Source organism: Lonchura striata, chromosome Z (genome assembly GCF_046129695.1).
Source record: "Lonchura striata isolate bLonStr1 chromosome Z, bLonStr1.mat, whole genome shotgun sequence".
Classification (NCBI taxonomy): Eukaryota; Metazoa; Chordata; class Aves; order Passeriformes; family Estrildidae; genus Lonchura; species Lonchura striata.
In genome coordinates, this window is record NC_134642.1 from 75,992,149 (window position 1) to 76,064,237 (window position 72,089).

Consider the following 72,089-nt stretch of genomic DNA (forward strand, 5'->3'; position numbering starts at 1 on the left):
GCCTACTAAAAGATTACAATGATCTATTTGTGTAAATGACCTTTTAAATCTTGAAATCTCTGAGATGCAAAATCGAAACTTGCAGCTCTCCCTTGCAGTAAAGACAGCAACACCCACAACTGACACTTACTGGCTCAGAAGATTCAGGTTCCAGTGTAACCACTGATGGACCCTCGTGGTCATACTGCTCAATTTGCTGCTCCTCTTTGGCTTCTTCACCAGAAGCAGATGGAGCTGGGGCAGAGACCGCTGCTCCTTCGTCCATCTGTGGTAAGAGAGAAGCATGAGGGACAGGTCGTTACCTCTCATTTATAATCGAGTTTCTCCTTGGATCCACAAAAACCTCTTCAAAGATGGAATCATCAACTTTGTTATAATTGGGATTCTTAATCACTCCAACCAGATTAAAATGGGCTAACTCAACAGAACTCTATTTGATGAACTCTATGAATTTGATAGTCCTCCCTGGCTGATATCAGCAAGCAACTGTGCCTTCGCGCAAAGGAGCATTTGGCACTTGAGAGCTTCAAACTGGAGAAATAGGAGATACCATGGCCTTTGCAATTGCTGCAGCAGACATAGAAAACTCAAACTGGATCAGAATCCCATCCAGTGCATGAAAAGGGCAGGAAAACTTTGTGCAGAAGCAGCTTTACTTGCTGGAAAGAGAGAAAACAAGCAGGGCCTCTCCTGCTAGCAGAGCAACAAACCAGAAATCAAAAGTGTCCCCTCCTCTGGCAGCTAAAACACTTGGAGGCAGTGAGGGCATGTTTGGCAGGGAAACAGCCCTGGTGGTGAGCACTGTCCCGTATGGATCTACGGAAGTGTGCCAGAAGGTCCCTCACGAGGCTCTCGTTGTCCAGGCTGAAACTCCCTCAGCACCTCCTCCTTGGCCTTGTGCTCCACAGCCTTCCCCAGCTCCCGTGTCCTTCCCTGCACACGCTCCAGCCCCTCAAGGACTTTCTGCTTCACAGGGGCCCACAAGTGGACACAGCACTCCCAGCTCTGGCCGCAGCGCTGCCCAGCCCAGGGGGACGGTCACTGCCCTGCTCCTGCTGCCCCACTGCTGCTGACACAGGCCACGATGCCCTCGGCCTTCTTGGCTACCTGGCCAGGCGCTGGCCCACCTTCAGCTGCTCTTGACCGGCACCCCTGGGTCCTTTGGCCCACACAGGTACCCAGCCACAAAGTTGCCCGTTTGATTTCAAATACAGCATCTCCGGTTCAGAGACATCCTGCCTCTTCTCAGCAACACAAGACAGCAGTCAAGGACTTCCAGCTTCACCCCCACCCTAGGCCCTAATGCCAGTTCCAAAATCTGCAGGCATCATTGCAAAAGGCATCCACAGGAAATTGCTGCTTCTGCTTTTTGCCACACAAGAAGCCTTCCCAATGAGGCACTTGGTTTCTTTGGCCATACCCGACAAGAATGGCACCCCACATGTTCCTGGACAACACAATCATCTTCATGCAGCTTAGCAAAAGTCAAAAGACAATGTACAAGAGAAGAACTATTGCAGAGAACTGCAGATCACTTCCACAAGCCAAACACACGTTCCACAAAGGGAAAACAAACAAACCAAGCCCTGCCACTTGCAGCACTACGTCCTGTGCCTTTGGCCACAGCAATGCAGAAGCCCAGAGACAGAACTTCTCTGAGCTGAGCAGCCAGAAGCTCAGCCAGAACCCCCAGCTCTTCAGTGCCTCAAGGTGACAGGTCAAAATCCAATTTGTTGCTGGAGGTCACTGCCTGCAGGAAATCGCTGGCTCCTGGCAGGACTGCAGCACTCAGCATCCTCAGGCAGCAACAGCAAGAGCTGGCTGGTCAGAAACTTGCAGCTCTGCCTTGCACTAAAGACAACACCACCCACAACTGGCACTTACTGGCTCCGAGCTGTCGGGCTCCGGTATGACCATTGATGGAGCCTCGTGGTCATACTCCTCAATTTGCTCCTCTTTGGCTTCTTCCTCAGAAGCAGAGGAAGCCAGGGCAGACACTGCTGTTGCCTCTGTCATCTGTGGCAAGAGATAAGCATGAGAACAGGGCATTATCTATGATTTATAACCTCCTATCTTCTCACATCTACCACCATATCATCCAGGAAAAATTGAGAAACTTTGATTGCAATGGGATTCTTAGGCACTCTCATGGTGTTGAATTTGGCTAGTCCAACTGTAATGCAAATTGCTCTGAATTAGTATTCCACCCTGTCTGCTATCATGTTACAATGATCTGATTCTGTAACTGACAATTTAAATCTGAAAGCTTTGCAATACAAAAGCAAAACTTGCAGCACTGCCTTGCACTAAAGACAGCACCACCCACAACTGGCACTTACTGGCTCTGAACTGTCAGGCTCTGGTGTGACCACTGATGGAGCCTCGTGGTCATACTCCTCAATTTGCTGCTCTTTGGCTTCTTCACCAGGAGCAGAGGGAGCCGGGGCAGAGACCGCTGTTCCTTCGTCCATCTGTGGCAAGAGAGAAGCATGATGGACAGCCATTACTTATCATTTATAGCCTCCTTTCTCCTTGTATCCACAACAACCTCTTTGAAGGAGAAATTATCTACTTTGTTAGCATTGGGAATCTAAGGCACTCTGACCAGAATAAACTGGACTAACCCAACAGAACTCTATTTAATGCACTCTATGTATTTGATAGTCCTTTCTGGCTCCTATCTGCATGCAACTGTGCCTCTGCACAAAGGAGCTTTTGTCTCTTTAAAGCCCTGAAATGGAAAAGTAGGAAACAGCCAGCAAGGCCTTTGCTATTGCTGCAGCAGACACAGAAAACTCAGACTGGATCAGAATCGCATCCAGTGCGTAAAAAGCGCAGGAAACTTTGTGCAGAAGCATCTGCGCTTGTTGCAAAGAGAGAAAACAAGCAGAGCTTCACCTCCTAGCAAAGCAACAAACCACAAGTCAAAAGTGTCCCCTCCTCTGGCGGCTAAAACACTTGGAGGCAGTGAGGGCATGTTTGGCAGGGAAACAGCCCTGGTGGTGAGCACTGTCACGTATGGAACCATGGAAGTGTGCGTGAAAGTTTCTCTTGAGGCTCCTGTTGTTAAGGCTGAAACTCCCTCAGCACCTCCTCCTTGGCCTTGTGCTCCACAGCCTTCCCCAGCTCCCATGTCCTTCCCTGCACACGCTCCAGCCCCTCAAGGACTTTCTGCTTCACAGGGGCCCACAAGTGGACACAGCACTCCCAGCTCTGGCCGCAGCACTGCCCAGCCCAGGGGGACGGTCACTGCCCTGCTCCTGCTGCCCCACTGCTGCTGACACAGGCCACGATGCCCTTGGCCTTCTTGGCTACCTGGCCAGGCGCTGGCCCACCTTCAGCTGCTCTTGACCGGCACCCCTGGGTCCTTTGGCCCACACAGGTACCCAGCCACAAAGTTGCCCGTTTGATTTCAAATACAGCATCTCCGGTTCAGAGACATCCTGCCTCTTCTCAGCAACACAAGACAGCAGTCAAGGACTTCCAGCTTCACCCCCACCCTAGGCCCTAATGCCAGTTCCAAAATCTGCAGGCATCATTGCAAAAGGCATCCACAGGAAATTGCTGTTTCTGCTTTTTGCCACACAAGAAGCCTTCCCAATGAGGCACTTGGTTTCTTTGGCCATACCCGACAAGAATGGCACCCCACATGTTCCTGGACAACACAATCATCTTCATGCAGCTTAGCAAAAGTCAAAAGACAATGTACAAGAGAAGAACTATTGCAGAGAACTGCAGATCACTTCCACAAGCCAAACACATGTTCCACAAAGGGAAAACAAACAAACCAAGCCCTGCCACTTGCAGCACTACGTCTTGTGCCTTTGGCCACAGCAATGCAGAAGCCCAGAGACAGAACTTCCCTGAGCTGAGCAGCCAGAAGCTCAGCCAGAACCCCCAGCTCTTCAGTGCCTCAAGGTGACAGGTCAAAATCCAATTTGTTGCTGGAGGTCACTGCCTGCAGGAAATCGCTGGCTCCTGGCAGGACTGCAGCACTCAGCATCCTCAGGCAGCAACAGCAAGAGCTGGCTGGTCAGAAACTTGCAGCTCTGCCTTGCACTAAAGACAACACCACCCACAACTGGCACTTACTGGCTCCGAGCTGTCGGGCTCCGGTATGACCATTGATGGAGCCTCGTGGTCATACTCCTCAATTTGCTCCTCTTTGGCTTCTTCCTCAGAAGCAGAGGAAGCCAGGGCAGACACTGCTGTTGCCTCTGTCATCTGTGGCAAGAGATAAGCATGAGAACAGGGCATTATCTATGATTTATAACCTCCTATCTTCTCACATCTACCACCATATCATCCAGGAAAAATTGAGAAACTTTGATTGCAATGGGATTCTTAGGCACTCTCATGGTGTTGAATTTGGCTAGTCCAACTGTAATGCAAATTGCTCTGAATTAGTATTCCACCCTGTCTGCTATCATGTTACAATGATCTGATTCTGTAACTGACAATTTAAATCTGAAAGCTTTGCAATACAAAAGCAAAACTTGCAGCACTGCCTTGCACTAAAGACAGCACCACCCACAACTGGCACTTACTGGCTCTGAACTGTCAGGCTCTGGTGTGACCACTGATGGAGCCTCGTGGTCATACTCCTCAATTTGCTGCTCTTTGGCTTCTTCACCAGGAGCAGAGGGAGCCGGGGCAGAGACCGCTGTTCCTTCGTCCATCTGTGGCAAGAGAGAAGCATGATGGACAGCCATTACCTATCATTTATAGCCTCCTTTCTCCTTGTATCCACAACAACCTCTTTGAAGGAGAAATTATCAACTTTGTTAGCATTGGGATTCTAAGGCACTCTGACGAGAATAAAATGGACTAACCCAACAGAACTCTATTTAATGCACTCTATGTATTTGATAGTCCTTTCTGGCTCCTATCTGCATGCAACTGTGCCTCTGCACAAAGGAGCTTTTGTCTCTTTAAAGCCCTGAAATGGAAAAGTAGGAAACAGCCAGCAAGGCCTTTGCTATTGCTGCAGCAGACACAGAAAACTCAGACTGGATCAGAATCGCATCCAGTGCGTAAAAAGTGCAGGAAACTTTGTGCAGAAGCATCTGCGCTTGTTGCAAAGAGAGAAAACAAGCAGAGCTTCACCTCCTAGCAAAGCAACAAACCACAAGTCAAAAGTGTCCCCTCCTCTGGCGGCTAAAACACTTGGAGGCAGTGAGGGCATGTTTGGCAGGGAAACAGCCCTGGTGGTGAGCACTGTCACGTATGGAACCATGGAAGTGTGCGTGAAAGTTTCTCTTGAGGCTCCTGTTGTTAAGGCTGAAACTCCCTCAGCACCTCCTCCTTGGCCTTGTGCTCCACAGCCTTCCCCAGCTCCCGTGTCCTTCCCTGCACACGCTCCATCCCCTCAAGGACTTTCTGCTTCACAGGGGCCCACAAGTGGACACAGCACTCCTAGCTCTGGCCGCAGCGCTGCCCAGCCCAGGGGGACGGTCACTGCCCTGCTCCTGCTGCACCACTGCTGCTGACACAGGCCAGGATGCCCTTGGCCTTCTTGGCTACCTGGCCAGGCGCTGGCCCACCTTCAGCTGCTCTTGACTGGCACCCCTGGGTCCTTTTGGCCCACACAGGTACCCAGCGACGAAGTTGCCTGTTTGATTTCAAATACAGCATCTCCGGTTCCAAGATGTCCTGCCTCTTCTCAGCAACACAAGACAGCCGTCAAGGACTTGCAGCTTCACCCCCACCCTAGGCCCTAATGCCAGTTCCAAAGCTGCGGCTTCATTGCAAAAGGCATCCACAGGAAATTGCTGCTTCTGCTTTTTGCCACAAAGAAACCTTCCCAATGAGGCACTTGGTTTCTTTGGCCATACCTGACAAGAATGGCACCCCACATGTTCCTGGACAACACAATCATCTTCATGCAGCTTAGCAAAAGTCAAGAGAGAATGTACAAGAGAAGAACTACTCCAGAACAGTGCAGATCACTTCCACAAGCCAAACACACCTTTCCACAAAGGGAAAACAAACAAACCAAGCCCTGCCACTTGCAGCACTACGTCCTGTGCCTTTGGTGACAGGTCAAAATCCAATTTGTAGCTGGAGGTCACTGCCTGCAGGAAATCGCTGGCTCCTGGCAGGACTCCAGCACTCAGCATCCTCAGGCAGCAACAGCAAGAGCTGGCTGGTCAGAAACTTGCAGCTCTGCCTTGCACTAAAGACAGCAGCACCCACAACTGGCACTTACTGGCTCCGAGCTGTCGGGCTCCGGGATGACCATTGATGGAGACTCGCGGTCATACTCCTCAATTTGCTGCTCTTTGGCTTCTTCACCAGGAGGAGAGGGAGTCAGGGGAGACACTGCTGCTGTCTCTGTCATCTGTGGCAAGAGTGAAGCGTGAAGGACAGGCCATTACCGCTCATTTATAACTTCGTTGCTCCTCACATATACCACCATTTCTCCCAAGGAAAACTGGGTAACTCTAATTGCAATGGGATTCTAACGCACTCTCATGGTATTTACATTGGCTAATAATTCAGTAATGCAAATTGCTCTGAAATAAATATTCCACCCTCCTTACTATCATGTAGCAATGATCTCTTTGTAATTGATTTTTTAATTCTTGAAAGCTCTGAAATGCAAAAGGAAAACTTGCTGCTCTGCCTTGCACTAAAGACAGCACCACCCACAACTGGCACTTACTGGCTCAGAAGATTCAGGTTCTGCTCTGACCCCTGAGGAAGACTCATGGTCATACTGTTCAATTTGCCCCTCTTTATCTTCTCCAGGAGCAGAGGGAACTGGGGCAGACACTGATGCTGGTTTTGTGGTCTGGGGCAAGAGAGAAGCATGTGGGACAAGCCATTACCTATCACGTATAACCTCCTTCCTTCTCACATCTACGACCATATCTTCCAAGGAAAAATCATAAACTTCCAGAGTAAAAGATTCTAAGCCACACAGATCAAATTAAAACAGGCCAATTCAACAGAACTGCATATGGATAGGTAGCCGATATTCCTCCCTGGCTGCCATCAGCAAGCAGCATTGTCTCTGCAATGCAGAGCTTTTATCTTTTGAAAGGTCTGAAATGGTAAAGTAGGAAACAGACAGCTACGCCTTTGCTATTGCTGCTGCAGACATGGAAAACTACAACTGGATCTGAATCTCATCCAGTGCTGGAAAAAGGAGGAAACATTGTGCAGAAGCATCTTTGCTTGTTGGAAAATGAGAAAATCAACAGGACGTTTCTTCTACTAAACCAGCAAAATAAAAACTCAACCAACAACCAGCAGGGAGTGTCACTGATGACACTGTCTAAAGCACTGGGATGCAGTGAGGGAATGTTTGGTAGGGGAAAAGCCCTTGTAGTGAGCTGAGGGCCAATTTCTAGCTGTCACTGCCTAAAGGAAATGGCTACGTCCTGCAGGACTGCAGCTCTCGGCATCCTCCGCTAGCAACAGCAAGAGCTGGCTGCTCAGAAAATTGCAGCTCTGCCTTGCACTAAAGACAGTACCACCCATAACTGGCACTTACTGGCTCTGAACTGTCAGGCTCTGGTGTTACCACTGATGGAGCCTCGTGGTCATACTCCTCAATTTGCTGCTCTTTGGCTTCTTCACCAGGAGCAGAGGGAGCCAAGACAGAGACCGCTGTTCCTTCGTCCATCTGTGGCAAGAGAGAAGCATGATGGACAGGCCATTACCTATCATTTATAGCCTCCTTTCTCCTTGTATCCACAACTACCTCGTCGAAGGAGAAATTATCTACTTTGCTAGCATTGGGTTTCTAAATCACTCCAACCAGATTAAAATAAGCTAACTCAACAGAACTATATTTGATGCACTCTATGTATTTGATAGTCCTTTCTGGCTGCTATCAGCAAGCAACTGTGCCTCTGCACAAAGGAGCATTTGGCTCTTTAAAGCCCTGAAATGGAAAAGTAGGAAACAGCCAGCATGGCCTTTGATATTGCTGCAGCAGACATGGAAAACTCCAACTGGATCAGAATTCCAGCGAGTGCCTAAAAACGGCAGAAAAAATTTGTGCGGAAGCATCCGTGCTTGTTGGAAAATGGGCAGGGCTTCACCTCCTACCAAACCAACAAACCAACGGTAGAAAATGTCCCCTCCTCAGGTGGCTAAAACACTTGGAGGCACTGAGGGCATGTTTGGCAGGGGAACATCCCTGGTGGTGAGCACTGTCACGTATGGAACCATGGAAGTGTGCCTGAAGGTCCCTCACGAGGCTCTCGTTGTCCAGGCTGAAACTCCCTCAGCACCTCCTCTTTGGCCTTGCGCTCCACAGCCTTCCCCAGCTCCCGTGTCCTTCTCTGCACACGCTCCATCCCCTCAAGGACTTTCTGCTTCACAGGGGCCCACAAGTGGACACACACTCCCAGCTCTGGCCGCAGCGCTGCCCAGCCCAGGGGGACGGTCACTGCCCTGCTCCTGCTGCCCCACTGCTGCTGACACAGGCCAGGATGCCCTCGGACTTCTTGGCTACCTTGCCAGGCGCTGGCCACCTTCAGCTGCTCTTGACTGCCCGAGCCACAAATTTTCCCATTGGACTAAAAATACAGCATCCACCATTTCAAGATGTCCTTCCTCTTCTGAGCCACACTAGACTGCAGTCAAGGACTTGCAGCTTCAGCCTGCCTCCAGGCTCCAATGCACTTTCCAAAGCTGCAGTCTACACCAAAAAATGCTTCCACAGAACTTTTCTCCTTGTGCTTTTTGCCTCACAAGAGGTTTTCACAACTACATACTTCATTTCTTTGGCCAGAGAGGAAAGAATATTGTCCCCCACAGATTCATGGACAACCAAATCATCTCCTTGCAGCATATGAAAAAGCGAAAAGAAAGGAGGGCTAAAGAAACTGTGAAGAATTACTCAAGTGATGAATTACTGAAGAAAGCTGCAGAGCAATTTCACCAGCCAAACACACGTTTCCACAAAGAGAAAGCAAACAAACCATGCCCTGAGACCTCCAGCACTACCTCGTGTGCCCTTGGCCATGGCCCTGCAGAAGCCAAGAGACAGAGCTTCACTGAGCCGAGCAGACAGGCGCTCACCCTGAGGCAACAGGCTTTGGTGCCTCAGCATGACAGCTCCAAGGCCAATTTGTAGCTGGAGGTCACTGCCTGCAGGAAATCGCTGGGTCCCGTCAGGACTCCAGCATTCAGCATCCTCAGGCAGCAACAGCAAAAGCTGACTGGTCAGAAACTTGCAGCTCTGCCTTGCACTAAAGACAGCACCACCCACAACTGGCACTTACTGACTCCGAACTGTCAGGCTCTGGTGTGACTCCTGATGGAGCCTCGTGGTCATACTGCTCAATTTCCTCCTCTTTGGCTTCTTCACCAGGAGGAGAGGGAGCCAGGGCAGACACTGCTGTTGCCTCTGTCATCTGTGGAAGGACAGAAGCATGAGGGACAGGCCGTTACCTCTCATTTATAACTTCATTTCTCCTCACATCTACCACCATATCTTCCAAGGAAATTTGGGAAACTTTGATTCCAATGGGATTCCAAGGCGTTCTCATGTATTAAAATTGACTAATCCAACTGTACTGCAAATTGCTCTCAATTTAATATTCCACCCTGCCTACTATCAGGTAGCAATGCTCTATTTGTGTAATTGACTTTTTAATTGTTGAAAGCTCTGAAATGGAAACGTTTATGAATTAGCCAGTGATGCTTTTGTTATTGCTGCTGCAAGCATTAGCATGCATTTTCTTTTTGGCCTAGCTAGCTGGCTGTCTACATTTTACTGCTACTGACCATGCTCTCAGCTTACTCTATAATTTTTAAACACCAGAATCTTGAAATGTTCCTTTTTCACTCACCTCATGATCTGTACTTCTGAATAAATGGATCACTTGGCCTGTAGTGGGCAAGGAAAAATAACCAGATGCTGTCAGACAACTACCTGGGCTGGTGAATCCCCCAGAACATGTCAAGCCAAACAGAGATTATTTTCCTTTCACAGCATCCCTCCAGGTAACACATTTAATTCACACAACCAGCAAGAGATCAGGACAATACTGTTGATTGTGCCTACACTTTGGCCTGTTTTGCCAGTAAATGAATAGAAATATGATGAAGAAAATGCAAATTGTTCTTTAACATTAGGTGCTCCTGTTCTGCCAAACATATAAAGCAGCTTCTTTTATCCTCTCTTTCAGATCCTTTTTCCTTTTTTAACTCAGCTGCTGGCACTAAGTCTCATTAACTTTCTGGAAGATGCCCAGAAAAACTTCCCCAAACACCCCTTGACCTGTGGCAGGTCTATTGTGACACAGCACAGCAGCAGCTCCAGGGTCCAGGAGCAGACACTCCCTGCTTTGGAGTTTGCACTTCCTTGCAAAGGGAATCACTATTTTAGCACTCATTCAAGGGTCAGGTTAGACAGTCAAATCCTTTCATGACAAAATGTAGAATAAAAGAAGCTTTCCCTGAATTCTGGGAACAACTGCAGAGTTGTTAGAAGGCCTTCCAAGAAGGTCTCCAGTTTACATTTTCAAAGCTGTCTTGCTTGTCCCAGCAAACTGAGGAAATGACAGACTCCGCTGCCTCAGACTTTCCCGTGGAGGAAACAGAACCCCTGCAGGTTCCCTTGAAAATGCTGCCCCTGTGGCTGCAGAAATCCCCTTGTAGCTGAACTCCTTGACAGGAGCTTTACCAAACCAGTGGCACACTGGTTCTCTTTCTGTTTCAAAATAACTCAGGCACTAAGAAAGAGTAGGAAGACATACAAAAGCCAGGTTTGGGTACACGCAGGGAAAACCTCTACTTACATGCGAGGTTGGTCAGGTAGTAGCTGGAATAACAAACTCCGTAAGCTGTGAAAGCTGAAACAGTGAGTCCTTCAATCACTGTAGCACTGGTGAAAGCCTGAAAGGCTATGCTGCAACACTAGGAAAAACAAGGCTTTTGTCATTGGGCAGCTCCCACTGACAAATGCCTCAAGCAGGAGGATGCTCTTTTCCTGAGCAAGCCCTCGGGTTGTTCTGACACTGAGGCCTTCCATGCACCAAGACAACCTTCTGCTGTCACCATGACCACATGGCAGCCATGCTCTGACAGCACCATGCAAGCACTCTATATTGGTCTTTGAATTTATGCAGAGCTATAACCAACCTCCAGTACTGCAAGTGTCAAATAGCCAGGGAAGGTCTCCTCTGTCAGAAAGCAGCATGGATTCCCCTCGATTTCCTCCTCGTTGACTTCTCCTCCAGGAGTAGAGGGAGCCAGGGCAGACACTGCTGCCGTCTCTATCATCTGAGGCAAGAGAGAAGCATGAGGGACAGGCCATTACCAATCTGTTTTAATCTGATTTCTTCTCACATCTACCACCATATCTTCCAAGGAAAACTGAGAAACCTTGATTGCAATGGGATTCTAAGGCACTCTTCTGGTATTGAAATTGGATAATCCGACTGTAAATCAAATTACTTAGACTTAAATATTCCACTCTGCCTAGTGTCTGGTACCAATGATCTATTTGTGTAACTGACCATTTAAATCTGAAAGCTCGGAAATGCAAAGTGAAACTTGCAGCACTGCCTTGCACTAAAGACAGCACCACCCACAACTGGCACTTACTGGCTCCAAGCTCTCAGGCTCCGGTATGACCATTGATGGAGCCTCGCGGTCATACTCCTCAATTTCCTCCTCTCTGGCTTCTTCTCCTGGAGCAGTGGGAGCCAGGGCAGACACTGCTGTTGCCTCTGTCATCTGTGGTAAGAGAGAAGCATGAGGGACAGGGCATTATCTATGATTTATAACCTCCTATCTTCTCACATCTACCACCATATCTTCCAAGGAAAATTGAGAAACTTTGATTCTAAAGGGAGTCTAAGGCACTCTCATGGTATTGAATTTTTCTAGTCCACCTATAATGCAAATTGCTCTGTATTAGTATTCCACCCTGCCTACTATCATGTTACAATGATCTGTTTCTGTAACTGACAATTTAAATCTGAAAGCTTTGGAATAAAAAAGCGAATCTTGCAGCACTGCCTTGCACTAAAGACAGCAACACCCACAACTGACACTTACTGGCTCTGAACTGTCAGGCTCTGGTGTGACCACTGATGGAGCCTCGTGGTCATACTGCTCAATTTCCTCCTCTTTGGCTTCTTCACCAGGAGAAGAGGGAGCCGGGGCAGAGACCGCTGTTCCTTCGTCCATCTATGGCAAGAGAGAAGCATGATGGACAGCCATTACCTATCATTTATAGCCTCCTTTCTCCTTGTATCCACAACAACCTCTTTGAAGGAGAAATTATCAACTTTGTTAGCAATGGGATTCTAAGGCACTCTGACGAGAATAAAATGGACTAACCCAACAGAACTCTATTTGATGCACTCTATGTATTTGATAGTCCTTTCTGGCTCCTATCGGCATGCAACTGTGCCTCTGCACAAAGGAGCATTTGGCTCTTTAAAGCCCTGAAATGGAAAAGTAGGAAACAGCCAGCAAGGCCTTTGCTATTGCTGCAGCAGACACGGAAAACTCAGACTGGATCAGAATCGCATCCAGTGCATAAAAAGTGCAGGAAACTTTGTGCAGAAGCATCTGCGCTTGTTGAAAAGAGAGAAAACAAGCAGGGCTTCACCTCCTAGCAAAGCAACAAACCACAAGTCACAAGTGTCCCCTCCTCTGGCGGCTAAAACACTTGGGAGGCAGTGAGGGCATGTTTGGCAGGGAAACAGCCCTGGTGGTGAGCACTGTCCCATATGGATCTATGGAAGTGTGCCTGAAGGTCCCCCAGGAGGTTCCCGTTCTCCAGGCTGAAACTCCCTCAGCACCTCCTCCTTGGCCTTGTGCTCCACAGCCTTCCCCAGCTCCCGTGTCCTTCCCTGCACACGCTCCAGCCCCTCAAGGACTTTCTGCTTCACAGGGGCCCACAAGTGGACACAGCACTCCCAGCTCTGGCTGCAGCGCTGCCCAGCCCAGGGGGACGGTCACTGCCCTGCTCCTGCTGCCCCACTGCTGCTGACACAGGCCAGGATGCCCTCGGCCTTCTTGGCTACCTGACCATGTGCTGGGCCACGTTCCACTGCTCTTGACTGGTACACCTGGGTCCTTTGGGCCCACGCAAGTGCCCAACAACAAGGTTGCCTGTTTGACTTCAAGCACAGCATCCCCAGTTCAGAGACGTCCTGCCTCTTCTCAGCAACACAAGACAGCCGTCAAGGACTTGCAGCTTCACCCCCACCCTAGGCCCTAATGCCAGTTCCAAAGCTGCAGGCTTCATTGCAAAAGGCATCCACAGGAAATTGCTGCTTCTGCTTTTTGCCGCACAAAAAGCCTGCCCAAAGAGTCACTTGGTTTCTTGGGCCACTCCCAACAGGAATGGCATCCCACAGATTCCTGGCCAACACAATCAACTCCTTGCAGCATAGAAAAAGTCAAAAGAGACTGTTCAAGTGAAGAACTATTCCAGAAAACTGAAAAACATTTCCACAAGCCAAAGACACCTTTCCACAAAGGGAAAACAAACACACCAAGCCCTTTCACCAGCAGCACTACATCCTGTGCCTTTGGCCACAGCAATGCAGAAACCCAGAGACAGAACTTCCCCGAGCTGAGCAGCCAGAAGCTCAGCCAGAACCCCCAGCTCTTGGTGCCTCAAGGTGACAAGTCGATGGCCAATTTGTAGCTGGTGGTCACTGCCTGCAGGAAATCGCTGGCTCCTGGCAGGACTCCAGCACTCAGCATCCTCAGGCAGCAACAGCAAGAGCTGACTGGTCAGAAACTTGCAGCTCTGCCTTGCACTAAAGACAGCACCACCCACAACTGGCACTTACTGACTCCGAACTGTCAGGCTCTGGTGTGACTCCTGATGGAGCCTCGTGGTCATACTGCACAATTTCGTCCTCTTTGGCTTCTTCTTCAGGAGGAGAGGGAGCCAGGGCTGACACTGCTGCTGTCTCTGTCATCTTCTTCAAGACAGAAGCATGTGGGATATGCTGTTGCCTATCATGTATAACCTCCTTTCTTCTCACATATACCTCCGTATCGCCCAAGGACAAATAATAAAATTTTAGAGCAAAAGGATTCTAAGCTACACCGATCAAATTAAAATGGGCCAATTCAATAGAATTGTATATAGGTATGAAGCTGATATTCCTCCATGGCAACCATCTGCAAGCAATGTTGTCTCTGTAAGACCAAGCTTTTAGCTCCTGAAAGATCTGAAATGGAAAAGTAAGAAAGAGACAGCTATGCCTTTGCTATAGCTGCAGCAGACATGGAAACCTGCAACTGGATCAGAATATAATCCATTGCTGGAAAAGGCAGGAAACGTTGTGCAGAAGCATCTTTGTTTGTTGGAAAATGAGAAAATCAACAGGGCTATTCCTGTACTAAGCAAGCAAAACAAAAATGCAACCAATAACAAGAAGGGAGTGTTACTGATGCCAGTGTCAAAAGCACTGGGATGCAGTGAGGGAATGTTTGGCAGGGAAACAGCCCTGGTGGTGAGCACAGTCATGTATGGAACCATGGAAGTGTGCCTGAAGGTCCCTCATGAGCCTCCCGTTGTCCAGTCTGAAGCTTCCTCACCACTTCCTCTTTGGCCTTGTGCTCCACACCCTTCCCCAGCTCCCGTGTCCTTCTCTGCACACGCTCCAGCCCCTCAAGGACTTTCTGCTTCACAGGGGCCCACAAGTGGACACAGCACTCCCAGCTCTGGCCGCAGCGCTGCCCAGCCCAGGGGGACGGTCACTGCCCTGCTCCTGCTGCCCCACTGCTGCTGACACAGGCCACGATGCCCTCGGCCTTCTTGGCTACCTGGCCAGGCGCTGGCCCACCTTCAGCTGCTCTTGACTGGCACCCCTGGGTCCTTTTGGTCCACACAGCTGCCCAGCCAAAAAGTTGCCCGTTTGATTTCAAATACAGCATCTCCGGTTCAGAGACGTCCCGCCTCTTCTCAGCAACACAAGACAGCAGTCAAGGACTTGCAGCTTCACCCCCACCCTAGGCCCTAATGCCAGCTCCAAAGCTGCGGCTTCATTGCAAAAGGCATCCACAGGAAATTGCTGCTTCTGCTTTTTTGCCGCACAAGAAGCCTTCCCAATGAGGCACTTGGTTTCTTTGGCCATACCCGACAAGAATGGCACCCCACAGGTTCCTGGACAACACAATCATCTCCTTGAAGCCTAGCAAAAGTCAAAAGAGACTGTACAAGTGAAGAACTATTCCAGAAAACTGAAGAACACTTCCACAAGCCAAACACACATTTCCACAAAGGGAAAACAAACAAATCAAACCCTGCCACTTGCAGCACTACGTCCTGTGAATTTGGCCACAGCAATGCAGAAACCCAGAGACAGAACTTCCCTGAGCTGAGCAGCCAGAAGCTCAGCCAGAACCCCCATCTCTTTGGTGCCTAAGGGCGACAGATCAAAGGCCAATTTGTAGCTGGAGGTCACTGCCTGCAGGAAATCGCTGGCTCCTGGCAGGACTGCAGCACTCAGCATCCTCAGGCAGCAACAGCAAGAGCTGGCTGGTCAGAAACTTGCAGCTCTGCCTTGCACTAAAGACAGCGCCACCCACAACTGGCACTTACTGGCTCGGAAGATTCAGGCTTTGGTGTGACCTTTGATGGAGCCTCGTGGTCATACTGCACAATTTCGTCCTCTTTGGCTTCTTCTTCAGGAGGAGAGGGAGCCAGGGCTGACACTGCTGCTGTCTCTGTCATCTGTAGCAAGACAGAAGCATGAAGGACAGACCATTACCCCTCATTTATAACTTCGTTGCTCCTCACATATACCACCATTTCTCCCAAGGAAAACTGGGTAACTCTAATTGCAATGGGATTCTAACGCACTCTCATGGTATTTACATTGGCTAATAATTCAGTAATGCAAATTGCTCTGAAATAAATATTCCACCCTCCTTACTGTCATGTAGCAATGATCTCTTTGTAACTGATTTTTTAATTCTTGAAAGCTCTGAAATGCAAAAGGAAAACTTGCTGCTCTGCCTTGCACTAAAGACAGCACCACCCACAACTGGCACTTACTGGCTCAGAAGATTCAGGCTCTGCTCTGACCCCTGAGGAAGACTCATGGTCATACTGTTCAATTTGCCCCTCTTTATCTTCTCCAGGAGCAGAGGGAACTGGGGCAGACACTGATGCTGGTTTTGTGGTCTGGGGCAAGAGAGAAGCATGTGGGACAAGCCATTACCTATCACGTATAACCTCCTTCCTTCTCACATCTACGACCATATCTTCCAAGGAGAAATCATAAAATTCCAGAGAAAAAGATTCTAAGCCACACAGATCAAATTAAAACAGGCCAATTCAACAGAACTCCATATGGATATGAAGCTGATACTCCTCCCTGGCTGACATCAGCAAGCAGCATTGTCTCTGCAATGCAGAGCTTTTATCTTTTGAAAGGTCTGAAATGGAAAAGTAGGAAAAAGACAGCTACGCCTTTGCTATTGCTGCTGCAGACATGGAAAACTACAACTGGATCTGAATCTCATCCAGTGCTGGAAAAAGGAGGAAACATTGTGCAGAAGCATCTTTGCTTGTTGGAAAATGAGAAAATCAACAGGACGTTTCTTCTACTAAACCAGCAAAAGAAAAACTCAACCAACAACCAGCAGAGAGTGTCACTGATGACACTGTCTAAAGCACTGGGATGCAGTGAGGGAATATTTGGTAGGGGAAAAGCCCTTGTAGTGAGCTGAGGGCCAATTTCTAGCTGTCACTGCCTAAAGGAAATGGCTACGTCCTGCAGGACTGCAGCTCTCGGCATCCTCCGCTAGCAACAGCAAGAGCTGGCTGCTCAGAAAATTGCAGCTCTGCCTTGCACTAAAGACAGCACCACCCACAACTGGCACTTACTGGCTCAGAAATGTCAGGCTCCGATGTGACCCCTGATGGAGCCTCGTGGTCATTCTCTTCAATTTGCTGCTCTTTGGCTTCTTCTTCAGGAGGAGAGGGAGCCGAGGCAGAGACCACTGTTCCTTCGTCCATCTGTGGCAAGAGAGAAGCATGATGGACAGCCATTACCTATCATTTATAGCCTCCTTTCTCCTTGTATCCACAACTACCTCATCGAAGGAGAAATTATCTACTTTGTTAGCATTGGGATTCTAAATCACTCCAACCAGATTAAAATAAGCTAACTCAACAGAACTCTATTTGATGTACTCTATGTATTTGATAGTCCTTTCTGGCTGCTATCAGCAAGCAACTGTGCCTCTGCACAAAGGAGCTTTTGGCTCTTTAAAGCCCTGAAATGGAGAAGTAGGAAATAGCCAGCAAGGCCTTTGCTATTGCTGCCGCAGACATGGAAAACTCAAACTGAATCAGAATGCCATCCTGTGCGTGAAAAGGGCAGGAAAGGTTGTGCAGAAGCATCCGTGCTTGTTGGAAAGAGAGACAATGGGACAGGGCTTCACCTCCTACCAAACCAACAAACCAACGGTAGAAAATGTCCCCTCCTCAGGTGGCTAAAACACTTGGAGGCAGTGAGGGAATGTTTGGCAGGGAAACAGCCCTGGTGGTGAGCACAGTCACGTATGGAACCATGGAAGTGTGCCTGAAGGTCCCTCAGGAGGCTCCCATTGTCCAGGCTGAAACTCCCTCAGCACCTCCTCCTTGGCCTTGCGCTCCACACCCTTCCCTAGCTCCCGTGTCCTTCCCTGCACACGCTCCAGCCCCTCAAGGACTTTCTGCTTCACAGGGGCCCACAAGTGGACACAGCACTCCCAGCTCTGGCCGCAGCGCTGCCCAGCCCAGGGGGACGGTCACTGCCCTGCTCCTGCTGCCCCACTGCTGCTGACACAGGCCACGATGCCCTTGGCCTTCTTGGCTACCTGGCCACACCCTGGCTCTTGTTCCACTTCTCTTGACCAGCAACCCTGCATCCTTTGGGCCCATGCAGCTCCCCCACCACAAAGTTGCCTGTTTGACTTCAAATACAGCATCCCCATTTCAGAGACATCTTGCTCTCTTCTCAGCAACACAAGACAGCAGTCAAGGACTTCCAGCTTCACCTCCACCTCCAGGCTCCAAAGCACTTTCCCAAGCTGCACACTACCTCTAAAAATGCAACCACAGAACCTTGCTCCTTGTGCTTTTTGCCTCACAACAGGGCTTCACAACTACACACTTTGTTTCTTTGGCCACAGGTCTTGTCCCCCACAGATTCATGGACAACACACTCGTCTCCTTCCATCTTATCAAAAGTCACAAGAAAGCTGGGCCACACACTTCGTAGAACTGAATAAATACTCAAGTAAGCTGAAGAGCAATTTCACCAGCCAAACACATGTTTCCACTACGAGAAAGCAAACAAAGCAAACAAACCAAGCTCCAGCACTGCCATGTGTGCCCTTGGCAACAGGACTTCAGAAACCAAGAGACAGAGCTTCACTGAGCCGAGCAGACAGATGCTCACCCTGAGGCAACAGGCTTTGGTGCCTCAACATGACAGCTCCAAGGCCAATTTCTGCCTGGTGGTCACCGCCTGCAGGAAATCGCCGGGTCCTGGCAGGACTCCAGCACTCAGCATCCTCAGGCAACAACAGCAAGAGCTGGCTGGTCAGAAACTTGCAGCTCTGCCTTGCACTAAAGACAGCACAGCACCACCCACAACTGGCACTTACTGGCTCAGAAGATTCAGTCTCTGCTGTGACCCCTGATGGAGCCTCGTGGTCAAACTCCTCCATTTCCTCCTCTTTGGCTTCTTCTACAGGAGCAGAGGGAGGCGGGGCAGACACTGCTGTTCCTTCGTCCATCTGTGGCAAGAGAGAAGCATGAGGGGCAGGCCATTACCTATCATTTATAACTTTGTTTCTCCTCACATCTACCACCATATCATCCACGGAAAATTGTGAAACTTTGATTACAATGGGATTCTAAGGCACTCTCATGGTATTGAAATTGTTTAATCCGACTGTAAATCAAATTACTTGGATTTAAATATTCTACCCTGCCTACTATCAGGTAGGAATGAATCTATTTGTATAACTGATTTTTTAAATCTTGAAACCTCTGAAATGCAAACGCGAAATTTGCATCTCTTCCTTGCACTAAAGCCAGCACCACTCACAACTGGCACTTACTGGCTCAGAAGATTCAGGCTCTGCTGTGATCACTGATGGAGCCTCACGCTCATACTCCTCAATTTGCTGCTCCTCTTTGTCTTCTTCACCAGGAGGAGAGGGAGCTGGGGCAGACACTGCTCTTCCCGCTGTCATCTGTGGCAAGAAGGAATTATTAGGGACAGGCCTTTACCTATCATTTATAACTGTCTATATTCTCACATCTACCACCATTTCTTCCAAGGAAAATTGGGAAACTTTAATTGCAATTGGATTCAAATGCACTCTCATGGTTTTAAGATTGGCTAATCCACCTGTAATGCAAATTGCTCTGAAATAAATATTCCACCCTCCCTACTATCAGGTAGCAATGATCTCTTTGTAACTGACTTTTTAATTCTTGAAAGCTCTGAAATGCAAAAGGAAAACTTGCTGCTCTGTGTTACACTATAGATAGCACCACCCAGAACTTACAGAAGTGTCTGGCTCTGCTGTGACCACTGCTGAAGCCTCGCGGTCATGCTGCTCAATTTGCTCCTCTTTGGCTTCTTCTCCAGGAGCAGAGGGAGCCGGGGCAGACACTGCTGTTGCCTCTGTCAGCTGTAGCAAGAGAGAGCCATGAGGGATGAACCGTTACCTATCATTTATAAGAACCTTTCTTCGCACATATAACACTAAATCTTTCAAGGAATATTAAGAAATTTTGATTGCAATGGGATTCATGGTATTAAAATTGGCAGATCCATCTGTAATGCAAATTGCTCTGATTTAAATATTCCACACTGCCTACTATCAGGTAGCAATGATCTACTTGTGTAACTGATCTTTTAAATCTTGAAAGCTCTGAAATGCAAAAGCAAAACTTGCAGCTCTGCCTTGCACTAAAGACAGCACCACCCACAACTGGCACTTACTGGCTCAGAAGATTCAGGCTCTGGTGTGATCACTGATGGAGACTCACGGTCATACTGCTCAATTTGCTCCCCTTCATCTTCTCCAGGAGCAGAGGGAGCTGGGGCAGACACCGATGCTGGTTTTGTGCTCTGGGACAAGAGAGAAGCATGTGCGACAAGCTATTACCTATCTCGTATAACCTCCTTCCTTCTCACATCTACCTCCATATCGTCCAAGGAGAAATCATAAAATTCCAGAGTAAAAGGATAGTAAAAGGATTCTAAGCCACACAGATCAAATTAAACCAGGCCAATTCAACAGAACTGCATATGGATATGTAGCTGATATTCCTCCCTGGCTGCTATCAGCAAGCAACATTGTCTCTGCAATGCAGAGTTTTAGCTTTTGAAAGCTCTGAAATGGAAAAGAAAGAAAGAGACAGCTATGCATTTGCTATTGCTGCTGCAGACATGAAAAACTACAACTGGATCTGAATCTCATCCAGTGCTGAAAAAGAGCAGGAAACATTGTGCAGAAGCATCTTTGCTTGTTGGAAAATGAGAAAATCAACAGGAATTTTCCTCTACTAAACCAGCAAAACAAAAATGCAACCAACAACAAGCAGGGAGTGTTACTGACACCAGCGTCTAAAGCACTGGGATGCAGTGAAAGCGTTTGGCAGGGGAACAGCCCTGGTGGTGAGCACGGTCAGGTATGGATCTATGGAAGTGTGCCTGAAGGTCCCTCATGAGCCTCCCATTGTCCAGGCTGAAACTCCCTCAGCACCTCCTCCTTGGCCTTGTGCTCCACAGCCTTCCCCAGCTCCCGTGTCCTTCTCTGCACACGCTCCAGCCCCTCCTGGTATTTCTGCTTCAGATGGGCCCAAAAGTGTTTACGTATATAAAAGGGTAAAAATCTTTCTAAAGTGCAAGATGGCTTTAGAATGTACACATAATTTTGAGAAATGTTGGGAAATTTTAAAATAATAAGCAAAATCAGGATCACAAAATCAGGATCTAAATCATTAAGGAAAATTTAAACATTTAGAAAGCTGAGACTGTGAGTTGCTATAGTACCAAACTACTAATGAACCAAGCTGAGACTTCTTTCAGCAGAAAGATCAGAACTGTGTCTAGAAACCAAGACAGATTTCTCTCAGAGCTCAGTTGCTACAACAATAACCTGCCTAGTTCAGAATATGATGTCGCAACATCTGATTAGAAAAAAAATAGGGTTATATCTTTTGGAAAAAAAGAGATTTTAAGTGTTTAAATGAACAGATTTTCACCATGCCAGTCGCTTATGAGAGGGATAATAGTAGGCCTATGTATTAATCACTCTCGCTATATAACTGTTGTTGTTTGACATGGAAAAGGAATTTTCTCGGCAGGAAGAGGTCAATTTGGATATTGACCAATTGAAGGTGGACACGCCTCTGAGAACACAGAGGGGTTAAAAGCAGAATTCCCAGGAGAACTGGCTCTCTTTGGTTCCGGTCAGAGTGCAGTGCAGGACTCTGCCCTGCCTGGCCGTGGCTGGGTGGGGAGGGGAAGGCCCATGGCCTGACTGAGGTGGGCCCAGGGGTGGAGGGACTGGAACTGGGCTGGCCCCTGCAGATGGAAGGGTGGAGAAATCTGGGATGTCTCCATTCCCCCCAGTCTCTCTCTCAAGAGAGACAGAGAAAGAGACAGCGGTGGTTTTATCAGCATCAGCAGTACGCCGCAGGGAAGGAGAAGAGCGAGGGGGCCGCAAGGTGCCCAGCTGCCTGTGGGAGCCGGAGCCTGGGCATCGAGCCAGCCCTGGGAGTCGGGACTTTTAACCCTTCCTTGAGAAATGAAAGCTTGCTGAAATTTCACTCCTCCTCGGTTTGAAAGAGAGCAAGAGAGACAGCTTGGACCCTGGGATGTTAGAAGGAGAAATTCGAGGTGGGAGGAGATGAGGAGTGGTTTTTTTGGCTGGACTTTTCCTTGTTGGCCATAGACTGAACCGATATTTCTCTTCCAAGAGAGACTGTATTTTTGGAGGTTGCCAGTGAGCCAAGGGACTGGCTTCAGCTGGGAAAAGACAGAAGTGGAGCGAACAGAGAAGAGTTAGGGGGTTTGTGGTGGTGTTCCCTGTCCTCAATGAAGGAGAAGAAGATCTCTGTTCTTGGACCCTCGGCCCCAGGGGAAAATGGGGGGGGACTGTGGTCCCAAAAAATGAAAAACGGAATTGTTGTTTTTCCCCCTCTTGGCAGGCATCCTTGAAAGGAAAAATCCTAAAAGCACTCTGTCCATCCATGCATTGGTGGTGAGAGCACAGTGCATGGAAAGGAGAAGGGTCACCATGGCAAACTTCTTTTCCGGGCGGTGCCATATGTGACATGGAAACACAGGATGTGGCAGTGTGTTTATTTGGGGGTCTGTGGCACAGAGGAGACGCCTGTCCCCCTTGATGGACTGAGTATCGATTGCCTGCAGGGTGAAGCCTGATTGGGTTTGATTTGTAAATGCAAATGATGATTGCAAAAAAATTATTTCTACAACCCAAACAGCCTCCAACTGTTACTCAAATGCTTTCAAGTTACAGTAAAATTAGCACTCCACAGTATCTTGCTACAGTACAAGCTAAAGCCTTTAGAGAACAAATTACTAAATCTCATGATTCACTAAAGAACAAAGTTTAAAAAGCAGTTGAAGAACAAATAAAACTTTTTTAAAAAAACTCTTGCTGCTGTTCAATGAAATTCTACTGAAAAGTCGTGCTTCAGATGTGAGAAGCCTAGTCATGTGATAAAGACTTACCCTGATCCAATAATAAAATCTGAAGAATACATTCTGCTAGTCCTCAATATCAAAAAGGGAAACATTATGCAAGAAATTGTCATTCTAAATTTGATATAGATAGTAATCGCCTACCATTAAACTCCAAGCAAAGCGCGACCCACCACGCGGTGAAACAAGCAATAGCAACCCAGAATCCAGGGAATTTTGCCCCCTTAGCCTTAACTAGGAGACCTCAAAGGCAAACACAAGATCTACCTTTACCACCAGTACCACAAGATGTTCCTTCTTATTACCTCCAAGGACAAAACTGGAGTTAGCAAACTCAAAATTAACATGGTTTTTAAAAAATTTCTGTTATGAATGTATACCTACAGGTCTGATTAAGAAATCACAACAAAGACAAGAATTTTTAATTATTATAGGTTAAGACAACAATACAAGTCTTGGACTGTTAATTTTTCCAGTTATCATTTCAGTAAACTACAATGAAGAGCTAATAGTTTTAGCTCTTCCCCTCAAAGCCCCAACAGTAATTCAACCTAAGACGCCTCTTGCTTTTACAATGGCTTTACCTATAGACATACTCAAACAAATGCATCTCAACAAAATGCTTTGTTAACCAATCAAACGGTGTCCCAAGGTGTTCCAGATGTGATTTCTACTCCAATGCTAGATGTCTTCTAAGTAGAACATACTTAGAAGTATGTTCTAAACCAACCAGAACTGACTTGTGGCCTAACTCATCGTGGTAGAACAATTTATGTTACAGGCATACCAGATACGGTGCAGATGTCTCTGTATTTCTCTCCTGTTTTAGCCCAGTAGCTAACACTTAATATCACCTATGAGAACACTCACAAGGATCAGAGGAACTACTGTTTGTTTACAAAGTGAATCCATGATTACTATTACAAGTCCTGAAAGGAAGATAGCTGCTGTACGTGCCTTTCTATCAAGAATTCCTAGAAACTGGCCTCTCGTCATCATCGCTATAAAAGACTGTTTCTTCAACATGCCTCTTCATCCTGAAGATGGCCCAAGATTTGCCTGCTCAGTTCCAGTCATCAATCAAAGAAAGCCAATGCAAAGATATCACTAGGAATCTTTACCAATGAAGGGATGAAGACTTCTCTAACAATTTAACAATATTTTGTCACACAAGTACTGTGCCCAACTTGACAGAAGCATCCACAATCCATGATTCTACACTACATAGATGATCTACTCCTTGCAGCACTGACACAGACAAAGATGAAACAAACTCGTGACAGTGCTGTCACCTACTCCTTGCAGCACTGACACAGACAAAGATGAAACAAACTCGTGACAGTGCTGTCACTAAAATCCAAAAGACTGAACTAGAATTTCTACATCTAAGATACAAGAATTCCCACTCTTAAAATATCTAAGATAAAAGATAACAAAACAATTTCACCACAAAAGATACAACTTCAAGTCAACATCAACACTTTGCAAGATTTACTTTGCAAGATTATGCTCCCAAGAAACCTTTCTTCCTGACTGCTTTGAGACAGAAGCTACAACTTTATAGCCTCATTTTTCAATGAGCTCCATCTGAGAAAGATCCATTACTAATAGTAGAATAAATTTTTCTTCCCTACAAGTCTCCAAAGACAATTTCTACAACCCTAGAGATAATAGCACAAATTGTAATTAAGGCCAAAGCAAGAATATTAACCTTAACAGGAAAAGATTTTACAGTTCTATATTTACCTTTAAATAAAGATTATTTCGATTAGGCATGACAAAATTCAGATGATTTACAAAATGCATTCTTAAATTTTTCAAGTGTTTGTGCTATTCATTATCCAAGTCACAAATTACTACAAACAAAATTGAGTTTCAAAAGAAAAAGCCCTTGCTAATGAAGGGCCTTTAAGTAAGACAACGCTCTTCGTCAAGAAAAACACATAAATCAGTAATTTAAATCAAACAACAAAAAATTAGAAATCAAATATTCAAGTAGTCAAAAGTTCTCCTCAAGTAGTTAAACTAGCTGCTGTTGTTAAAGCTTTTCAGCTATTTTCAAAGCCTTTCAATTTAATTACACATTCTACCTCTGTTACTAATGTAGGTAAAAATATAGTTTTAAAAGATACTAGTAATAATAATTTATATTGTTAGCTTTCATATCTTCATAAAAAATTACAACACAGAACTAACCTGTATTATATTTCTCATATTAAAACCCAGTCATCTTTACCAAGATGTTTAGCAAAAAGAAATACAAGAACAAAAAAACTGACCATAGTTATCTCAAACACATTAGCAAACATTTTTGAGCACGCAAAATTGAGTCATACCTTTTCCATCAATATACACAAGCACTTGTACAGACATTTCGTATCTCTAAATCCCAAGCTAAATCTGTCATTAACAGTTACCCTGATTGTCAGCTTGTGCAAACCCCTGTTTCTACAAGAACTGTTCGTTCACAAAGTTTATAAAGTCTACAATTATAACAAACATCACTAAATACCCTTCTTTGGAGAGATTTAAAAATATTCATGTTGCAGTAGATTCACTATCAAGTACAGTTTTTACCTCTATCCACACAAGAGAACAAGTAATCGTACCTATCAACATTTTTTACAAACATTTACTTCATTAAGTGTACCACAATAGACCCACATATCTATCTCAAAAAGTAACAGCATTCCTAATAAATTAAAATGTTCATCACTCCTTCCGTATTCCCCACTCCCCCACAAATCAAACAACTGTTAAAAAGACACATCACACATTAAAACACATTTAGATCAACAGAAGAGGGGAGCAGAAGTAATACCACAGATAAAATTGAGTAAAGCTTTATATGTTTCTAATTCTTTAAACAGTTCTTTTGCAGAACCAGATCCACCAATTCTTAAGCATTTTACAAATAACACACAAACAAAACTAAAAATAAAATCCTCCTGTTTTAATTAAGACCATAAACAAGACAACTTAAAAGTCCTTTCCAATTAATAACTTAAAGCAAAGAGTATACTTGTATTTCTACAAGCACTAGAAAAGCAAAGTGAATTCCAATAAAGAACGTCAAACCATACAACACACCAAAACACACTAACAAACCCAAATACAAAAGAAAAATGACAAATAATTCACAAAACCTCACCAAAAACAATTAAAGTCAGTCACAAATTTAACTTTTAAATTGAGACCTTAAAAAAGTCAAAATTTATTAGAACCTAATACAAGATACTAAACCTAACTTTACCCAACATTAAGAATGGTTTAACTTAGAATTATAGAGCTTAAAACAAACAAAAACAAAAGTACCTTCATATAAAAAGTTTGTAACTTTTTTCCTACATGAATAAATATATGCAGTAGTAAAGCTATGTAACACAAAATAATAAGTGACGAGTCAAAAGCAGTTTATTTAAAAAAAGAGAGGGGGAATTGTAGGAATATATAAAAGGTAAAAAACTTTAGAAAGCGCAAAAAGGCTCCAGAAAGTAGACATAAAGCTTAAAAAGGCTGGGAAATTTCAAAACCTTCTCATGGGAAGCTAGGAAAATATATTTATATTTATCATAAGGAGCAAGAAAGAACAAGAACTTAGTGATAGTTGGAGATGTCAAAAGTCCTAGATATATGCTTTGCAAAAATAGAAAAAGGTTCAATCTTACATAATGAATTACCCTATACTGTTTGAGGTTCATAGAAGTCCTTCTGTTAATGTTAAACCCACATGGGTCCTGTTCTTATTGAGTAGGGTATAATGACTCTGCACCTTTTCTTTTATGGTATTGGTTCAAAGCATAAGTAGAAAAAGGCTTTGCATAAACTGCCATCTTGCCTTTGATCTAGATTTGCATGGATGTTCGTTTCTCTGTGTCTCTGGCTATTTGCTTGTATGATACAGACATAATAAATGCCAAGTCTGCAACCAGTCCGGGTCCCATCCTGTTTTGTGAGACGCAGAGCGACCGGGCAGAAAGTGGACACACACTCCCAGCTCTGGCCGCAGCGCTGCCCAGCCCAGGGGGACGGTCACTGCCCTGCTCCTGCTGCCCCACTGCTGCTGACACAGGCCAGGATGCCCTTGGCCTTCTTGGCTACCTGGCCAGGCGCTGGCCCACCTTCAGCTGCTCTTGACCGGCACCCCGGGCTCCTTTAGCCCACGCAGCTGCCCAGCCACAAAATTTGACTGCAAATACCGCATTAAATTGTCCTTCTAATTCTACAACCACAACTTCTAAGGAAGTATCATGAAGTTTGATAGGGATAGGAATCTAAGTTGCTTTGACTTCATTAAAATGGGCTTATTCAACTCTGCAGGAAGTTGCTCTCTCCTAAGTATTCATCCCTGTCTGGTGTCATCAAGAAATGTTCTCTCTGCAAAACTGAGTTTGTAGGTCTTCAAGGCTCTGAGTTGGAAATTAGGAAAGATCCAGCTATGCCTTTTTATTTGTTGTGGAATGCCTGAAAATGGATTTTCTTTCAGCCTGCATGCCTGGCCCTCTACAGCCTACTGGTTCTGGCTAAGCACACAGCTTACTCTGCAATTGCTAAACAGCACAAACCTGAAATGTTCCTTTCTCACTCACCTTAGGAACAGCACCGCTGAATGCATGCTTCAGGTGACCTGTAGTGGGCAAGGGAAAATGAACCAGACGTTGTGAGAAAATTGCCTGGGCTGGTGAAACCCACAGAACAAGCACCACAAACAGAGAGTTTTCCCTTTCACAACATCCCTCCAGCAGACACATTTCATTCACACAACCAGCAAGAGATCCAGATAATATTCTTGGGCATGCCTACCCTTTGGCCTGTTTAGCCATTAAATGAACACAAACATGATGAAGAAAATGCAAATTGTTCTCTAACACTCAATGCTCCTTTTCTACCAAACACATAACACCTCTTTTTAAAATCCTCTCCTTCCGGTACCTTCTTTTTTTTTAAATCAGATGCATGCACAACTTCCCATTAACTTGCTGGAAACAGTTGCCCAGAAAAGCTTCCCCAAAATTCCACTATGATGTGGCAGGCTCTATTGTGACACAACACAGCAGCAGCTCCAGGGTCCAGGAGCAGACACTCCCTGCTTTGGAGTTTGCTCTTCCTTGCAAAGAAAATCACTATTTAACACTCAGTCAAGGGTCAAGTTAGACAGTCAAATCCTTTCATGACAAAATGTAGAAAGACAGAAGAAGCTTTCCCTGAATTCTGGGAACAACTGCAAAGTTTTTAGAAGGCCTTCCAAGAAGGTCTCCAGTTTACATTTTCAAAGCTGTCTTGCTTGTCCCAGCAAACTGAGGAAATGACAGACTCCGCTGCCTCAGACTCTCCCGTGGAGGAAACAGAACCCCTGCAGGTTCCCTTGCAAATGCTGCCCCTGTGGCTGCAGAAATCCCCTTGTAGCTGAACTCCTTGACAGGAGCTTTACCAAACCAGTGGCACCCTGGTGCTCTTTCTGTTTCAGGCACTAAGAAAGGGCTGGAAGACATACAAAAGCCAGGTTCAGGTACACCCAGGGAAAACATCTACTTACGTGCCAGGTTAGTGAGGTAATAGCCAGAATAACAAACACCATAAACGGCAATAGCTGCAGCAGCAACTTTCTCAATCATTGTAAAATCAAGGCTCTTGCCAGTGGGCAGCTCCCACTGACAAAAGCCTCAAGCAGGAGGATGCTCCTGCCCTGAGCGAGCCCTAGGGCTGCTCTGACACTGAGGCCTTACGTGCACCCAGACAACCTTCTGCTGTCACCATGACCACATGGCAACCATGCCCTGACATCACAATGCAAGCACTCTATATTGGTCTGTGAATTTAGGCAGAGCAATAACCAACCTTCTGTACAGCAAAAGCAAAATAGCCGGGGAAGGTCTCCTCTGTCACAAAGAAGCACAAATTCACTTTGTGGCCAAACCCTGTTGTTCAAGGGATCCAAGAGTAACTCCAAGAGTGCACCAAGCACCTACAGCCTGTGCCCCAACTGAGCACTCAGATGGTAACCTAGCAAAGGAAACCAGACCAAGAAAATGGCCCAAAGCATTGCACATCTGAGAAACAACCCTCACTTTTAAAAATTTAATGGTTTATTATATCTTAACAAAGGACTGAATAAGGAAAACTTGCAGCACTGGGAGTCTCTATGACCATTACATAGATCAGCTCAGCTATAAAATGGATGCTCTGCCTTTTATACCCTTGATCCCGCCAAAGTTTTGTCAAAGTTTTGCCATCCACTGCTGGAGATTCCTTTCTTACATCTTGACTGGAGGTCAGGTGTTGTTATGCCACACCTCCTGGTCACAAGCCGGCCCTCCCCAAAAGCCCTGACTACCAAGGCCATTGCAAGGGGGAGGGGAAATAGGACAATGGGAGGATATATTACAATAACATCACTATACATTTTTACATCCATATAGTATCTACCCCCTAATTGTGAGAGCCAACTGTTACATGACTCATCTATAACATACAGAGCCAGGAGAGAAGGCACTGTTGGCATAACAGCTGAAACAATTCCTAACAAATCTCCCACATATCTGCACATTTATTGGATATGCCCAAGGCTCCTGAGGATGTACATCTCTGATTTTATTGCCCTTTGGAAGCAGTCAAACTGGCAGTGTCTGCCCACCAACAGCAGCTGCTCTGAGCTGGGAACACGCCTGGTGGTGCTGATTTCCAGAGGCTTCTGTGTGCCAGGAGAAGATAAGGAAGGAGCAGATTGAAAGGTGCTGGCGCTGCTGCTGCTCTGTGCCAGAGAGCCCCGGCTGGGCAGGGCACGGCGCTGCAGGCTCTTTCTCCTGCCAGAGCTGGGCACACCTGGGAACAAGGCATGGCAACTTGTGGGGACACCAAGGGCTTTGTGGGGGCTGCATTGCTCAGCACACACCCAGGCCATCTGTGGCACAGAGTTCTGGTGCATAAAAAGATAAAGCAGAGAGAAATAGCTGGGAAAGGTTTCATTTTGACCTTTCTTACCTGCTCAACAGAAGTGGCCAAAATGAAAGTTACAGAGCAGGGCCTGATCCCTTCTCCTGCAGGAGGGGCCCTGTACTGGCTCCTGCCCAGGGCTGGTGCCCATGTGCTAACATTCAGCCGAGTGGGAGCAGAGCTCCTGGGGCTCTACAGGGATACACCAAGCCCAGCCCAGTTACCTGGTACACATGCAAAGCTTCAGAAAAAGATTAGAGTGGAAAAATGTAACTGTCATGATCACTGTATTTTACTATGTTTACATGCTGTATAGGACCGCAGTTTTATGTATTTGTGGTATTTTCACACATTTTAATCTCAGAAATACTGTCAGATACACTTTGATTCCTAATGGAAAGTCTTAAACTATTAATTTAGCTTATAAAATGAAGTTACTGACATTAAATTATACGTACTTTGTAGTGTAGAAGAACACAGTAATAGTGTGAGTAATTATGATTGCTTAAGCACAATTGGCTTGGGTCTGTACAGGAATGTGAAATTTTGCAAGAAGAGAATATTTTCACTAGGTTTTGTAAAATATTTGAGAAACACTTCTTGTTTGAAATAATATGTTTCTAACAACCTCTTACGTAGGAGTTTGAGGAAGGTTCTTACTTTTGAGAGCAGTACAATTTTACATTTTAAGAATAATGTAAGCAGCTGATGAACTTTAGAATTATTGCAGACCACATTTAGTCTTTCAGAAAGTATTAGTGATATATATCTGATTCAATGCATCTTTTAGCCAGGTTTTGTCGGTGTAGGAAAGCCTGGTTGTAAAGCTCCCATTGTTGCCATTACAGCATTTATGTGCTGTAAATCATGTAAAAGTCTCCATTTTCCTGATTTCTTTTTTATTACAAAAATAGGGGTATTCCAGGGGCTGAATGATTCTTCAGTATGACCCACTTGCAATTGTTCTGTGACTAATCCTTGCAGGGCAGTAAGCGTTTCAGTAGTAAGGGGCCACTGATCAACGCAGACAGGTTTATCTGTTAACCATGTCAAGGCTACAACTGGACATTCACCACCCTGCATCACAGTGGCTCCTATTAAAAATCCATAGCAATTCTGTAATAATAGTAATTAAAAATCACAGTAATTCTGAGGGTCTGATGTTAGCTTGTTGGCCATCAGGATGTTCCACATTAATTACAATGGCTGACAAGCCACCTGTTGTAGAACCACCCAACCCCATCAGTCCAAAACTTGCACGAGTGAGAGGCCACGATTGAGGCCAACACAGTCACGAGAGTATTGTAACATCTGCTCCAGTGTCAATCAAACCTGTTACCGATACGGTCCCTGGATGATATCCACTGGCTGTGAGGATGCATGTCTTTTCTGGATGGTTCTCCGTTATTTTCTCAGTCCGGAACACTTGAGGTACTTACCGTATTGGGAACAAAGCTCACAAAGGCTACAAGCTGAGTGATGCAAGTTCCTTTCTGAATAGTAATAGGGCACTCATCAATTCATATCATAGCATGACTCTGTCCTAAAAAATCAACAAGTCCTAAGTGCACATGAATACATTTAAGTGTAGTACTTGATACCCCTGTCAGAAATGCACTCAATCCACATCCTATTGGGCCATAGGTGTCATGGGGCACTTTGCAGATTTGTCAAAATAGTTACTGTGTCAGTGGTGGGTACATCAATCCCTGTGGACCCACTTGTTGCTCCTGAATACTGTTTGCAAATGGGTAGCTTTGTAGTGCCGGGAAGGCCCATAATTGATGTTAATGGTCGTCAGGTTATTTGTGTCCCCACACACCCCTTTGTGTTCTTCTTCCCATTTCCCTGCAACAGCTGACCATTTGCATGATACTTACTCTTACACAGTGCCCAAATTTAGCACAATGATTGCACATAACATTGCTGCTTGCATTTGACTTAGATGTTATTTTCTGGGTATTACACTGTGCCTTTACATGCCCTTGCTGTCCACAATTACAGCATTTCGGTGGTGGTCTTAGAACTGCAGCAAGAGCTGCCTATTTATGCTCTACTGAACCAACTTTTGAGCAAGCAGTAACCATTTCAGACAATGTGGGCTCCCCAGGTAAGGTGTCAATAATCGTTCTGCAGTCTGGGTTTGCACTTTCTTTCACCAATTGTATACACAATCTATGTCACAAAGGTTCATTATCTACCTGTTTTTCAATAGCTGCAGCAAGCTGTTCCACAAACTGCAAAAATGGTTCTCTCATCCCTTGTTGTATCGTAACATATCTCTGTTTTGGAGCTGCCATTTCCATTGTTTTAATTAAAGCACTCATGCCTATTTGCTGAGCTTGTGTCAAAATTGAAGGATCTCACCTTGCCTGTAAATCTGGGTTAGCAAAAGGCCCAGTGCCCAATAAGGCATCAACACCCACAGCATGACGAGTCGTGTTGAGGCAGCTGCATATTTGTTAAAGCTGTGTGCTCAGCCACTCACCTCCAAGTTTCTTGAAACACACCATACTGTACTGGTTGGAATAAAACTGTAGCAAGATGCATGATGTCATAAGGTACAAGCATACTGCATTAATTACATGTATTAATTGCATTACCTCTGAGGAATTAATACCAAACTGAGCCACTTTCAATTGGAGATCTTGCACAACCTTCCAGGCAAAGACATGATGACTGTCATCCTGCCCTGTTCCAGGAACTGCTTTAAAAACTGGAAAAGCCATAGGATTATCACAGGCAACACTTGCCTTAATTCTCTCCTCCTGAGCTACTTTTGGGGCACCAAATCTTTCTATTAGGTCCCAATTTTTTTATTCAGCTGCTTTCTTCCTAACAAATTCCCAAAACTTCTGAGACTGTCATGGAAGCACAGTTACTTGACACGGAGGCAAAGTCCATGGGGCAGTAGGGCTAGATTTATTAGAAGCTGAACTGCCAACAGTTCCCTGCCCCACCTCAGGTGTTACTGCGGGTGACTCTTCACTTGATTTGCTGTCACTGTCCGGCAGTGGAGGATACGACCTTGCAAACTGTTCATGCAGCTCAGAGGGGGGCAGGGGGCAAATGGCTGGGCTAGAGTGGAGGGGTGTAGGTCTTAGATTCAAAGAAAAACCATAAATTTCTAACCAGGTAGAAGCTTGAGAAAGTGTTGAGAAAGAATGTAAATAAGTTCTTTATCTCTCTTGTTGTTAACATTGTTTATAATTAGGTTTTACTACTGTATGTCATCCACTGCACAGCAATAGGGTGTGATGTTTTCACTTCAGAACCAATAGAGTTGGTCTGCACAAAGCTCTGTATAAAAGAGCGATGTATTTTGAAATAAATCAGTTATAGTCTCAGCCTTCTGAAAAAGTCTATTCATTCCCATGCTGCCTCAACAGCGTCAGAGGGGAGCAGGGGGCAGACAGCTGGGTTTGTCTCTCTGCCAAAGACATTTCAGCTAACTGGCGCAGTGGTGCAGTGTATAGAGGCAGCGCTGAAAGCTGCTGTGCAGGTGAGATAAAGAGGCTTAGGAGTCTGAGAAGGAGATACTCTGTCAGTCTGCCTGGAAGCCTTAGCAGTGTTCCCAAAAGTTTCAGCATTCAGCCCAGAAGCTCTGGCAACTTTCCTGGAAGCTTTGCTAGCCTGCCTGGTAACTTCCATGGGCACCTGCATCTTCTTCAAGGATGTATTCAACAAGTCCCCCATCAAAAGCCCCATCTGACTCATCCCTCCCATCAGACTCCTTTATCAACCCCAAATCTTCATCCACGTTGTACTCTGCTTGTTCCCGCTGTTTTCCATTCCTTTAATGCCTCAAAAGGCGATCTCCAAGTATCAACTAGATTGACAATAGTTTTATTTCCTGCTCAGATGACTTTCCACAGCTTGTCCCTGACTTTTTTCCAACTTTTAACACTAAATGCTGTGTCAGGATCAGTGGCAAAATCCTATGATCTAGCCCACAGCAATATACTACAAAGGGCATAGTCTGAAGTAGTAATTCCCTTATTTCTTAACAAAGCTTTCTATGTAGCCAAAACAGTCTCTTCCTCTTTAGATTTATCTCCCATTATCACTAGTTGGTGCCCCACCTGCTTCCAGGTGTCTTGATAGGAGAAAATCAGGTCTGGACTTGCCTGTGGCTTCCACCCGCCACTCTCAGCTGCACCAGCGCCGCCTCCCCCGCCACTCCCCAGCGGGTCAGGGCTGCCAGTCGCTGGGACCCCGCGTGGCTCCAGACCGACCACGCTGCTCAGGCTGCTGCTCCACGCGGTGGGCACCAGCTGTCACTGGTATATACACTGCATCGTGAGGCGGTCGCCACACAAAGCACAGACCACAGGCGGTCTCAGATGGCAACTCTTTATTACCGAACATGGCTGACCTTTTATAAACTTTCTAGTTGTTTATACTTCTTCTACCCCAACTATGGGCCACAAAAAATCAACATAACACCACTGGTGAACAGTAACATGACTTTAGTTAACTTTCTAAAAATGCTTTATCTGGCTGCAGTTCTCTCCTTATCTTTCTCCAGTTCTTCTCTTCTCTCAGCCTCCTTGGTAGCAGCCTTGGAGAGAGCTCTTGATCAGCTTCTTCTTGCCTCTCAGCTTCTTTTCGCTCCTTCAGCTAACAGGCCTGCTGTTAGCCCCTTCCACAGTAATTCATCCATGAGGGGCAGGAAACAAGTAGAGCAGAATAGGATTAAAAAGCCTAGTGATTAATTAGAATTGGTTAAAGTCTGACAGACCTTGAGATGACACCAAAATTAATCATCCTAGAGTGTAGCCTACAGCACACTACTCGCATTTCTATATTCAGGAAACATGTTTTCTTCCTTTTACGCTGTCTTAATTTAAAAGCTGAAAGATTCAAGAGGAATTACTACATCCTCCAATGAGTCCATGAATTTTCCTCTGAATGATCTCCTTATTATTACTGCAGTCTACTATTCAAGTATACAGGGACAACTGTCACAGTAATCTCATTAAAAAATGTGTGCTTTGTTAAAATAACCATCACAAAAATCAGTCCTAGTAAGGCAGGTAAGACCGAATCAGTATTGATATTGAAAATCTATTATGGATGCAGAGAAAGGCAGAATCCAAAAACTTCAGAAGTGTGTATATAATATACTCATTTAGTTGAAAAAAACTTATACATGTTTATTAGAACAAGTTTGGGGTTTTTTTTAAATCTCATTTTTTCTACTTTGGATAGCTTTACCTCAGCAGTCCACAAATTATTTTTGCTGTATTAAACTAGTGAAACAAGGATATTTAGTCTAGATTTTTAAATTCCAGAAGAAAGTATTATGCAGTGTTACAAATGAAAAGCTCCGTTAGGTTCCTAATTTATCAGTAAAATACCTAACTGCAGAATGGTATCAGCAAGAAATTCTATTACTTTGGAAGAGCAGGGTGGTATGTTAGAGAACTCTACCTTTCCAGACACTGGAGAAGAAGGAGTAGCACAGGGGCTGGAATAGCTACTGCTGTCTGCAGGCTTCACTGAGGACTGAGCTGATCTATCATCTGAGGATTGTCTGGAGAGCAAAATGTCTTTTTCTTTGTACTTCTTTGGCTGGTGGAGTGCAGGAGAAGTAGATTTCACTGAAGCCCTACAGAGGACATACCTTGAGTTTCACAAGCAGTCACTGAACAATTTACATCGACCTGTCAGCCTACTGCATGACCACATGTATTACAGCAACTACAAAATCTATTAAAGCCTAACTAAAAACTCATACTGACCCTTCATTGCTTTTTAATGCTACTGTTAAACTTCTTCTGCTACTTCTCAAACATCACAATTCATGGACAATATTCCTGACTGCTCTCTCAAACAGCAGCCCCAGGTATGAAATACTTCTCTTTGGGATTACAATGCAGCATACAACAGTAGAACACCTTCCCACTGTACTTCCGCTGTTTCCACCTCCTATTACTAGCAGAAACTTTAGTGATACTTGTATACATAAACTGCAACCTACAGTGAGGAGAAGACCTCAACATCTTACTTTTCAGCATGAGAGGAGTCAGACAATTCTGTTTCTGTTGAGCTTTTTCTGCTGCTGGTTGACTTCCATGTAGGTGCCAAAGGAAGTTCTTCACAAGTCACAGGCCTTGGTCTCTGGCCAATTCCTGAAGGCTGCTGCAGACCTGCAGACTGTTCTTCAGCACTCAGAACAGCTGTAATTGCTCTTACAGTTGTTTCATCAACCTGAGACCGCAGCTTAGAAGGAGCTCGCATACGACGCAGAAACAAGCTGTGCCACTTCTGCCTGAGTTGCAGCAGCATACCAGCAGCCTGTAATAAATTCCAATCCTGTTAAATACTGATGAAAATTAGATCACACAGGCAAGAGAACCCTGTCTTTTCCCTATCAGGCAGCACCTGGCATTCTAATATAAACAGGGCCCACAATTAAAGGCAAGACTAAGGTCTTGGGGAAGGGGAATAATCCATATTTAAACTAAGATGTTAATTTGCTTTCTTTTCCTTGGGTACAAGGTCATTTTGGAAACATTTCATTTAGCTCTGTACTAAACTTAGCTTTGTGTTGTAATTCCACAGACTTTTTTTTTTTCCTTCTTTTCTTTCAAGAAAACCCAGTTTTTTCATGCTTTATGCCCTTCCTTGCAAGTCAGTCTCTACTCATGTACTCTTCAGTCACAGTTGATGGAAAAGAGTTCTAAGTGATATTTTTCTTACATAGACACCTGGTCAAATGTAATGACTAAATTCAGACGACTATTGTCTAATTCTGCTACCAAAAATGCTTCCATTACAATAAATTTTAAAAAAATCACTCTTCTGGACGTGACTAGGAGAGAGAGTATTATTATTAGAGTTAGTAAAGTTGTGTGTTTCATGACCCATAAACTGCCTCCTACCACAGCCACAGCTCCTCAATGACATAAAGACTTCTATTTCAAAGAGGATTTGAAATTTATCCTTCCAAAATCTGACAGCAACTTTCTCTCAGCAACTTCAGCTTCAGGTGCTCCTTTTTTGATCCGATTTTGGTTATCCTCTCAGAGAAAGAAGAACACAATATGCCAATGTGACTGTTCTCTCAGCTCTGGTTCAGATTTTGGCTTATCCCAGCTTGTGCTATGGCCTGATGGAGCACCATGCAGGCAGGACAGGAGGCCAGAAGGAGCAGAAGGGCCCTTATGCTGTCACTGTCACCTGCAGCTTGCTGTCCCTTGTACACCCATCATTTTTAGTCTGCCAGTCTCTTCAGAATCTGCTGACTTGTGGAAAGGGACAAAACTGCCAAGCTCAGATATAAAACATCATATTGCCCAGAAAGTTTTTGAAACAGACCCAACAGCATCTGGATTGCTGAGGCTTTCCTACTCCCTTTTGTGAGAGACAGGACACCCACACCAATATGGAGGAAGAGGGATGAGCACTCTCACTGTTGACTTAGGTGACTATTCTCTTTCTTTCTGCTGACAGGTAAAAGAAGAGAAAGGTATGGGTGACAGGTGATCAAACACTGCAACTTGGATTTTGAATACACAAATTCATGCAACAGACAACTCTGTGCCAAAGGGGATTGAAGCCGTTTAATTCTTAATGAGCTTGTGAAGTAAAGGTTAAATCACAGAGTACCTAGTTCGAGAGACCCAAATGGACCATGACATTCTTGGAGAAAATTCTTGGCTATTCAAATGTTACAAAAACCTTTTCACATCTTTTTACAATTCCTCTACATGAAGCAAACCCAGGAGTAATTTCTTACTTACTTCAGGGTCCAGTTTGAGATGGAGCCATTCATCCAGCTTCAGCAGTGCCAGATCAGCAGATGTCCTGTCCTCCATCTCACTGTCGCTGCTATCATTAGATACCCCTCCCCCTGAATTAAAGACAAAAAGGTTCATTAGAATTTCCATTTTTTTCTACTATTATTTCTATACAAAAACCCGCGTACTACTGTATTACCAGCAATATTTTTCCTTCTAAAATTGACTTTAAATGTAAACATTTGTAAAACTACCTCTTCTTTTCTGCAAATACACTGCAAAGTCTTTGCTCCAGATAGCAGCAATCAAGTAGCCAGACCTGCTGAAGGTCCTACACCTGCTGAAGGTCCTACTATGTAAAAACCTGGATTGATACGATGTGACCCAACTCATGTACCTTCACCAGTATTCACAGGCCACTATACAACTTTTGCCTAAAGCTGTTTGCAAAATCACACGTGCCTCTATTTCCTAGTAAAACAGCAGAGTTAAAGACCTAGTAAGAAAAAAAAAATATATATGGCTATTAATTAGGATTCTTTCTTTTTCTTAAGTGCAATTCAGTCAGCATGAGCACTACTCTAAGGTTCACAGTTTAAAAGCAAGACAGGAAAGCTTTAGAAATAAGTTGGACTTTTAGTTTGATTCAAACTATGACAGCTAGAAGCAGTTATTTTTGCTTCCATTCAAATAGGACTTAATTTAAATGAGAAGAAGGAAATGTATATATATTCCCTATTACTTACAGTTAATAGTACAGTTAACTGAAATTAAAAATTATCAGTAGAACATATCTTGAAAATGTATGTGTTAGCCAGAAGCAACATGACTTGTTTGCCATACTGATTGTTTCTAAATTATTCTGTTTGAATCATCTGGTTCAATGTATCAAATTAAGTAGTCTGTAGAAAAAGAACATGCATACTACATTTCTCAGTACCAGTACTACAGTTCTCATTAGACATTGTGGCTGCATTCTTTCCTTACAAACTATACTGCAGTTTCTGAGACCCTACAACTGTGTAATTTATGGACTTGAATAGGTAAGGAATCCCAAAATGAAGAGATTTGTTACAGAACCAACAAACTCTTCCTGAATAGCTACAGGAATTATAACAGGCGCTGTTTCCAGAATCAGACAATACATGTATAACATATTACTGAAAAATAAGCTCTGCATGTCACACGCTGATGTATACCAACGGGAACATCCCAAATCCAGACTCCAGTGTACCTCGAAAGGATGAAGATGCCTGCAAGGCATTACTTGGTAGTCTGGCTGGTCCACAGAAGAGGGCCACGGTGACAGGTGTCACAACAGAGCAGCACCTGATGTTTGCTGTCTTGTGAGCTCTCGTCATTTCATCATATATAAGCCAGTCTGTGGGGAGGGCCTGGATGGCTGCAGCTTGTCCATTTGCTGGGGCAATCTGTGCAAGAGCAGGTAACTGTAATTAATGTAAATTTGAATGTATTTCTCATTTTATCCGGAGACACTGTGGATGCCTCAACCTGGAAGTGCCCAAGGCCAGGCTGGGTGGGGCTCTGAGCAACCTGGACTAGTGGAAGGCGTCCCTGCCCGTGGCCGGGGTTGGAATGAGATAAGCTTTAAGGTCCCTTCCAACCCAAACCATTCTCTGATTCTATATTTTGAGAATTAAATACATCTACAATTATATACATATAAAAATATACATGCACATAAAAAAGTGTGAGAGAATTCAATCAGATTCATCAATTATCCTACCATGATAAAACAAAATATGCTGCTTTAAAAAGAAATGTTAAAAAAAAGTATCAGAGAAAAACTTGCTTTTAAGAATAGGGATCATTATATCTTTAAAACAATTTTATAGCAGGGCAGTTTTTTTGCCTTTTTGCCTTGTTCCATCTAGAGAAAGGACTAATTGAAAGGATGGAAAAATGAATCAACTCCAATTCTATCAGCTGGGTAGAACAGTATTTTCTAAAGCTGTAGTGTTAAATGCCTATACTGCTTTTGAAGTACTGACAAATAGGAAAAGACATTTCTAAAACACGTGACAGCTTTTAGTGCCCTTTTTTTTGAACTATGAATTCCAAGTGTCTTTACCTTTTTATACCGAGACTGACCAAGAACAGAGGTAGGATGAAATCGCACTTTCTTCTCCTTTGGTTCCGTCAACACCAGGCTGTCTCTGTCTACATGCACAAGATTGGGATACATCCCGGCCACTAAGGCACCTTTAATTACAGCCCAGTTCTCAGAGTTAGTATTAACATCTCTAATATCAGCTCCTCCTCTGGCTCTCACAAAACCTGACAAATGAAAGAGACAAAACAGTGCCATGTTACCTTGTGTTTGCCTCTCAAAAGGAGTCAGAAACTAAAGGTGAAATAAATGACTTCTTTGTTGCATTTTTCACCACTGCCAACCTTAACAGCACCAAGAAGAAACCATTACACTGAAATCCTGCCTGATAAGGGGTTTCATACTGACACAGAATACCACTATTTTCTACAATATAAAGACATTTCCTATGGGAATAATTCATTAAAACATGAAATGCAGTGGCATGTGGAGATGAGGGTGCTTTCAGTTAGATCAGCCACAATTCCTCATCTGCACCATACCCTGCATGAGTGTGTGCATGACGGTGTATTTCAAATTAAGGAAAATTACACCAGTGAACACGATTTTTGTTACAATTTCTATATGCTTGACTTTAAAACAATGTTAAAATGGTTTCCAACTTCTCTACCTGAGGCTCTAAGCTGGCCAAGCACCTGTGTTCTCATTCCTGCAATGATTTCCATTGTGGCTTGGGATAGGAAGTTCTTTTCACAGAAGGCTCTCTCCCATCCGTCACTGCGTGCCTTCTGCCATGCCTGAAAATGTTTTTACATTTGCCTATTAATTTGAAGGACTTAAACTAAAAACTTCACTTTCTTTAAAGATTACATTTATGTCAATAAAATGAATGCAAAACCCACTCTAAAAGTTAATGTATCAAACCAGATTATTTTTTCTGTTCATGAATTAGATTCTCTTTACGTGCTCACTCCAGTGATGATTATGTCAAGTTAAAACAATAAATAAAGATCATTACATTAAGATCATGATTCAAAGTTCAGTGTAGTAGGATGCAAAGAGGCACATTGTTGAAACATTCAAAATTTTCTAGGGTTTGAAACAAAACATACTACAAAAAGGGCTCCCTCACAAATTTATGAGTCCAATACACAGGAAAGGCACTAGGCAAAAAGAAACAGTCTGCCACTCTACATCCAACTGGTACATCTGCATTTTGCTTGGGTGATGTGCTGTGATTAGTACTCTCTGAAATGAAAGACTACCTGGAAAGCCCTGAGCAGGGCCATGTGGTCACTGAACGTCCCGGCCGCAAAACGCTTCCTGCACAGCACGGCTGCACGCTTTTGGGAGGCCAGCGTGGGCAGCACAAAAGGGTCTTGGCAGGCAAGAGCACAGGCAATGGTCAGAACAGGATCCAGGCACTTCAGAACTACAGCATACAACACCATTTTACCGAGGTGTGGCTCTACAGGTAATTCAGTCAGCTGATAACCAAGCTCAGTGAGATCTTCCCAAGGGTCCATGGCATCTATGGTCTGTTCATAAACAAGCAAACAAACAAACAAATAAAGGAGAGGGGGATGGGTACAGTGGACAAAATCAATTTACAGTGAAAGCAAAAAGGATGTGAATAATGGACATTAACTAGACTTGTTTCCAAACTCTAAAGAAGCAAGTCAAACTATTAACAGAGACAAGACTTTGAAGCACTCTCTTCCCTTGACATGGAAAAACACATCCCCACACACAAAATGAAAACAGACAATAAGCAAAACTTCAAAACATCCTTAAGTAATTAAAAACAGCTTCAGTACAAACTGAAGTCAGTAAACTGCTACACCACAAATTTGGGATCAAACACAATTACCATCTAAACCTATTCCTTTTCTGACCTTAAGCATATGCACAGCATTTCTCACAGTTACAGCAGGCGGAGGATCAGGAGCTTTCATAAGAAAGTCTACAACTGGACAATTAATTGGAGCCAGAATTTTTGTGAACAAACAGATCTCCTGCAAGGTAAAAGGCAGAACAAAAAAAGATTACCAAGATTTGGAATCAGCCGCCAAACACATGATTTGTTGCAATTAACGGTATGGTTTGAGGACATTGTATTTTTTAAAATTATAGTTTCTAACTGAACATGCACCTGAAGTGGCAGTCTTAGAAGTTCTGGAGATTGAAATTCCAACATATTCTGAAATCGGAGCCTGCTGAAGAGACGAAAGCAGACCCCAGGCTGACAGCGCCCAGCCCTTGAAAATAAAATATGGGAAGTTGTGAAAATGAGGATTTCTTTCTAAAAAAAAAACCAAAAGCCAACAAACAGACACCGAAACTCAGAATGAAAAAGAAGAAACACTACCATGAAGAAAGTGTTGTTAAGTCACACGCAAAGTGAAAGTTTTCTAATCATGAATTATTTTTGAGAGTGTGGCAATTTTTTACTGTAATTTTAACCCAACACTGAGAAATCTGGAGAAAGAAAAACAAGGCTTTTCTAATGTAAAGTGCTGTGGGTTTTTTGCTAACCTAAGACCAGTCCAAATCTCAATCATCCTTGGTTGTAAGGAACCAGTTGCAAACTTTCTTGCTTCCCCTCACATCCCCTAAAAAGAAGTGATGCTTGGAGTAAAAGGTAGAATAAAGATGAAGTAACTTATGAGTGAATGAGGGACAGCAAATTCTCTCAGTCATATACATCTATGTGCATACGTGCAGCTTAATGCCAATATGATTGATTAAACAGGCATTTGTTGCTATATAAACTTCTGAGCCCTCACCCGCAGTGCTGGGAAGAATATAATCATGGCCTGTTAAGTCATGGATAGCTTGGAGAAAGTGAAATAGGCAGTCCTCTGCCCATAGACATGATGTGAAAACACCCCACTGGACATTGTGACTGCAGGTGCTACGTGGGAGAAAGAGGAAGGAGAACAAATTAATGGGGGGAAAACAACCCAGACCTTTGGGAAATGCCTGAGCATCACTCTTCTACAACTTGGGAGATTATTCCAAGGAAATACATGCTGACGCCTACTCGTCTGCAGAGAACCAGTGTTGGCCTCTATGCAACACAACACCGGAATAGGCCAGGAACAATTACTATGTTGTGTGGTTTATTCTAAACATAAAGGACTGTGGATATCTGCAAAATGGAAACTGCTATGAGGCATTTATTACCTGCCTTTTCTCTGGATAGCACTGGCTTTTGAAATCCACCCCATTTTTAGCACTGTAGCACAACTCACTGCATCAAAAGACTTCTAGAAAAACAAAGAAAGGAATACAAACTGAAAACTCAATAGGGTGCATGAAATAAAGGTTACTAGTTATTTAGATTACCAACAGAAGTTTTCTAAAAAGTATGAAAGAGTAAGATATACAGCAGCTTCTGACACAAAGGTACCTTCTCAATTTCAAGTGAATTAATGAGGGTATCTCCTTTCTAGTATCTTAATGCTCCACAATTTTTGAAATTCAAGATTTTCAAGGTTTTTTTAGATGGATAGCTTACAGTATTTGTCTTAAAACAAACGCATGTTGAAACTTTTCAGAAAGGACTGTTGCCTGACAGGCACTAGCTCTCAGCTAGTAAAAGCTTTTTTTCACTTTACTGTAAAGTAATAAATAAAAAAAAAAAAAAGTTCTCCAAAATTTATGCACTGTGTGTTTTGTGTGTTTTAGAATCACACTAGGAAAATTTAAGGCAGTCCTACCTCTTTCACCTTGCCTGAGTCAATGACAAACACCACATCATTGACTGTTATGCTGGTTTCTGCAATGTTAGTAGAAAGAATCTGCAAAGAAAACACCCAAAACCATCAAAACTATAATAACTGTAAAAGCAATGGTAAAATAGGTCATTGTGGCATTGGAAAAAGTCCTCTAATACTTGCAATTTTGCAGATGCCAAAAGGTGGACTTTCAAGCACTTTCTTCTGGTCCAAAGTCTGCATACTTGAATGAAGCATGAAAACTTGGTATCTAATGCAAGACAAAAGGGACATTTTAAGGATCCTTAAAAGAAGCAATGAAAAGCCACAGTAACTAAAGGTTTTACCTGTGAGCATTATCAGCAAATCTCTTGTCATCCAAAACAATGCGGTCCCTCAGGCTCACTACCTCATCATACCCAGGAAGAAATATTAAAATTGCTCCTAAAAAAGGAAGTGGGTTTGCAAAGTTAAACAGAAAATTCAAATACATGTCAAATAGCACTCAGAAGGTTTTAACGTTTGTGGATTGCTGAAAAAAGAGCATGATTATCAGAAGTCAAATCCACAACCACTGGTTAGGTATTTACCTACCTGCATCAGAACTATGACAGATGCTGTGCAGTAAGTGCATTATCAGATCCAGATCCACTTTTTCATCATCAAAACTGTGATGGTAAGCTGTCAGTAGCTCTCTGTCCTCTGCACTAAGGTCACTAGCATTCTTTTGGACCAGGGAATTTTCATCCATGTTTCCAAATCCGAATGAAGCGCTGTAACAGGAAAATACACCAGAATCAAGGCTGCCCCTTAGGGTTTGCATTGAGCCATCAACTCAAACTTAGATCGAGACCAACATGACTATTGGTCTTGAATTCTGATGTTTAAGTGTAGCAGAAGGGAATCACCATACTATTACTGTTTACTGATTCCAATGTTAACCCAATGAAGGATGCCACTTTATTTATTAGTGTTAACTTTCGTTTTCTTCAACTTCATTGAAACACAACCATAAGCAAAGGAAACTATAAAGATACTTCTCGTTTATCTGTTCAAGTAAAAATATTTAAGAGATACGTCTTCTCCAAAAATTTCCCACTAGCAGAAACTACACTAAGAGAAATTATAGTAGAGATAATCTTTACAAAACACTACCTTCAAGTATGATAACTGTAAGTTAATCAGAAAATCATTCTTGAATGGCCTAGTGTACACATTACTTCTGTAAATTTTCTTTAATATGCCTATTGCATATAAAAGATATGGATAAAAACACATTACAGATTTGTTTCCAAAATAAGCATGTGAAAAGAAAATGGTACATAGCATAGAATTAGCAAGTTGTGTAAACATAAACAATATGCTATTGAGTACAAACTCTTTTGCTGTTTATTTTTTTAAATATTCCTATTCTTAAAAAAAGGTATTGCTATTAAGTCCAGATTTTAGAGCATGAAAATCTAAAACCTGTTCTGATTAGAACACAAATCTCAAATTTCCCATCACAACTCTTTGTATATCATATACAACTCATTCTGCAAAACAGTTACAGCTTACCTGTAGGATTCCAACAGATGAACAACCTCTGTCTGTCCAAAGTGCCTAGCCCAGTCCACAGCCATCCTGAAATAGTTGCACAAGTATTTTTATTAGACTTTTCACTTCAAAAGATGCATATGAAGAGCACATCAAGAGAGGCAATTGACATCAGACTTTTGTACCCATTTCTGTATTGACATCAGTACTGTTATTGCTGGATCTGCAACTTCCCATTTGAAAGTGCTTGAATAGGTGTTAACAGCTGACTTTTAGGTGACTACAGTTCTTTACCACAACAGAATGTCAGTTTTACACAGGAGCAAACATGCACGAGGAAGTGAGGAGGAAGAAGGTGCTATTCCTTTAAAAATGGTGCAGAGATCAGACCTGCCTGTTTGCAGTATCCTTGAAGTCATCTCAAAAAGTCACACCCCAGGCATAACATCTGGCTATTTCATGTCTTTCAGAAGCTGTCTCCTCACTATGCAGTTCACTGTTTTATCTTTAAACTGCATTTCTTCCCCAAGGTATTCAAATGTTAGTACCAAATATCAGACCCCTGGAATCCTAATTCTTATCATTCCATACTACAATTATTTACTGTACTTCCCTGTTTACATGAAGAAATACTCCATGACCACAAAACCTGAGTTTCTACAGATTCACAAATATTTTTACATGATACGATATATTTAGAAACATAACAGAAAGATCTTCTGATATGTGTAGCTCCATGAAACTAGAATTGCCAAATATTTTGGTCCAATTCAGTAGATTACAGTTGTTCTACTAACCAGTATCTTACATAAGACCTACTGAAACAAAGTTTATAGCTCATCATCAAGACCATGTAATTAAGAATTCAATTTAGAATTTACAGAAAACAATGTGATTATGAGGAGTTAGAAATTGTTGAGGCTGTCAAAATCTATAGTTCTTACAGCAGTGTGATAAGTTAGCAAATTAATTTAGATGTTAAAGAATTTTCTTTCTCTCTCCTACATTGACAAATAAATCTATCTTTTGGTTTCTCTGTTTTTACCAGCCATTAGATGATTTGCAGTGGATACTTGCTCCCATGCTGATCAACTGTTCTACTTGACTCAAAAAGCCTCTCCCTGAAGAAATCATCAGAGCAGTCGCACCAGTTTCACTGTGCCTATAATCAACTGAGAAGTAAAAAAAAAAAAAAAAAATCCAGCAAACCCAGTAGAAATGTTATTTTTTCATCTAAATACAGTACAAATACTGCTTTCAAATTCCAGCCCAAAGAAAATTTCTTTCCTCACTTTATCTCTGAAGTTAGTTCATATGAATTCTACACTGTTTTAGAAACAAACTTCTGTCAATACTTCAAAACAACAACTAACTAAACAACTCATTATTTTTGCTAGCCCTATCATTTTTTTCAGTTGGCATCAAAATGAAAAGGTAACACCATTTGAAACTGGAGATAAAAGTAGCCATAAAAATCTAAGTACATCTGAGGTTGCTTTTTTCTTATGTAATAACACATGAAACTTACCACTGACATTTTCAGTTAAAATAAGATTTAACAGCTGAGCAAACGAATCAGTATCTTCATGCAACCAGATGTCAGAAAGACAGGAATCCATTTCTTTTACTGTCCACGGTTCAAGGCAATTCACATCTTTTTCAGTCTGAAAATAAAAAACAATATTGAAAGCTTAATCTTTTCCAAGAGTTGTCTTTATTCTCATACATTACCCACAAAGAATTGGAATGGTTATTTTTCCCAGCAGCAACAGAAACCCAGCACTCAGGTATCGGCTCATGCATTGATTTTGTCATACGCAAGTACGAACACAATGGCAGTCGAGCCATTTGATCTGAGGAAAAGCTGTGTGCAACCACCCGAACTGAAGAGCACACTTCAGCTAGAGCCGTTCATCCTCATCAGGTAATCTTTAAAATACGTTAATGTCCTGAAAGACTCGACAGAACTTTAGAAAACAGATTTTAAATGGCTAGTAATACAACACAAATATAAACACCTGTAACATCTCTTCTGACAAAAGAAAAAACTTACCAGTTGATTAAATACTGTGTCACCACCATCATCCAACCATTTGTATTCCTCATTTGTCCTTGGAACTGATTTTTGTCTCCGAGATGTCCCTTTGTTAGTGTTATCTTGAGCTGAACACCACTCATCAAGAGTGTTCTTCTGTTTCTCTTCTAGAATGCAAAGTATTCACCAAGAAAGTTTTAGAGTCATATTTATTATCCATTGTTTTCTACTAAAAGAGTTAGTTACAGCAGGTTTTACCAAGTTTTACCTATTCAACCTCTTTTATTTAGTCTAGAATGCTACTACCAGTCCAACATAAATGACATGTTTAAGGGTAGCCAAAGTGCACCACTGCAAACAAGGGCTATAAAAACAAGGTAAAACCCAACACTTTGGTGTTTAATCCCCCAAACCTCCATTATTCCAAACTACTGCATTCAAAGTATCTCCCGTAAGCAATCACCTTCCACACAACCTCCGACCAGATCTTTTTCCACAAATGGAATTCTGAAGACAAGTGATACAGTCCCTGCATGTAACAACTTACTTTTCTACACTAGTGGAAGAAACATCAGAAAACACCAGTGTCCTAACTGAACTTTTCTGACCCCAGTGATCAGAGATGAGCACTGTGATCAATACCCAGTTAGGACTGGATATTGAACGTTATAGCTTTGGGGTTTGCATTTTTTACTTTTTCTTTAAATAATCACTGGGATCATTACTTTCAGTTGCCAGGAAAACTTCTGAAGCAGTATCTACTTAATCAACTTAAAACCAATGATGTTTAGCTCAAGAGTGTTAACACTTAAAAAAATACATCCATGCCTGAAGAAAGCAGTGAAAAATGTTACTGAAGGGAATACCTTGTCCATTTAGTGCAAGATGTACAAAATCATGCCTGCTTTAATAGCTGCACTTTAATTTGCACCCAAAGGTACAGAGCATCCTATGCTTCTTTAGTATTCATGTGGGCAGAGCCCCCAGTTATATATAACTCTACAGCATAATAATTAGAAAAAGATGACATTTATCAACTGAGTGAAAACAGAATGCAACCACTGAATCAAAGTGATTTTTTTTTCTTTAATTGCATAAACTATTTCCATAATGTAAATATTGAGAGCTTAAAGGTACTTGTTGTCATCTGATCACACTCATTTAATCTCCTGACTCTGGAATTTCAACAGAAAATAATCCTGTTAATTGTTTGTTCAATCAATGATTCTCATTGCCAACCCTTAGAATTAACAAGTCCACTGACCTTGCTGCTTCTTTTCTTTGTACTTCACCATCTCTTTGTTTGTATACCCAGTGCTTCGTAAAATGTCCTCCAGAAACATCTCTTTAACTTCAAAAGGTCTCCCTTGGAATAAAATAGAAAAAATCTGTAAAAGATCATCTATTCACCAGCTTCACTTACAGAATTAATTTTTTAAAAAAACTACCTTCACTGGAGTTCATTTTTCTCAAAACTGTACAAAATAAAACATTTCCAAAATCAAATGCCACCTTGTTTCGCCTCAACCTCTTCAATTTTATGAAGTGCTCCAGCAGGAGATGTTCATAAGATTGACAGTTATTAACTACAATTTTTTTTAAATGAGAAAAAGAAAACAGCCGTTTTTGTTTAGGCTTACAAACAAGAACTTGCCATGTAAGTCTGCCATCTGGATTAAAAATGTAATTCATTAATAAGCAATTAATACAGCTTTTTGCAAGGTTCCACACAGAGACAGTACATCTTTGTACTGAACTACTTTCTTTTCATGAGAATCATGTGAGAAGGCAGCCTTATCTCCATGTCCTCAACTAATTCAGCAAAGCTGAGCTTTCTTTACTGAATACTTCTGGACAGATGAGACATCCCAGCGGCCTTTACCTTCTGATAATTTATCCCGATTTCTTTTTCAACAGGACTGTTTTCTAGACCTTATCTGTCGACATTGCAGGATGCTTTTTGCATGGAGATTAAAATCTCTACATTTTGATTTCTTCTTCCTTAACCTGACTCAGGAACACTCAGGATTTTCCTTCAGAAAGAACAATCCACAATTCCCATACTTTTAGAAGCTGTCACAGAGGAAGCCTTCCAACACTGATCACAAACTCTGTGTACTACAGCGATCCACAGCTACCAAATGTGGTTTCTGTGGTCAGGATTTTGTATTGCTGAAGGAGACTCAAACCTTGTATATTACATTAACAGACAAAGCCACTTCTTTTAATTCTTAAATTAACCAAAAAAAAACCTCAAAAAAACAAACGGGAAAAAAACATCTTTTGTATTGTTATTGGCCTGTTACATAACCAGCACAAACACTGTGGTAAACTGGAGAGATTGGGAGAGATTGCCAGCAGATTTTCCAACACAAATTGACCGATCTGAAAGAACAGGAAGCTGCAAAAAGACTAAACTGGAAAGTCATACAACAATCACAACTGAGGCACTCCCTTGTAAAAAAAATTCAGAGCACATGAAATCACGTGTAATTTCCAGATTCCTGTCTCCAACAAGCTGCAAACCTTATTCAACTGGGCGGAAATTCAAAACTGAGAACTAAACACTTCCATCTACAAAAAAAGGAAGGAAAAAAAGGTTTCCTCCTCACAAACATTTGCTAAAATAAACCAGTAAGCAATCCCATTTCCTAAAACCGTTGAGATTTTTTTAAAAAAGGCTGACATGCAGAGAGTCTACCTGATTGTCAGATAAAGCATTTCTCTTAAAAGCTACTTTTCAAAACACATTAAAGTTGGACATTACTGTTGAAAAAGTAAGAGGATTGCAAGGTGCCAGAGGAGGTCACCCATGCAGAAAACCTGCAAACCAGGAGGGTGGGGCAAAAACAACAAACCCACAAAAACCCCCCATCTCCCACGCATTTACATTTTGCTTTTACTAAAGATCAGTCAAATGAAATTAAACCAGCAAATAATGGTAACTTTTCTTTGCATTTGAATGTAGTCTAACTGCAGGTAACTGAGTCTGCAAACAAACTAAGCGAAACTGGATGTCTTTTCTGAATATTTACCCAGATGAACAACTACTAATTTTCCTTAAATCAGAGAGTCATGTGATTCTTTTTTCATGTGAAACCCTATCTGCCTAAGCCTGTATTTCTGAACCGAACTTGTACAGTTATCTGTGTTCTATCCAGTAACCAGTAACAACCTTCACAAAGCCTGAAGAGTAAGATCCTACTGGAATGCACTGATATATATCACACTCATGTAGCTCCTAAGTCCTGTATCAGCATGAAGACAGAATTTCAATAACCTCTTCCTACTTCTTCAATTAAGAGTGGAGGGGGGCAGGATGTACCTGCATTTACAGAACTCCCAGGGACTAGAACACTTCACTTTGAATGAGGTGCAAACAGTCAAGAAACAAGAAACCTGCAAACAGAAAGAACAAGGATTCCTGTAATTCTCAGTGTATTAATCATGTGCCTTTCCTCAGAATAATTTGCTACAGTTTAGTAAGATCTGTGAGTCTCAGGGCAGGTATACTCAGACTTAAGAGTTAAGATCAAGACTTACTATGTATTACTGGGCAGCTTCCAAAATACCTAATAAAGAGATTTGTGTCTAGAGCAGCACTAGAGAGAATTAGTTTTAAATTATTCTGGTTTTGCAGCACATCTCTCAGTTTTATTAGCAAGAAGTCGCTGAACCTATCCCTCTCATGTACTTCATCCTGTAACAAAAGGGGAAAAAAAAAAGAGATGAAAAACCATCACAGATTCAGGATCACAACTTCTGACAAAAACAAACTTCTCTAAAAAAAAAATACATGTTTTGGTGGCACATTACAGAGGCCTTAAAATGTGTGAGTCTAGTTTAAGTAATAGGTTTTTTTAAAAAAAACTATCCATAAAGAAACAAAAACGCCTCAAAAAGTTTTTATCCACACTGAGTGCCTTGCAACACTGAAGCTGTAAACACCTTAACTTTAGAGGCTAAAGTGTGTATCTGAAACCTCTCTGATTTTGTATTTGAAGCCAAATTTCAAGAAAACACCACAAACTACAAATCTTATTTTAATAAATTCTCACTTCACCACTGATAAGCATTTAAAGAAATGTATGACACCACAGAATCAGAAAAACAGACACATTGATTAGACAAGTCATACACAAAGCCTGTAGGTTAAGGCACATAACTGATTAATCATCTTTTTCATTCTTCTGTTTTGATTTATATTATGAATGAAGGAAACAAGGACTCAAAATACAAAGTTTGTAGGCTGACATCAAGAATGTATAGATCATTCTCCTGCTTTTTTAACTTTGATAAACAGGCAGGCACCTAAACTTACCTTTTCATCTTCAGTACTTAAATCTTGCCAAAAACATTCTAGTTCCCTTTACCTATTCAATTCCATCACAGGAATATTGACATAGTCACAAATGAACAATCTGAATAATTTGCTAGCAATTAGACTCCACATTACCTAGAAAACTCTGGGCAAACAAATGGACTGAAAACCTGTATTGCTAAAACAAATGGTAAGAGAAATTCTGACACAATCACATTGAGCCACATCAAGGTAAGCCTCCCTATGGATTTTCTGCTGACCACAGAAGTTCAGAAAAATTTACACTTCTGTCCTTCTCCACTCCTCCTGATTCCACACTTAATCATTGGCATGAAAATAAGATATTTTTACAGGAAAAACGCAAACACACAGAAAAACACCAAACTGCACAAAACATGCATTCTACTCTTTGAAGTCTTTAAAGTTGATTCAGATTCTACCAAACAAAAACACCTACAGTGCTCCGCAAATTTAAGTAAAACAAATGAGGACCTCATTTTCCAAAGCAATACATATTGCTCCACCCCACATGAAAGACCACAGGATGCTCACCACAATAACATGGGTCACGGTGGAGAGAGTGCTGTCTCCTGCCATCAGCGTGCCAAGGAGCATGTCATTAGTGCAGAATGTTACCAGCGTCTTTGGAGAAACCCTATGGATCACATCACAGAGACAACTCAGGGGTTTGCACCATTTAAAGCTTTCCATGGATCAAAAAATTAAAGCAGCTGCTGACCAGAAGAGATATTACGGTTCTCTCCTCAAAAGATTCATGCGCACCACTTGTTTTTAAACTGTGCCTTTTCCCAGACATTTCCTAACAATTTGTAGTGCTTGGCGCCCCAAAACTCTGGACAATGGACTAATTGGAAGAATAAGATTCAATTTTAATAAATAAGGAAGTAAAAGTAAACTGTGAAGAAAGCCTGCACGTCATTCATTTTACTAGAAAATTCCATGTGGAAAACCAGGTTCCAATTCCTCAGCCTGTGCTTGGATATAGCCTTTGTACTTGTCTACACGTGGTGGGATGAGCCTGTCTGGACGCCAGGTGCCTACCCAAGCCACTCTATCTGTCCTCTCCATGGGCAGGGGAGAGGAAACACAACAAAAAGACTCCCAGGCTCCAGAGAAAGACAAGGAGAACGTGGGTCTCTCCCACGGGAAAGTGGGCTCTCCATGAGCTTCTCCAATATGGGTCCTTCCCATGGGCTGCAGTTCTCCAGGAACTGCTGCAGCACAGGTCCTTTTCCACAGGGTGCAGTGCTTCAGGAACAGCTTGCTCCAGTGTGGGACCCCACAGGGTCACAATCCTGACAGCAAACCTGCTTCTGTGTGGCTCCCTCCCCGGGGCCACAGCTTCTGCCAGGAGCCTGTTTCAGCACAGACTTCCCAGAGGATCACAGCCTCCTTCAAGCATCTACCTGCTCCAACACAGAATCCTTCACAGGAGGACCCCTGCTGCACCGCGGACCTCCACGGCCTGCTGGGCCACAGCTGCCTCACCATGGGCTGCACCATGGGCTGCCCTGGCACCTGGAGGATCTCCTCCCCTCCTGCACTGACCTTCCTGTGTGCAGAGCTGCTTCTCTCACATGCTTTCACGGCTCTTCCTGAACTGCTGCCTCTGTTGTACAGGTTTTCCTCCCCATTCCCCACTGTCCCAGAGGCACTGTCACCATCGCAGATAGGCTCAGCCTTGGCCAGCGGCAGGTCTGTCTTGGCTGGCACCGGCTCTGTCACACACGGGAGAGGCTTCTGGCACCTCCTCACAGAAGCCTCCCCACAGCTCCCAAAGCCTTGCCTTGAAGACACAACTCATTACAGCTGACTAAATCACAGGGTCATCTGCTTGATCCTCTGGTTTTTCAGGAGGTGAAAATACTGAAATGTTACAATTCTATACCTGGGGCACAGTTAGCTGTCCCAATAAAAACAGCAATTCTCACTACTCCCTCTGCTACTGCCATCCTAAAAGAGCTGAAAAGTTCCTCTGTACTGTACTCTACCGCTTTTCTCTGGAAGACAGTTAAGCAAACCTCTCTAAACATCTCCACTCCAAATTTCTTTTGTCCACAGCTCAAAATATTGTTATCTCTCCCTTTCAGTGTTTCCCTGGAGTAATTGTATTGATTTTTCTCAAGCTGGATTTTCTGCACTGCTTCCAGTAATTCTACCATTTTCACCTGACTTTGCTCTTCTTCTGCCAGCATAGTACTTCCATTTATTAATCATCCAGCTTATTTGTGACATATTTTCACCAGCTCTTCTAATCTCTTAATATCCTTGTGAGCTTTCATACACATATTTGAATTCTTATTGTGGCTTCATTGTTCAAGTGCTTTCATTTTCACCAGCTATGTGTTATCTTTGTTCACTCAAGCAACACAACCTTTGGCCATCTTCTGGTCACTCATATCTCAACTGCTGCCCCTTCCCTGAAATGTCATTTTGCTACATGGTGCAAAGATGTAAAAACCCCAACCAATCCATTCATGCTCTGCTTTACAGACAAACTCATCAAGTGATACTGAAATCTCTTACTTTTACATCACTTCATGTTTTAAACACAGAAGCTGAAGAAGAGTACATTTAATCCAGACTAGACTGATAAATAATGCTCAGCTTCATCAGTCACATTCCAATTGTTTTGTTTTCCCTTTTATGGCTCCTATCAACTCTCACTACATAACATTACTTACAGCATGCTGGTTTTCACACCTCCCTTCAAAGTTTGCAGACCTTTTTGATCCACACATGTTAAAAGCAGAGAGGGGGAAAAAAAAAGAAGAAAGTGTAGACTTGATCTGAAAATCAGACAAGGATTTCCATGCATACGCTCTGCAGAAGAAATCAACAGAAAATACCCGAGATTCAGTTCTGTAAGACAACCTTCTACATGAAACTGCAAAACACAGTAAGAAAGCCATCCTTTTCACTCTTACGTATTCCTTACCTGCAGTAACGTATCCCATCTGTGAGGCTGCAACACAAACATACTGCGGTTTCAATGTACACAAGATTCACAAGACCAACACAAGATCAACCGACACTTAGAAGTACCATTGGTACCTGCTCTCTAACCGGATCTGGTAACCAATTGTCTGGCCAATCTTCTCTCTTCTTTCTGCTGCCACTCTTTCAGCCACTGCAACAGCTGCTAAACGTCTTGGCTGAGTACAAAACACACGACAGGGAGTTCCATTCTTGTAGCAGTCATCAAGGATAAATTGAGGGATCTGTAAAGAAGTGGTTCAAATTTGCTCTTTGAGAAAGTCACAGCTTTGTTAGCACAGGGAAACCATTAACTGCACATCAATATTGCACACTGCAAAAGACTTTTCATTACAATTATCACAGCAAGCATATCTGAATCAGCAGAAAATAAATTCCTAAGTATAACCTATTTAGGTTTTTTTAAAAGAAAAACCTTACAGTGCCTCCCTCCTGCTTCAGAGAAATCTAAAAAAATCCAAAGCCCTGTAGATAATCTCACATTTTAACACAAAAAAATAGATTACTCTGGATACTAAGAACAGAACTAGCCTTAGAAGAAAAAGAGTTCTACAAACATCACAGCTACTTTCCCTTCAATATTTTGTATTATTTTAATGAGAAAATGGTATCTACCATAAAATTCTAAGGAATCATTTATGCTTCTAGTACCTATCTAGAGGCTTAGTGTTTCAAAAGCAAGAAAATAAACTGGAACAACATTTTCAATCACACAGGAAAAGGAAAGCCTTAAAATAGCATCAAAATACCCCATATCACAACTGTTACACAATTGGCATTAGTTTAGAATAAATACTGTTATAGTTTTTATTTCATTGAAGCAACATACCTGCGTCGTTTTTCCCCATCCAGTCTCTCCTATAATCAAAACAATTTTATTGTCCTTTATGGTTTGGACAATTTCTTTCTCTTTTTCAAGAACTGGTAGTGACTGCCTGAAGGAATCAAACTCTGATTCCCCTCTTTTCCCTGGCACCTGGGGGATACCATCATTAAGTCGACCACTTATTTTGTTTACTTCTTTCTTTTCTGTGAAGACAAGTTAAAAGTTTATTTATGCAGACACAGAGGAAGGTCACAAAAACACTGCTCAAAAATTGTACTTAAAAATTAACATTGCTGGCTTTTTATGCATCCCTCTGGGTAAAGTGACAAACCCATCACGCATTTAGATGTCATATTTATAGCATGTCCTGCAGTGCTTGGAATAGATATTTTGTCAAAACAGTTATTACTTTCATAGGTATTTTGAAGAAAACCAGACTCTTCCAGAGCATTGCTCCAAGTCAAAATAGCCTACAAAGAGCAAAAGGAGAAACAAACTAAACCAGACCAGCCTGGTGTATTTTGGTGGCCTTTGTATCTGTGCCCACATTTCACACCTGCAGTTCCCTCTAGAAATACACGCTGACAGAGTTAAACCTTTAAGCTATTCCACACGTTTGCCTGAAATCATACCAATGCAAGCATGCTGTATCAAGAGCCCTGGCCCCCACACAGCAGTGCGATGTGTTAGAAAGCAGTGTCTAAGTAGCCAAAAAACGGGCACATCTTCTGAGGGAGATACTTCACATCCATCATTGCAAGTGCTACTCTATAATTCCTTGAGAATTATTCTCTGGCAGAACGAAAAGCTTGCTGTAAACTCAGTTATACATATGTATAATATGTATATTATGTAATGCCATTAACAGATTCATATACTAAATTTCAAGCTCTGTTGTACCAAGACAGACTAAGAAATCAGGAGAACTAAAAATACATTATTGAGATGCAGAGAAAGGCAAATATTAGACTGTTCATTAACTTATCCCTTACACTCCTAAGACATTGCATTTCAGTACTTTTATTACAGCTTCCCTCTGTTCATATAACAATCCCATTAAACAACAAAAACAATTGGAATTAACAGCAAAGAAAGCACGTCAAGAAGAGACACCACGTATCAAAAACATGCAATTAAACAAGGCATACTGGTACAAATGTTTTCTGTTCACTACACCCATCTCTGCACACAGAAACACAGTGCAATTCTTCCACTTGTAGCTGCTAAAGCAATAATCTAGATGAAAACCTTGCTTTAAAAATAAAAAAACAAGATTTCAACAGAAGTTTGTCTCTCAGTGAACTCTTCCATATTCAAGAAATCAAGTCTGGACAGTAGTCTCTTAAGGACCAAATCTATTTTGTAGAGATGAAGAAATAAAAACTGAAATTCTTCATTTATCAAGGACACTAATTTCTATAAGCAGAACAGACAACCTCATTTTCTCATATAGGCGTTCTTATGGCATCACAGTAACACTGACTCTTCAACCCCACCTCACAGTTACTTCTGTGAAGCCACATTTCAAAATGTGCTTCCAAAAAGATTTGGCTGGAACTGGCTCAAAGATTCTAAATTAACACAACACAAGGTGGACATCTCAATGTGCATGATATGACTTCCCAAGTTCCTCACAGCACCAGTTATAAAAGACCTTAAAAGTAAGGAAAATTAATGCATTTGTTTGAAGGTGTCTGTTAGGACACCAGAGGGGACAGAGAGGTTTGTTTTGTCACTGGGTTGCAGGTGGTTTCGAGTGGTGTCGATGGACAAGTCCAAATCAGAACACATGCTGAATGTACCAGATTCAACAGCACAGGCACTTCCTCGCTCTGTCCTTGGCAGGAGCTCCGCGCGTTCCTTATTTGTGACGGGAAAGCGCTGAATTAGGCTCCGAACGGCGTGTTTCGTACAGAGAGCCAAGTCACAAGTCATGACTGCGTGTGCCTCTGACACATCCTTCTTCCTTACAGTCAGGTATCAATTGGCTCCTTTTCTGTCAGGGGGGAGGGAAAACTTATTTTAGGAAAAAGGAACCTACTCTAGCTTAACTTTTATCTGTCAGGGTATGAGATGCTAAGCAAAATCTTTAGAAAAAAAAACAGAAATCACAGTGAGAACCTTTTTTAATGGAGCCATTAAATCCACAAAGTATAAAATCAAGCTGTCCCAAAATGCATGTCACAAGCTTTTCCAAGCATGCATACAGCAATGAACAAAGATGCTCATTTCTGTAGCTACTTTTACACTTTTTTCTCTAATACTCTTCCTTGCAACACAGTTGGGTATGTTGAAAACATCAATCAGGTTATCATTAGTCTTGAAATTCTATCCATCTGCACCAAAGAACTGAAAACTGTACCCCGACTCACCCCTTGCTTTTAGATACCAGTCCAAGAGACTGACAGAGCTGGTGAACAAATGTTCTTTCAGTACTAGTGAAACTAGAAGGAAATTCCATCTCTAGAATGATAAATAAGAATGAAAAGACAGTAACAATGCAACAGGCAGTAATCTTGACATCTCAACGTTACAGAACACAGAATTGTTAGAATTGGAAGGGAGACCACCCAGTGCAACCCCCCTGCAGGGTCACCTGGAGCAGGTGACACAGGAACACATCTAGGGTTTGGGATGTGTCCAGAGGGGGAAATTCAACGCTTTCCCTGGGCAGCAGTTTCAGTGCTCTGCCACTCTCAAAGGAAAGAAGCTCTCCCTCATGTTCAGGTGGAACTTCTTCTCTTTGAATTTATGGCCATTGCTCCTTGTCCTGTCACCAAAAAGCCTGCACCGCCTTCCTGGGACTCATCTCGGAGATATTCATATGCATTAGTGAGATCCCCTCTCAGTCTCCTCTGGGCCAAACAGGGCCAACTCCCACAGCTCTCCTGATGCGAGACCTCTCATCTCAGTGGTCTCTGCCGGACCCGCTCTATCAGCTCCCTGTCTCCGTGCTGGGGAGCCCAGAGATGGACACAGCACCCCAGCCGTGCCTCACCAGGGCCGGGCAGAGGGGCAGGATCCCCTCCCTGACCCGCTGCCAGCGCCCTCCCCACACCCGCAGCTGCCCCCGGGCCGGGCCGTGCCGCGCACCCGCCTCGTCCCCGCTCCGGAACCGCTCCAGGGCCAGCTGCGCCGCTATTGCCACCACCTCGTCCACGCCGGCGGCCCCGAGGGGCTCGGCCCGGGCGCGCACCGCGGCGGCGGCAGCCCCGTCCCCCGCAGCCCCGCCGGGCTGCCGCCGCGGGACCCGCCCGTGTCGCGACATGGCCCCGACACGGCCCCGCGCGGCCCCGCACGGCCCCGACACCGCCCGGACCCGGGGCCGCAGCCGCTCGGCCCGAGGGCGCCGCCGGGGCGGGGCGGGGCCGGCTGGAGCCGCCCGCAGCCGAGCCGGCCCCGGCGGGAGGAAATTGGCGCTTGTGCCGCCGCTCGGGGGGCACGGCTGCCCGAGGAGCGCGCTGCGCGTGTGGCTGCGGGCAGAACGCGGCCCTGCTCCCTGTCCCGTCATGAATTACCTGCTTTCATGGCATGGCGTGAAACGGAGCTGTGGCGAGGGTCATCTCGGCCCTCAGCCTCCTCACTCGGTAAAGTGTTGCTTGCCCTGCTTTTCCTGCTGTCCTTGGACTCCACGCTGAAGACACGAGCTAGAAACTTAACCAAATCCACTTGGGCCTGACACAGGCCTCGGTACTGAAGGCTGCTGCTTCGGAAACATCATTAGGTCAGAAGGAGAGTACCTGGAAGAAGAACAAACTGCACAAAGCTCTGTATAAAAGAGCGATGTATTTTGAAATAAACCAGTTATAGTCTCAGCCTTCTGAACAAAGTCTATTCATTCCCATGCTGCCTCAACAGCGTCAGAGGGGAGCAGGGGGCAGACAGCTGGGTTTGTCTCTCTGCTAAAGACATTTCAGCTAACTGGCGCAGTGGTGCAGTGTATAGAGGCAGCGCTGAAAGCTGCTGTGCAGGTGTGAGATAAAGAGGCTTAGGAGTCTGAGAAGGAGATACTTTGGCAGCCTGCCTGGAAGCCTTAGCAGCTTTCCCATAAGCTTCAGCATCCAGCGCAGAAACTCTGGCAACTTTCCTGGAAGCTTTGGTAGCCTGCCTGGTAACTTCCATGGGCACCTGCACCTTCTTCAAGGATGTATTCAACAAGTCCCCCATCAAAAGCCCCATCTGACTCATCCCTCCCATCAGAGTCCTTTATCAACCCCAAATCTTCATCCACGTTGTACTCTGCTTGTTCCCGCTGTTTTCCATTCCTTTAATGCCTCAAAAGGCGATCTCCAAGTAACAACTAGATTGACAATACTTTTACCTCCCGCTCAGATGACTTTCCACAGCTTGTCCCTGACTTTTTTCCAACTTTTAACACTAAATGCTGTGTCAGGATCAATGGCAAAATCTTATGATCTACCCACAGCAATATACTACAAAGTACAGGGCCCCTCCTGCAGGAGAAGGGATCAGGCCCTGCTCTGTAACTTTCATTTTGGCCACTTCTGTTGAGCAGGTAATAAAGGTCAAAATGAAACCTTTCCCAGCTACTTCCCTCTGCTTTATCTTTTTATGTGCCAGAACTCTGGCAGGAGAAAGAGCCTGCAGCGCCGTGCCCTGCCCAGCTGGGGCTCTCTGGCACAGAGTAGCAGCAGCGCCAGCACCTTTCAATCTGCTCCTTCCTTATTTCTCCTGGACACAGAAGCCTCTGGAAATCAGCAGCACCAGGCGTGTTCCCAGCTCAGAGCAGCTGGTGTTGGTGGGCAGACACTGCCAGTTTGACTGCTTCCAAAGGGCAATAAAATCAGAGACGTACATCATCAGGAGCCTTGGGCATATCCAATAAACATGCAAATATGTGGGAGATTTGTTAGGAATTGTTTCAGCTGTTATGCCAACAGTGCCTTCTCTCCTGGTTCTGTGTGTTATAGATGAGTCATGTAACAGTTGGCTCTCACAATTAGGGGGTAGATACTATGTGGATGTAAAAATGCATAGTGATGTTATTGTAATATATCCTCCCATAGTCCTGTTTCCCCTCCCCCTTGCAATAGGTTTGGTCATGGTTTGTTCCAATGTGCCCCCATACTGTATTGGTTTCTCCCTGAGTTTTCCCGCTTTTTCCCAAGTGTCAGTTTCCCTGGAAGGTGCCGAGTCAGTCCCCTGCCCCCTCCCAAGTGCCTTGTCTGTCACTCGGTGCCCCTTCCCCTATCTCTGGAAACTTCCATCCAGGGCACCGAGTGATTGGATGAGGTCCTGGGACCTCTACCCTGTCCATCCCTCACTGGATCCCCCAGATGTCAATCCCCACAGAGTCACTCCTGACTGTTCCCCACTGGCTGATCGGCCCCCCTCCCTCTCCCTGTGGAACCTGTTGCCAGCACCTCCGAGTTGCATATGTTGGCTGGTCCCCTCCGGTGCTGTTGGGTCCACAGGACCTCAATAAACATCGGGTTTTTGCCCCCAACAAGTGCCTCTCCTCATTTCCTCGCCGTTGGAATCAGCAGCGACCCCAGGACCCACCAAGCACTCTCCAAAGCCCCGCCGGGTACAGCGGAGGGTGCTTCACTCGCCCTACTCGCCCCGCAGGAGAGCTAGCCGGGGCTGAGGACAGGGGTCTGGGGCGGGGAAGCGGCAATTTGGCGCCCACCGGGAGCCAGAAGAGAGCCTGACCCCACGGAGAAGGACCCTCGGAGTCCAGGAGACCCGTGGATTTATCCTTTTGGCCGTCAAATTACCCCGGTGGGAGCAGACCCACGTTTTAGTGGGCAGCGCTCCCGGGGAAGGCACCGGCAGCTCCGGCCGGCACCACCGGAGTCGGTGCCCCCTTGGGCGTGTCTGCAGCCTGGATTTTTCGTTTCTGCCTGGACGTGCCCGGACCCTTTTTGCTGGTGAGTGAGGGGGTCCTTGGGGCTTAGATTCCTGCTTTTTTTAAGGGTTTTCATTTTCTCCCCAGGGTTGGGGGGAGGGATTCCCTCTTTGGGGGGGGGGGGGGGGGGGCGGGTTTCTTGCTCCCTGGGTGTCGGGGAAAGACCCCACATTATTTTGTTATAGCTCCCTTTCCCGGGGTGTGGGGAGCTTGAAGGCCAGGTGGTCTAGGTTGTTCAGGGTGGTCTTTCCTTTTTTGTTGTAATTCTCCTGGCTGTAGACTTTGTGGCACACCTTAAAATCTGTCAGCATGGGTGCAAAGCTGACCCTGCCACAGAGGAGACTGTATTCCCAAGTTGTGGGCATCCTAGTTAGGGGGGATAAAAAGTTTAAAAAATCAGATGTTCAAAGGTTTGTCCGGTGGGTGTCACAGAGCTTCCCAGATACTTCTGCAACCATATTATACCAAGTCCCCTTCTGGGATCAGGTTGGAAGGGAAATCCTCAATCAGAGGGATCCTTCCTTGTCCAGATTTAATTACTTGGCACTGCATATTAGGGATATTATTAAAAACAATTATGAAGCTCTGCCACAGCCATGGGCTGACAAACCAAACCCCAGTTCTAAAAATCCTACCCCTCTCTCCTCTCCCTCTTTCCAAAAACGGGGGATTCTTAGGCCTTCTGGCTATGTCCACAGGCAGACTCTGGCCCCTCTGAGAATCCTCGGGACCCTTACCAGGACAGTGCTGGCACTGCTCTGGACTCTCCCAGTTCCCCTGTTTCCCTGCAATGTACAGTCCCATCCCATAGACATTCTGTAAGCTTTAGTCTCCCTGATTCTGTTCCCAACCCCTTATCCCACAGTTCACAAAATGGTTTCCCCTCTTCTCAAAGGACATAAGATGGCAGGGACCGCATGGCTTTTCCCTCCACATGTGTTCCTTCTTTCCACAATCCCTTTCCAGCCTCTTCCCGAAACCCCTTCCACTCCCCAGATTGTCCCTCCCACTTCTCTCCTCCACCCACCTCAGTCACCTCCCCTGTTGAATTATTTAACATCTCGTCCCCCAGCTCCGCCTCTGGGGGAGTTTTCCATCAGCCACTCCCCCTGGCCCTGACTCTGCCTCCTCCTCCTCCCCCGGTTCCCACGCCTTGGGGTCACGTCAGGGCGGCGGGGGGGAGCGTGGGAACTCTGGCCTGCCCCATTCCCTGCCTGCCTTCTCTGCTGCCCCTGTCACCTTCACCCCACGGCAGGGGGGCAGGCCCCTCGCACAGTGCTCCCCCATTCCACAAAAAGCCATCAAAGACCTCTGCAAGGTGCAGAAGGAATTTGGCCGTGAAAGCGAGTTTTTTAGAGGGATGTTAAAGGCAACACTTGCCAGAACCAGTAGGCTGTAGAGGGCCAGGCACGCAGGCTGAAAGAAAATCCATTTTCAGGCATTCCACAACAAATACAAAGGCATAGCTGGATCTTTCCTAATTTCCACCTCAGAGCTTTGAAGACCTACAAACTCAGTTTTGCAGAGAGGACATTGCTTGATGACACTAGACAGGGATGAATACTTAGGAGAGAGCAACTTCCTGCAGAGTTAAATAAGCCCATTTTAATGAAGTGACAGCAACTTAGATTCCTATCCCTATCAAACTTCATGATACTTCCTTAGAAGATGTGGTTGTAGAAGTAGAAGGACAATTTAATGCGGTATTTGCAGTCAAACGGGCAATTTTGTGGCTGGGCAGCTGTGTGGGCTAAAGGAGCCCGGGGTGCCGGTCAAGAGCAGCTGAAGGTGGCCAGCGCCTGGCCAGGTAGCCAAGAAGGCCGAGGGCATCGTGGCCTGTGTCAGCAGCAGTGGGGCAGCAGGAGCAGGGCAGTGACCGTCCCCCTGGGCTGGGCAGCGCTGCGGCCAGAGCTGGGAGTGCTGTGTCCACTTTCTGCCCGGTCGCTCTGCGTCTCACAAAACAGGATGGGACCCGGACTGGTTGCAGACTTGGCATTTATTATGTCTGTATCATCCAAGCAAATAGCCAGAGACACAGAGAAACGAACATCCATGCAAATCTAGATCAAAGGCAAGATGGCAGTTTATGCAAAGCCTTTTTCTACATATTCTTTGAACCAATACCATAAAAGAAAAGGTGCAGAGTCATTATACCCTAACCAATAAGAAAAGGACCCATGTGGGTTTAACATTAACAGAAGAACTTCTATGAACCCTAAACGGTATAGGGTAATTCATTATGTAAGATTGAAACTTTTTCTATTTTTGCAAAGCATATATCTAGGACTTTTGACATCTCCAACTATCACTAAGTTCTTGTTCTTTCTTGCTCCTTATGATAAATATAAATGTATTTTCCTAGCTTCCCATGAGAACATTTTGAAATTTCCCAGCCTTTTTCAGCTTTATGTCTACTTTCTGGGTCCTTTTTGCACTTCCTAAAGTCTTTTACCTTTTATATATTCCTACAATTCCCCCTCTCTTTTTAAATAAACTATTTTTGACTTGTCACTTATTACTTTGTGTTACATAGCTTTACTACTGCATATATTTATTCATGTAGGAAAAAAGTTATAAACTTTTTATATGAAGGTACTTTTGTTTTTGTTTGTTTTAAGCTCTATAATTCTAAGTTAAACCACTCTTAATGTTGGATAAAGTTAGATTTAGTATCTGTATTAGGTTCTGATAAATTTTGACTTTTTTAAGGTTTCAATTTAAAGGTTAAATTTGTGACTGACTTTAATTGTTTTTGGTGAGGTTTTGTGAATTATTTGTAATTTTTCTTTTGTATTTGGGTTTGTTAGTGTGTTTTGGTGTGTTGTATGGTTTGACGTTCTTTATTGGAATTCACTTTGCTTTTCTAGTGCTTGTAGAAATACAAGTATACTCTTTGCTTTAAGTTATTAATTGGAAAGGACTTTTAATTTGTCTTGTTTATGGTCTTAATTAAAACAGGAGGATTTTTTTTTTTAGTTTTGTTTGTGTGTTATTTGTAAAATGCTTAAGAATTGGTGGATCTGGTTCTGCAAAAGAACTGTTTAAAGAATTATAAACATATAAAGCTTTACTCAATTTTATCTGTGGTATTACTTCTGCTCCCCTCTTCTGTTGATCTAAATGTGTTTTAATGTGTGATGTGTCTTTTTAACAGTTGTTTGATTTGTGGGGGAGTGGGGAATTCTGAAGGAGTGATGAACATTTTAATTTATTAGGAATGCTGTTACTTTTTGAGATAGATATGTGGGGCTATTGTGGTACACTTAATGAAGTAAATGTTTGTAAAAAATGTTGATAGGTACAATTACTTGTTCTCTTGTGTGGATAGAGGTAAAAACTGTACGTGATAGTGAATCTACTGCAACATGAATATTTTTAAATCTCTCCAAAGAAGGGTATTTAGTGATGTTTGTTATAATTGTAGACTTTATAAATTTTGTGGATGAACATTTCTTGTAGAAACAGGGGTTTGCACAAGCTGACAATCAGGGTAACTGTTAATGACAGCTTTAGCTTGGGATTTAGAGATACAAAACGTCTGTACAAGTGCTTGTGTATATTGATGGAAAAGGTATGACTCAATTTTGCATGCTAAAAAAGTTTGCTAATGTGTTTGAGATAACTATGGTCAATTTTTTTGTTCTTGTATTTCTTTTTGCTAAACATCTTGGTAAAGATGAATGGGTTTTAATATGAGAAATAAAACATAGGTTAGTTCTGTGTTGTAAATTTTTATGAAGATATGAAAGCTAACAATATAAATTATTATTACTGATATTTTTTAAAACTATATTTTTACCTACATTAGTAACAGAGCTAGAATCTGTAATTAAATTGAAAGGCTTTGAAAATAGCTGAAAAGCTTTAACAACAGCAGCTAGTTTAACTACTTGAGGAGAACTTTTGACTATTTGAATATTTGATTAATTTTTTGTTGTTTGATTGAAATTACTGATTTATGTGTTTTTCTTGATGAAGAGCATTGTCTTACTTAAAGGCCCTTCACTTAGCAAGGGGTTTTTTTTGAAACTCAATTTTGTTTGTAATAATTTGTGACTTGGATAATGAATAGCACAAACACTTGAGAAATTTAAGAATGCATTTTGTAAATCATCTGAATTTTGTCATGCCTAATCGAAATAATCTTTATTTAAAGGTAAATATAGAACTGTAAAATCTTTGCCTGTTACGGTTAATATTCTTGCTTTGACCTTAATTACAATTTGTGCTATTATCTCTAGGGTTGTAGAAATTGTCTTTGGAGACTTGTAGGGAAGAAAAACTTATTCTGCTATTAGTAATGGATCTTTCTCAGATGGAGCTCATTGAAAAACGAGGCTATAAAGTTGTAGCTTCTGTCTCAAAGCAGTCAAGAAGAAAGGTTACTTGGGAGCATAATGATGGGCTTGTCTTCTTTGGAAAGTTTTTGTGACTATTTATGGTGAGTTGAGCTTCAGGTGTTAAAATCTTGGGAGATTTAATGTCACAGTTTTCTCTCAGTAGATCAAAAAGTGGAGCAAGTTTGTTGTTGGTAATTTTCAAAATAGGTTTGATCTAGTTAATTTCTCTTAAAAGTTGCTGTAAATCTTGCAAAGTGTTGATGTTGACTTGAAGTTGTATCTTTGTGGTGAAATTGTTTTGTTATCTTTTATCTTAGATATTTTTAGAGTGGGATTTCTTGTATCTTAGATGTAGAAATTCTAGTTCAGTCTTTTGGATTTCAGTGACAGTACTGTCACGAGTTTGTTTCATCTTTGTCTATGTTGGTGCTGCAAGGAGTAGATCATCTATGTAGTGTAGAATTGTGGATTGTGGATGCTTCTGTCAAGTTGGGCACAGTACTTGTGTGACAAAATATTGTTAAATTGTTAGAGAAGTCTTCATCCCTTCATTGGTAAAGATTCCTAGTGATATCTTTGCATTGGCTTTCTTTGATTGATGACTGGAACTGAGCAGGCAAATCTTGGGCCATCTTCAGGATGAAGAGGCATGTTGAAGAAACAGTCTTTTCTAGCGATGATGACGAGAGGCCAGTTTCTAGGAATTCTTGATAGAAAGGCACGTACAGCAGCTATCTTCCTTTCAGGACTTGTAATAGTAATCATGGATTCACTTTGTAAACAAACAGTAGTTCTTCTGATCCTTGTGAGTGTTCTCATAGGTGATATTAAGTGTTAGCTACTGGGCTAAAACAGGAGAGAAATTACAGAGACACCTGCACCGTATCTGGTATGCCTGTAACATAAATTACTCTACCACAATGAGTTAGGGCACAAGTCAGTTCTGGTTGGTTTAAAACATACTTCTAAGTATGTTCTACTTAGAAGACATCTAGCATTGGAGTAGAAATCACATCTGGAACACCTTGGTACACCGTTTGATTGGTTAACAAAGCATTTTGTTGAGATACATTTTGTTTGAGTATGTCTGTAGGTAAAGCCATTGTAAAAGCAAGAGGCGTATTAGGTTGAATTACTGTTGGGGCTTTGAGGGGAAGAGCTAAAACTATTAGCTCTTCATTGTAGTTTACTGAAATGATAACTGGAAAAATTTATAGTCCAGGACTTGTATTGTTGTCTTAACCTGTAATAATTAAAAATTCTTGTCTTTGTTGTGATTTCTTAATCAGACCTGTAGGTATACATTCATAACAGAAATTTTTTAAAAACCATGTTAATTTTGAGTTTGCTAACTCCAGTTTTGTCCTTGGAGGTAATAAGAAGGAACATCTTGTGGTACTGGTGGTAAAGGTAGATCTTGTGTTTGCCTTTGAGGTCTCCTAGTTAAGGCTAAGGGGGCAAAATTCCCTGGATTCTGAGTTGCTATTGCTTGTTTCACCGCGTGGTGGGTCGCGCTTTGCTTGGAGTTTAATGGTAGGTGATTACTATCTATATCAAATTTAGAATGACAATTTCTTGCATAATGTTTCCCTTTTTGATATTGAGGACTAGCAGAATGTATTCTTCAGATTTTATTATTGGGTAAGTCTTTATCACATGACTAGGCTTCTCACATCTGAAGCACGACTTTTTAGTAGAATTTCATTGAACAGCAGCAAGAGTTTTTAAAAAAAGTTTTATTTGTTCTTCAGTTGCTTTTTAAACTTTGTTCTTTAGTGAATCATGAGATTTAGTAATTTGCTCTCTAAAGGCATTAGCTTGTACTGTAGCAAGATACTGTGGAGTGCTCATTTTACTGTAAGTTGAAAGCATTTGAGTAACAGTTGGAGGCTGTTTGGGTAATGTAGAAATAATTTTTTGCAATCATCATTTGCATTTACAAATGCTAGGTTTTGGAGAATATAAGAATGAGCTGCTTTATCAGGGCGTTATCTTTCAACAGTTTGTGTTAACTTATCTAAAAATGTACCATATGATTCATTTGTTCTTTGTGTCATGGTCGAATATGCTTGAAGAGGAGTACCTGTTGATTTGACAGAAATGAAAGTTTTTCTTGCAGCTTGTTTAGTATCTCTCAGCACTGACCTAGGAAAAAAGTTTCTGTTTCTCGTTTATCATATGGCAGTTTGCTAGACAACTTAGCTTCTGAAAATTTTTCATATGTACTACGAACATATTTTTCCCTTAAAACCTTAATAAATATCTTCTGCTGGAGTTCTCATAACATAAATTGTGAATTAGTTAAAATCAGTCTTGCCACAATGCGACAATCAGCTGGCATGAGTTTGTAAGAGTAACAAAATACTTTTTAACACATAATTAAGAATAAAGAGAGTTAATTCTGCTTTCTTTCAAAGTTTGATTTCACTCTTTAATGTTATTGTCATGGTTTGACACTGGCACAATGCCAGTTCTGCCATGAAAATTCAATCTTTAAATTGAATGCTGTAATGCAATCGAGAACAGAGCAAAGCAGGCCAAAGGTTAATAACAAGAAAAAAACTTTATTAAGCTACTACTATAAAAGGGGAAAAAAAAAAAGAGGAAAAAAACCCACACAAAGATCAAAATGAAAGCCATGCAAAGTATTCTTTCTCCTACCACCCAACTCCAACAAACCACAGTGAGACACAATCTGGACCCCAATCAGGTTTCCACCCTGCAGACAATCGATATTCAGTCCATCAAGGGGGACAGGAGTCTCCTCTGTGCCACAGACCCCCCAAGAAACACACTGCCACATCCTGTGTTTCCATGTCACACATGGCACTGCCCGGAGAAGAAGTTTGCCATGGTGACCCTTCTCCTTTCCATGCACAGTGCTCTCACCACCAATGCATGGATGGACAGAGTGCTTTTAGGATTTTTCCTTTCAAGGATGCCTGCCAAGAGGGGGAAAAACAACAATTCCGTTTTTCATTTTTTGGGACCACAGTCCCCCCCATTTTCCCTTGGGGCCGAGGGTCCAAGAACAGAGATCTTCTTCTCTTCTCCTTCTTTGAGGACAGGGAACACCACCACAAACCCCCTAACTCTTCTCTGTTTGCTCCACTTCTGTCTTTTCCCAGCTGAAGCCGGTCTCTTGGCTCACTGGCATCCTCCTAAAATACAGTCTCTCTTGGAAGAGAAAAATCGGTTCAGTCTATGGCCAACAAGGAAAAGTCCAGCCAAAAAAACCACTCCTCATCTCCTCCCACCTCAAATTTCTCCTTCTAACATCCCAGGGTCCAAGCTGTCTCTCTTGCTCTCTTTCAAACCGAGGAGGAGTGAAATTTCAGCAAGCTTTCATTTCTCAAGGAAGGGTTAAAAGTCCCGACTCCCAGGGCTGGCTCGATGCCCAGGCTCCGGCTCCCACAGGCAGCTGGGCACCTTGCGGCCCCTCGCTCTTCTCCTTTCCTGCGGCGTACTGCTGATGCTGATAAAACCACCGCTGTCTCTTTCTCTGTCTCTCTTGAGAGAGAGACTCTGGGGGGAATGGAGACATCCCAGATTTCTCCACCCTTCCATCTGCAGGGGCCAGCCCAGTTCCAGTCCCTCCACCCTTGAGCCCACCTCAGCCAGGCCATGGACCTTGCCCTCCCCACCCAGCCACGGCCGGGCAGGGCAGAGTCCTGCACTGCACGCTGACCGGAACCAAAGAGAGCCAGTTCTCCTGGGAATTCTGCTTTTAACCCCTCTGTGTTCTCAGAGGCGTGTCCACCTTCAATTGGTCAATATCCAAATTGACCTCTTCCTTCTGAGAAAATTATTTTTTCGTGTCAAACAACAACAGTTATAATGTGAGAGTGATTAATACATAGGCCTACTATTATCCCTCCCATAAGAGACTGGCATGGCTAAAATCTGTTCATTTAAAAACTTAAAATCTCTTTTTTTCCAAAAGATATAATCCTATTTTTTTTCTAATCAGATGTTGCGACATCATGTTCTGAACTAGGCAGGTTATTGTTGTAGCAACTGAGCTCTGAGAGAAATCTGTCTTGGTTTCTAGACACACTTCTGATCTTTTTGCTGAAAGAAGTCTCAGCTTGGTTCATTAGGTGTTTGGTACTATAGCAACTTGCAGTCTGAGCTTTCTAAATGTTTAAATTTTCCTTAATGATTTAGATCCTGATTTTATGATCCAGAATTTACTTATTATTTTAAAATTTCCCAACATTTCTCAAAATTATGTGTACATTCTAAAGCCATCATACACTTTAGAAAGATTTTTACCTTTTTATATACGTAAACACTTTTGGGCCCATCTGAAGCAGAAAACCCGGGAGGGGCTGGAGCGTGTGCAGAGAAGGACACGGGAGCTGGGGAAGGCTGTGGAGCACAAGGCCAAGGAGGAGGTGCTGAGGAAGCTTCAGCCTGGACAATGGGAGGCTCATGAGGGACCTTCAGGCACACTTCCATGGTTCCATACGTGACAGTGCTCACCACCGGAGCTGTTCCCCTGCCAAACATGCTTTCACTGCATCCCAGTGCTTTAGACGCTGGTGTCAGTGACACTCCCTGCTTGTTGCTGGCTGCATTTTTGTTTTGCTGGTTTAGTAGAGGAAAATTCCTGTTGATTTTCTCATTTTCCAACAAGCAAAGATGCTTCTGCACGTTTCCTGCCCTTTTCCAGCACTGGATGAGATTCAGATCCAGTTGTAGTTTTTCATGTCTGCAGCAGCAATAGCAAAAGCACAGCTGTCTCTTTCTTTTCCATTTCAGAGCTTTCAAAAGCTAAAACTCTGCATTGCAGAGACAACGTAGCTTGCTGATGGCAGCCAGGGAGGAATATCAGCTACATATCCATATGCAATTCTGTTGAATTGGCCTGTTTTAATTTGATCTGTGTGGCTTAGAATTCTTTTAATATCCTTTTACTCTGCAATTTTATGATTTGTCCTTGGACGATATGGAGGTAGATATGAGAAGGAAGGAGGTTATACATGATAGGTAATGGCTTGTCCCACATGCTTTTCTCTTGTCCCAGAGCACAAAATGAGCATCAGTGTCTGCCCCAGCTCCTTCAGCTCCTGGAGAAGATGAAGAAGAGCAAATTGAGCAGTATGACCACGAGGCTCCATCAGTGATCACACCAGAGCCTGAATCTTCTGAGCCAGTAAGTGCCAGTTATGGGTGGTGCTGTCTTTAGTGCAAGGCAGAGCTGCAAGTTTTGCTTTTGCATTTCAGAGCTTTCAAGAATTAAAAAGTAAGTTACAAAGAGATCATTGCTACCTGATAGTAGGGAGGGTGGAATATTTATTTCAGTACAATTTGCATTACAGGTGGATTAGCCAATCTTGAACCATAAGAGTGCATTTGAATCCAATTGCAATTAAAGTTTCCCAATTTTCCTTGGAAGAAATGGTGGTAGATGTGAGAATATAGAAGGTTATAAATTATAGGTAACGGCCTGTCCCTAATAATTCTCTCTTGCCACAGATGACAGAGACAGGAGCAGTGTCTACCTTGGCTCCCTCTCCTCCTGAAGAAGCCAAAGAGGACGAAATGGAGGAGTTTGACCACGAGGCTCCATCAGGGTTCACAGCAGAGCCTGACACTTCAGAGCCAGTAAGTGCCAGTTGTGAGTGGTGTTGTCTTTAGTGCAAGGCAGAGCTGCAAGTTTCTGACCAGTCAGCTCTTGCTGCTGCTTGGCTGAGGATGCTGAGTGCTGGAGTCCTGCCAGGAGCCAGCGATTTCCAGCAGGTAGTGACCTCCAGCTAAAAATTGCCTCTGGAGCTGTCACCTTGAGGCACTGAAGAGCTGGGGGTTCTGGCTGAGCTTCTGGCTGCTCAGTTCAGGGAAGTTCTGTCTCTGGGCTTCTGCAGTGCTGTGGCCAAAGGCACAGGATGTAGTGCTGCAAGTGGCAGGGCTTGGTTTGTTTGTTTTCCCTTTGTGGAAATGTGTGTTTGGCTTGTGGAAGTGATCTGCAGTTCTCTGCAATAGTTCTTCTCTTGTACATTGTCTTTTGACTTTTGCTAAGCTTCAAGGAGATGATTGTGCTGTCCAGGAATCTGTGAGGTGCCATTCTTGTCAGGTGTGGCTAACGAAAACAAGTGCCTCATTGGGAAGGTTTCTTTGCGGCAAAAAGCAGAAGCAGCAATTTCCTGTGGATGCCTTTTGCAACGAAGCCTGCAGATTTTGGAACTGGCATTAGGGCCTAGGGTAGGGGTGGAGCTGCAAGTCCTTGACTGCTGTCTTGTGTTGCTGAGAAGAGGCAGGATGTCTCTGAACCGGAGATGCTGTATTTGAAATCAAACGGGCAACTTTGTGGCTGGGCACCTGCGTGGGCCAAAGGACCCAGGGGTGCCAGTCAAGAGCAGCTGAAGGTGGCCAGCGCCTGGCCAGGTAGCCAAGAAGGCTGAGGGCATCGTGGCCTGTGTCAGCAGCAGTGGGGCAGCAGGAGCAGGGCAGTGACCGTCCCCCTGGGCTGGGCAGCGCTGCGGCCAGAGCTGGGAGTGCTGTGTCCACTTGTGGGCCCCTGTGAAGCAGAAAGTCCTTGAGGGGCTGGAGCGTGTGCAGGGAAGGACATGGGAGCTGGGGAAGGCTGTGGAGCACAAGGCCAAGGAGGAGGTGGTGAGGAAGCTTCAGCCTGGACAACGGGAGTCTCCTGAGGGACCTTCAGGCACACTTCCATAGATCCATATGGGACAGTGCTCACCACCAGGGCTGTTTCCTCAGCAAATATCCCCTCACTTTTTCCAAGTGTATTTTTCTCTGGCATCTGTGGCTCTCCTGTCTTTGTTCCTTTGGTAGGAGGAGAAGTCTTGTTCATTTTCTTGTCTTTTATCTATGCAAGTCGATTTTCCTCCATCTTTTCTGTCCTTTTCCTGCACTTGTAAAGATTCTCCTTGCTTTTTCTTGTGTAAGGGGGCCTTTCTGGAGGATGCAGTATTTTTGCATGACACATTGTTTGGGACAGGGAGCTGTTCTGGTGCCAGGCCAGTCAACA

General features: G+C 43.5%; 1 long non-coding RNA gene and 1 pseudogene across 1 annotated transcript; both read right to left on the bottom strand.

The window, feature by feature from the left end:
- Nucleotides 1-10,829: 10,829 nt before the first annotated feature.
- On the bottom strand, nucleotides 10,830-11,662 carry LOC144248278 (uncharacterized). Its single transcript, XR_013341667.1, has 3 exons — nucleotides 11,569-11,662; nucleotides 11,104-11,244; nucleotides 10,830-10,878 (listed from the first exon to the last, which is right to left on the bottom strand). It is a non-coding gene; the product is annotated as an uncharacterized LOC144248278 (long non-coding RNA).
- Nucleotides 11,663-32,586: 20,924 nt separating this feature from the next.
- LOC144248356 (3'-5' RNA helicase YTHDC2-like) lies at nucleotides 32,587-58,157 on the bottom strand (annotated as a pseudogene).
- Between the last annotated feature and the right edge of the window lie 13,932 nt (nucleotides 58,158-72,089).